Source organism: Vanellus vanellus, assembly GCF_965231255.1.
Source record: "Vanellus vanellus genome assembly, chromosome: Z".
NCBI classification, from domain to species: Eukaryota; Metazoa; Chordata; class Aves; order Charadriiformes; family Charadriidae; genus Vanellus; species Vanellus vanellus.
The window spans coordinates 57079523-57146635 of record NC_138908.1 but is presented as its reverse complement, the minus strand read 5'-3'; the positions used below and the strand labels follow the sequence as shown (position 1 = coordinate 57146635).

The window sequence follows — 67113 nt, the reverse complement described above, 5'->3', positions numbered from 1 at the left end:
AAAAAGGTCTAATCTTTCAATTTCTACCAGTTTGACCTTTCCCATTTACCTTGGCAGAAGTCGATTTGTTTCTGCAAACCATCGCTTACACCACAAGTAACTCTTCACTGACACTCAAGAGCAAAACAGGAACTGCCCCTTTTAGACACGGTTCAGTGCTAGATTTGCTGTCTGCAGTTGTTTGCCGGAGCAACTTTAGGCTTGTCATCTGGTAACCATATTAAGAAAAATCTTGGAGCTGCTTCAGAATTTGCAGTAAAACAACAAAATCACATGATAAGCATGAATATTCCCTGAACGTTAATCCCCTGTAGAGGCATGCAAGCATTAAAAGATATCAGATGCCTACCTTGTAATAAATTACTCCTATTTCTGTATTTCCAGAAATGTCTTCCTGAACATTCTTAATGTTAACACAGACTTAAGTCACCTTTCTTTCTTACGTTTGTAATCCCCAGGATATGCAGTCCACATACTCTACACATCTTGGGTTTTGCCCTCAACAACAGGAAGGACAAGAACGATATTTCACAGTCAATTTCTTGTTCAAAACTTTCAGCAGGATTCATGCACCTCATCTATCACTTCTTAAACTGGACAAGAAATTTTATGCTTTTATGTCTATAGTTTTTTTCTGCTCTGCCCCTCTGAATTACTGCTCACACTTTTCCCTGATTCTCTGGTTGCAAATTCCGTTCTTTCATGTCACAGACAAGTCCAGGATGAGTTCACACAATTGTCCTGGAATTACTGTTGGAGGCTGTGTATACCTACTGGGGAAAATTAACGCATGCCTGATCTGTTTCTTGTTTTTTCCACTATACATTCTCTACTGGCCACTGCAGTGAGATAAATGCCCAGTCTAAGGTGCAGCTCATACAAGAACCTGACTGCTGTAGCAGCCATATCACTTGCACTCCATGTGCCAAAGTAAGAATTTCACTTTCAAATATGGGCAGTTTTTTAACAAAAGGTTATCATTTTACATAAATTTATTAGGCCATGGAAGGAGGAAAACGCTTTAGGACAGGCCTCCCCAACTTTTTGTGTTTGTCTATCAAAGGTTCTTCCAAGATCATCTTGCAGAAAAGCACTCTACATGCAAGGACAGTATTTTGAATGCATAACATATATTTGAACTGTAGAATACTGGCCAGACAACCCTCAAACAAACTATTGTAATTTTAGTATTGGCAAGCTGCTAATATAAATTGACAAGTTTTTTTATAAATAGGTGTAAGCAATTCCTCCTCCCCCATAGTTAAAATTGAATATAATGCTAAAAATGCCTGCTTTTTATACTGCGTAAGTTGATTACACCATAATTCTACTCATTCCTTATTATAGCCAAGACAACCTGTGGCGATGTAGTAATACCCAATCACTAATCCCTCTTTGATATTCTACTTTACTTCTGTACGTGATTAATAAAAAAGGAAGTGAGGAATGATTCTACAATACCGGCATGTTACGTGGACAGGATCTCAATGTATATGCTGGTACTAGGTGCCCCTGACTTCTAGATAGGCAAAATAGTCTGATCTTATACTGGTACATTTACTAGAAGGAATCAATATGGAAAACTAATTAAAGTATATTGTCCTCTTTTTATGACATCAATATTGACAAGCAAGGTTCTAAAGCCAATCACAAAAATCACTGGTTCCTTTCCTACCTTGTTTCCCTGTGCTATATAATTTTTATGAATGCTACCTGTCAGTGCCACTCACATTCTTGAAAAAAATTTCATTTTCTGATTAATTTTTCTTCTTTGTAAAAAGCAAGGATAGGGGTGAATAAACCAGTAATCTAGTTCTCTAACCTTCAGTTATGGATGGGATGATGGAAGAGGAGTCAGGGGACCACGGATGCTGTTCCCAGTGCTTCCATGTTACTACAAGAACTTTGTACTTCATTGTCTTCATCTGCAAAAGGTGTAAAATCATATTTATGCACATTTTAATACACTTTCTGTGTAATAAACTTAATGTCGAGCAATGTTATAAGCAATTAATTACATTTCCTTTGCTTTTACATACCATTTCCATTTAATGTGTTTAGTTCACCTGCAATTGAAATAAAAGACATTCTAAGAACAGCAGCTTCCTGCAGAACTTCTGGACCAATGATATATAAAACAACAAAGTATCCTGGTTTCCAAGTTTACGCCAGACATCCAGGCATGACTACTGATCAGCAAATTCAGTATTTTGAGAAAAGAAGAAAAGACATGTTTATCAAGATCTTAAAGTTTGTTTTATGCCACTGTAGTTTCCAGGAAAATATTTAAAATAGAACATAATCTGTGTCACATTTGCAAAAGTGGCTCTTCAACAACTCAAAAATTTTTATTTGGGTGCCAATGTGTATAAAATGATCAAGCACCTAATAGACAGACTTAAGCTTTTATCCTATGCACAAAAATAACAAGAGTTAAAACATCATGTTCAAAATCATTACAGCAGTTTGTCCTTCTACATTTTCAAAAGAGCTAAACCAAATAAAATTAGGAACTGTATAGAGAGAGTGCCAGACTTGCACTGGTTTAAAGATCATGTCTTTATAGCCATGATATTCTGCAAGTGGTATAGTCTTATAGGATGAATTCAATTTATTTTGACACTGCTGTGTATTTGGTTTACAATGGGTATTTCTATGAAAAAGTTAGTACAAGGCTAAATAATAGTCAGAAACCCACCCCAAAATTCTGAAATAATTATGACAGAAAAATCGTCATCACGTTGCTGAATAGACTTGTAGCACTTTTAGAACATGTACTATTCTGATCCCACATCTCAAGGATATAGTAAAACCAAACCTGGTACATACAGCAATGACAGTAACTGATTACTTCCATGTAAGAAATAACTGAATTGACTATGTCTCTTTATTCTAGAAAAGAGACAACCAACATGGCAAAGGCCTACATAGGCCACATGGAAAAATGAATAAAAAGCAAAGGCTTATTGTATCTTACAAAATAAGTATTATTTGCACCAAATGAAAGCAGCAGGTGCCAGGTTCAGAAACAAACAGATTTATTTATGCATTATGTCAAAAACTCTTTACCACAAGACACTGTGCATGATAATAGTTTACACGCGTTCAAGAAGAACTTGAACTAAAAAGTTTTAAACTAAAAAAGGGTAGATTTAGACTAAATATAAGGACGAAATTTTTTACAAGGAGAGTGGTGAAACACTGGAACAGGTCACCCAGAGCAGCAGTAAATGCTTCATCCCTTGAAACATTCAAGGTCAGGTTGGTCTGAGCAACCTCATGTAGTGTGAGATGTCCCGGCTCACTGCAGGGGCGTTGGACTAGGTGACCTTTAAAGGTCCCTTCCAACCCAAAGTATTCTATGATTCCTTAAGAATTCTAGAAGGGATTGGTCAATTTCATCAAGAAAAATATACCTAGGGCTGTTAAATTAAAATAAATAAATAAATAAATCACAGCAGTCTGAGGAAGACTCTGGTTCACAGATTAGTGGATACTAGAAGAGTATTCAGGCCTGTTATTATGCTCTTTTGGGTTGCTACTGTTCACTGCTCCAAGAGACACAATGCTAGGACACATGGACCTTTAGTCTGATACAGCACTACTCCGAGTCAGTAAACTCACTTCAGGTACCGCTTACAGAAAACAGGCCACAGGAATTTAAGTCTCTGTGAGCACTTCCTGCTGTTCTTTTTAAAGGAAACAGCCTCATCATGACAGAAATTCATGCTTTAATAAAAATGATCAATTTTCCTTAAAATCAATTTGGGCTACTAAAATCCTCCGCTACCACAAAATATAAGCAAAACCAGCTATGAAACAAACGCTGTGATAAGGCCGTGGACGCCCTTCATGTGCCAGCTTTTAGTAATTTTCTGGCCTACTTACACGAGACAAATAAGTTCCTCTTCACTTACTTACCAGAAGAATTTTTGCTTCACTTTTCACATTGTACTCTTTGCTATGTCACAGGATGAAACCAGAGTGGGTTTGAACGACTTAACAGTAATAAATTTGGTTTGAACAAGTGACTCCTAATACTTGTGAAATTTAATTGCTTCTAGTATGATAGGGGCACAATCCCTAGAAGAAAATGGCAGCACATACACACGTGGGTAAAATGAATGTAATTTTCTACTGAAAGCGAAGCAAAATTATTGTGCAGAATATGTCCATTTCAATATATCCATTATATCAAAGATATGTCCATTATATCAAAGATATAATCCAAAATGTTGAAAGTCATTAATAAATTCATAATTTTGTATACAAGATAGTGTCTGAATATCTGTATAAAATATCTGATGGGGTCTAAAAGCAAGGCGTTTTACAAGCTCTGAAAAGTTGAACATGTTTTCTTCAAAGACTGATTTATAGATGTATTTGTTTAGATGTGTAATTAAATGCCTTTTTAACTTCAAGTAAAGATGCAAGCAGTTTTGCTTTTTTGTTGCATCTGTGAATATAATCTACTTTTTTACAGTTCTTTTTGTGCTATAGGTAGCACTATATATTTGGTACAGAAAACAAAAGATACATAGCAAATTGTCAATGGCTATTTACTTTCATTTGAAAGAAAGTCTTACTCTGACCAACATTTGTATTAGTGGAGAAGAGTGATGGGAAGAAGAATTTTATTCACAAAAATGACTAAAATTTGTTTTTACAAAATAATGAATCATTGAAACCCATTACACAGCAGTCTCAAGGGCAGTCTCAAGGCTTTCTCCAATATGATTTGGAATCTGAGCGTGTGTCCAGTAGAGAATTAAAGTCCATGAAAATTCTAATCAAACTGAATCAAACTTCGCAACACGCAAAGTTTATGCCTCCGAAATTATAAAATATTTATATTTTATAACACTTACAAATTATTATCGCACTAATTCAGAAAATTTCTAAGAAATCATTCAGGTAAGTAGCTTGAGTTCTGAGTTCCTCAACTGAGCTTTTCTAACTTTTCTCTTTATTAGAATTGATTATAGCATAAATTTTTCTACTACATTAGCACACAGACAAAGGTCATGCAAGATTTTTTTCTCCATCCAGGCCGCCTGCAATAGTAGAAGCTAGTCTTAAAAGCTTTCCAAACAATGTAGATATTCACTCTACAATGAACATAAATAACAATTAAAAAACAGCCATTGTAAGAGAAAATTCCAAGAAAGTCAGTCCCAAGGTTCCACCAGAGAAATGGAAATAAAATGTGTTGCTGGTATATATGGTTTTAGAGTACGTAAAATGTCCATGAAGAAACTGCTGTTCTCTGCTATCTTCCTCAGCTGGAAAAGTCACCTGCAGCATTCAACTGCAAAATGCAGTCATATCTAAAAAGCCTTAATATTGTAAACTCCACTTACTACGGGTGTCTTCAAAATCGATTACACAACAAATTTAATGAGTAGTACAAAAAGCGTACCAGGTAGCTTTTTCTATAATATAAACTAACCCTCTCTCACCCCAGAACTAAGAGTTTCCATCTTTCTCAGCGCTGAGATGAGATAGACATTGCTGATCCAGAACAAAGCAATTTCCCGATTCAAATTCTTTAGTTAGTCCAGAAAGGAAAGGTACCTAAGGAAGGCCCAAGCTTTTCCTCCTCCCACTTTCCCAGAACTCTAGCGAACTAGTTACCAGATTAGTTTTCAGTGAAGGGCAGCCAGGACAAAGGGAGGAAGTTGTGGTCTTACTCTTCCACCCAAGATCCAAACTGCCAAACTGTGTATAGCAAATGGGGAAGGGAGGGAGAAAACTCAACAGGATGAGAAGCAAAAGCTCAAGCTTCATCTTGATGAAAATCAGTCTAAGAGTGCTGCTAAATACAGATATGAAAGCTTTTATCCCCCTTTGAAAGTCGTAGCTATTAAAAAGGCAACTAACATTCATGAGTTTTTCTGAAATCTTTCCAATTTCTAAAAAACAACCAAAAATCCCACATATATGAAGATGTTCAGCCTAAGATTGGATCTTCCAAGCAACTAACAGAGGCTATGACTTCAGATTTTAAAACAGCGCTTCTAAAATAATCATCTTCCATATAATAAGAGCTGCTAGACAGACACCCTTTCTTTATATACCGAGTCTCAAAATATAACAAGAAACTTCTCTACTTCCATGAACACTGGAGCAGGCACCTGCAAAGTCAGCTGATCTGCAGAAAATAACCCACAGGTTTTATCAGATCAAAAGCTGAACCTAAACCAAATATTGAATACACTGCATAAAAAGAGAAAGTTTATGTAATATGCAAATTATTCTCACTCAAAGCACTAATAAAGCCTCCTTTAATACTGTGTGATGTTTTAGCTTTGTCCTTCCAGATAGACTAATTAAAAGCTAAAGAAAAAAATACAGATCTAGAAAGCATGACCAGTGATAAAACTGGGTAGCTTGTTATGGCTAGACAGAAGATTAAAGAGTGACCTTGTTACAGTTACCAGGTAAGTGGAAATGCACACAAGGCTGTAAAAAAGAGAATAATGAACTGTTCAACAGATCTATGGGCTTTATTACAAAACATGCTAGTCCTGAACAGCAACCAGCGTGACTTAGACTGGCGTCTGGGAAACTATTTCTTGGCTTTACCACACCACTGGAGAGTTCAGGCAATATAACCACACATTTATTAAGAATGGATGAAGTATGGGTTATCCCGTCCTGTATCAGAAGGATCAACAAGATGGCCTTCCTTCCAACTCCTATCAAATCATGCGAAACGTATATCACAAAGAAGAGCAGAAGAGATTAAGTAATTTCATTCTACTATACTCCAAAAGTTAAGATGCATCTGAATTAAGTAGGAAGATGTATAGATATGTGTTCTGCTATGACAGATTTTTAAACTATTGCCAACACAAAGCAGTACAGCAACTTGATTTATTATATGCAGATTCTTCTGCATTGTTGCTAAACAGTACACTGGTCCAAAATTACTAAAATACTTAAAAAACTATACATTATGTAAACAAAACATAAATAAGACAGCATAGTTCTTTGTACATATAGTTTAGTACAGATTGTTAGGAATTCATGAATATGTACAATTCTATTCCATAGACCGCATTTTTACAATGCGTAAGTATTTGTTTTTTACAACAACAAATCAAAAATAAATCTGACAACTAAAAAGGAGATAGTGTCATAAACACACTGGCAAACAGTCCATACTGTAAGATGGAACATGTGCAAAAGGCTAGATTTCTCCAAACTAAAGTTTTTAATGAACTCATTAGTCATTTCTGACCTTTTACTAAAGAACTCTCTGAAAACTTCTCTCTGACAAACTAAATATATTTTTCTTCCTCTTAATCCCCATAGGTAAACAAGAAAGAACTGTCGTTTTCAGTAATTTGGAGTAAATCAACTGTTTCAAACAATGTAAGAAATTATTCAACAGTTACAACTTCCAAAGTCAGAAGAATGCCCCAAAATTTCAAAGTGGCTCATTTGTGGTAAATTCAGGCTGCAGCTTTGTCAGGTTTATCAAGGGAAGATGACTGAGATGCAGGGAAGACAGTGGTAGGATTTCTGCTTGTGGACACAACAACAGGAGGCAGTGATGAAGACAGGGAAGAAACTTTTGATGCCGGAGTATTTATAGCATTCAAAATGGCTCCCTCTGGACTGACCAACAGTTTTTTGATAGAAGTGTCTAAGTGAAGCACTGAAGTGTTGCTTGGTAAATGGGAGTTCAGAGGATGAACAGCAGAAACCACAGAAGATGTATCTACAACACTAACAGGTGGTTTTATCACTGAAGAGACAGACAGCGTCGCTGGAGACAGTGGAGCACACGAGCTAGCTGGAGTACTAAGTATCTGGGGTGTTGCATGTACAATGGGTAAAGCATCTGCAGACCCAAAAGAGTTCACAATTTTTGTAGAGCTTTTCACAGGATGTTTTGGTATTTGCCAACTTAATGAATTACCTGGTGCTAGCATGATTTTTGAGGTTATTGGATTAACAATTGGTACACCTTGAGCCTCTTGACCATGGTTAATTGTTAAAGGAGGAGTCTGTTTTGTATTACAAGAGAGAAGGAGAACATGGCTGCCAGCTCTAAGGCCTTGTGGAGGAACAACAAAACGAGTACCATTAATCATTATCTGAGTTCCAGGTGCCAAAGGCATACAGGTGTTAATGACTATTTTCTGTTGAATGCAAGGTTCATTCAACTGACGTCCTGCCTTGCTTGTTACAGCTGGTGAAGCTGCAGACATCTGAAGGGTAGAAGCACAAGTGTAAGCATGACTTTGTTTCTCTGTACTGGGAGGCACCTGCTGGCATTGCAGGGAAGAAAAACTGGGAAAACTGATGACTTTACCTGTATTTGGAGATGGAGGGGACAACACACTCTGAGGCTTGTGAATGCCTGCATTATTTGGCATGGCAGCTGAAACTCCTGATGATTGATAATGAAGCAATGTGGGCAACTGGCTTTTTGGTACTGGAGGAGGAGCTGGAACTGCTGCCAACTGAGGAACTGTATGTAACACTTTGGGGGGGGTGGCTACAGATCCAGGCAAGCTAATCACTGGAAACTGCAAAGCAGATGCTAAGTTTTGAGGAGATACTGTTGGTTGTGTTGTTGAAATCAGCACAGATGAAGCAAGATGTCCTGTTTTCACAGTTGATATACCCACAGTATTTCCAATATTTGATGTACACAGTTGATTATCCAGAATTGGCCTTATTTTTGAGGGATCATTTCCATCAATCAAGACAGTGGGTTGTGTCACAGAAGAAGTCCCACCTGATGGTAATGAAACAGATTCTACACATGCATTTGCTGTTGTTACTGTAAAGGCATTTTCAGCTTTTGTTGCAATACATATGGATTCATTAACTGAGACAGCACTTTGACTGACAAAACTCGGAACAGGAACCAAAGTACTACTATTTGTCAAAGACAGCGCCAAGCCCATGCTCTTTATATCTTCTCCCTTAGAAACAGCAGAGTGCAATATATTAACTGGTGGAGCCTGTTGTGCATTGCTTTTAGTATTTACAATGGTTTGACCTATATTTAGTCCAATTTTCACATCTTTTACTTGAGCAATAGTTGGTGATGAATTTATTCTTATTGGTGCTCCAACTGTAGATGGAATCAGAACCAACTGTGGTTGCTCTGTGGCACTAACAAAAGTTTTGCTTAGGGAAGAAGGAAGGTTACATTTCAATGACTCTGCAACTAGATTGGCAGTTGATGGGCCATTGGCAATTTGTGTGTTAATGAAAACCAGCTTCTGAGCATTAACACCAGTGGATGACAGAGAGGGTATAATACTGACTCCTGATGCCCCACAAGGTGATAAAATAGGTGCATTTGTGACTAATGTAAGTTTCTGGACTGGAGTACCACTGATTAAATCTCCATTTGTTGATGAATTAGACTCAGATTGTATAACAGGATTTGTTTTAGTTTTAGTATCACCTTGTTGCTGCACAGAAGAATTTGGAGTTATGACAGAGTTATTTTGTCCAATGCTAGTCCCACTAACAGGGCTGTTTGGAGTTGCTGGCATCAAATTGCTAGCTAATGAAATGGAGAATAAAGAAGGAGAGGACACATAGCAGGAGTTCTCTGTTACTTGACCCAAAGTGCCCCCAACAGCAGGCTGCTGTAATGTGAATTTGATATTTTTCTCCATTGCCTGGGTAAAATCAGCTGGGAAAGCTGGAATGTTAACAGAAGAAGCTGTTGAGGAGGCAAATCCAGAAAGAGATGATTGTCTAACATGTGGGAGACCAGACGTGGCTGTTGGTACAGATGAAAGAGTAGAGCATGATAATGCTGTGGTTTTTGGCACAAGAAAGGCTTGAAGTTGAGGTGCATAAGTGAAAACTGAACTAGAAGACAAACTACTAGGTGAAATCTGGTCTGGGTTTGTTTGCACTTTAACAATTCCTGTGTTTCCACCTCGCGTTGTGACCAGAATAGATTGTGATTCTCTTATACACACAGTCTTCAGCTCTTGCCTAGTTTCAAAGGAGTCAGTTGTCTGCTGTGATTCAAGACTATAACAGGCAGAAGCAGTGTTTGTAGGCCCACTTAATGCTGTTGCTGGTATCAAAGACTGACTAGCTGTGGAAAGAGCAGGTGAAGTCAACGACACAGGGAATGTGGCAGTTGAAACTGTAGTCTTGATTTTATCAGTTTCAGTTTGGCTCACCTTAATTGTTGATGATAATAAGTTGCTTGCTGAAGTTACAACAGGCAATGGTTGTGTAGTGTTCATGGGACCAGTCACTTGTGACAAGTGGGTAATATTCTTGTTAAAATTTGTACTAGGTGCCTGAGTAGTAGCATTTGCAGGGCCTGCTACCAGGACAGGTGTTAAAGAAACACTGACATTTGCTATTTCTGGTAAAGTTATACAGTGCAGCTCAGATGATTTTTGTTGTAGTGACTGAATGTCTTTAGTCACCATTTTTCCTTCCTTCTGCTGAATAACGAAATTCTTAGGCAAAATAAGAACTTGTTGCATGACTTTTGCTCCAGTTTTAGGGTCAATCACAGGTTGCGTTTGAATTTTTAGAGAGCTGTTGTGAAGGTCTACTGGTACACAATGGCCATTTGGCATTTTGTATACCATTTGTAAAGAAGTCTTTGAACTGGTCTGGCAGAGCAATGCTGGTTTTACCAGTGATGATTCCAAAGGTGATAAAACTGGCTTTTCAGAAGTAGGTACATTTATGCCAGCAGGAGGCGACAGTTGATTTGTTAAGGTCACTTTGTTCCCAGTATTCTTGGCAAGCAAGGCCTGGATGGGTTTGGTCCCTTTCAGAAAATTTGATACTGATGTTGCAGGATCTGTCAAGGAAAATGATTCTACAGTTGACCCTTCAAATTGCTTCAGCTCAGTCAAACTATGACCTGGTTGCAGGCTACTTTCTGAACTCTGGACCCCAGCCTCATTAGTGCTCAGCTTAGCTTTCTTCCTTGGTGAAAGCTCATTAGTGCTTTGATCCAGACAACTATTTTGCTTGGACTGTCGTTTAACACATTTGGGCAGTGTCTTCTGTATTTCTTTAGAAGTCGATTCTTTTTTTGGAATTCTGTTCTTTCCTGCAGGTAAATTCATCTCTAATAGCTTCATTTCATCTGCAAGGATATTAAAACAGAAACTGTGTTTTACATGTTTGCAACTGATACCTCTATATAACAATTTTACAGTGTCTAACTGAAGGCAAAATACTAGTTTGCAGGTGTAAGAATACGTGGAAGGAGAATGTCTGCTCCTTTAAGGGCATCTGGTCAAAGACCTTTTTCAATGCAAAAAAAGGGGTAATAAGGAAAGGAACTCATAAACAAGAACATACAGAGACACAAACCTGACCATCATGGGAGATGGTGAGGAAAACCAAACCTGGTCATTCACACTAATTGATGAAGGCATGTGAGAGTGTAAGCATGTTTATTCCAGCAAGCTTATCTCATCAAGGACCTGGTTAATTGGGACACTGATGGAAAAACAGGAAAGGCAGAAAAAAAATACAGAGACACAGGTCTAACAAAACAAACATAGAGACAATGACAAGAAACAGCCTCAGCAATGACAAGAAACTATCAAGAAACTGCAGGTGTCCCTTCCAGGAAGATTAATCTGGACTTTTCAACTCGTAAGGATCGTAAACCAGGGGAGATGCTAGACACTGGGCTGGGAGGTGTGAGGGAATCAGTAGAGCTATACAAACCCATGAAGGGATGTGCAGAGGAAGGGGGAGCTACAAGTACAGTGCAGGAGGTCACAGCCTGTGTGCCTGGTCCCAACTGCTGGGGCGTAAGTGTCGTCGTCTTCCCCAAATCCAGTGTGTGTGGGGGCAGCGTGTGTGTATTCACTGGCAAACTTCAAGCTGGACTAGCTGGTGAGCAGGGGAGCCTGGGGTCTGGGCTGGCATATCAGGCAGACTTGTGAGTGTAGGGTGCCTGGGGGACAAGGTTGTGAATGCCACATGTTTCATACTGAGCATTGAGCTGGACCAGCCAGCGAGCAGCAGATGCATGAAGTGGATAAGAGGGCCCAGGATGCAGGCAGGGGTGCCAGGCTGGGCAGAAGGGCTGTGTGTTGACGTTTTGGCAAGGTTTGGGCAGTATGGGGCTGCAGGGGGGCCTCTGTGAGGAGGCCAGGAGCTGCCCTGTGCGAGACCCAGCTGGTTCCAAAACAGATCCACTGCAGGACATGGCTGAGCCCGTCAGCTAAGCTGGTGATGCTTCATGGAAAATGCTGTGCAAAGGAGTGTGACAGAGAGGAGTGAGGAAAAGATGTAGGAGAAACAACCCTGTAGACACCAAGGTCAGTGAAGGAGGGGAAAGATGTACTCCAGTCACTGGAATGGATTCCCCTGCAGCCTATGGTGAAGCAGGTTGACACCCTCCCATGGAGGACCACGCTGCAGCAAGGATCTACACTGCAGCCTGTTGAGGACCCCATTCCACAGCAGGTGAATATACCCTGAAGGAAGCTGCAGCCCACGGGGAGTCCACACTGGAGCAGGCTCTTGACACGAACTGTGGCTTATGGGGGACCTACACTGGAGCAGTTTTACCCTGAAGGGCTTTAGCTTGTGGAGAGGACCCACGCTGGAGCAGTTGTGAAGGACCATATCCCATGAGAGGGACCCCACACTGGAGGACAGCAAAAGTGTGAGGAAGGAGCAGCACAGACTAACTGTTATGAATTGACCTCTACCACCAACACCCATCCCCCCTGTGCCACTTGACAAGGGAGGAAGTAGAAGAACTGGGAACAAAGTTGTGCCTGGGAAAAAGGTGGAGATGGGGTGGGGAGGGAAGGTATTTTAGTTTTTGGCTTTGTTTCTTACCATCCTACTCTATTTCTCATTTGCAATAAATCAAATTAATTTTCCCCAACTGAGTCTGTTTTGCCTGCAACAACTGGTGAGCTATCTTCTTGTCTGTACCTTGACCCATGAGCTTTCCCATCTTATTTTCTCTCCCTGCTCTGTTAAGTAAGGGTAGTGACAGAGCCGCTGGGCAGGTGTTTCACAGCCAGCCAAGGTCAACCTACCATAAACATAAATTGTGAGCAGACTTACTATGCTATCACAGAAATAGGCGAGTGCAAAAATGGCAAAACCTTGCATTAACCAGAATTTTCATCTTGGTCATGTCTGCTCACTTCTAGTCTACACCCATCAGATATATATCACAAGCTATTATCACAGTGGAAGTTCATGTAAAAAGTAGGACACAAGCTCACGTGGAAAAGGACAGAAGCTCACAAGGAAAAATTAAGCTCCTGAATCAACTTGATTCAGCTCCTGAATCAAGTTCAAGCTACCAAATTCCAGTAAGTGCTTACCATTGTCTGGGTGATCTTTTTGGGGAACTTCCACAAGTTCTGCAGACTCTGAAGATTTATCGCATACTACCACAAAAGAATCTTTGCCAGAATCAACTTCACTTTCATCGTTACTCCACAATTCTCTGGTAAATTTATCAGGGTCTGGATGTCTTTTAAAGTCATCATAGTCTTTCTTCAATCTAGACCTTGAAAATAACAAGACTAACTTTACTAAAGAACTAAAACCTAAAGTTTTTAACACTTTTTAAATTTGTATTTGCTGCCACACAAAAAGCTGCTGTGCCCTTCAGAAAATTTCGATGTAGCTCTGCCTGCAAAGTCTCTAAACCCCAGAAAATATGAAGTGACAGTAATGCCTCTTCCCTCACCAAAACTGAATTCTATGTCATTAAGTCCTCTAACAAGAGGCACAAAGACTGAGGCAAATATGAACATTACTGTTTTACTGCATCAATCTTCTGTTTCTTCCTTCACCTCGCATTGTGACATATACACTTGCATTAACTGTAACAACTCTACTCTTTCCTCTGAAGGCAACCCCAGCTACAGTATTAAGTAAGTCTTGTTTTTCTTAAATGGACCATGCTTTTGGCCCAGCTATGGGACCATAATGTAACTTTCTCCTTTAAGAAAAATTTTTTATCTCTGGGCCATTAGAACAGCTAACACTGCCATTTTCATAGACTCACACTCCACTAAAGAATGTGGCGATGATGGAAACACATAGCTGCTTTACTCATTTGAACACTGTTCAGAAACACAACCACTTACCTTGATACTCCTAAACTGCTACATACTTCCATTGTCCCTTATTCTAAACCATTGTTTAGATGAGATCTAAGGGGTATTTTAGTGTGCACATACAGTGAACTACAGGATTCAGCTGGTGGATACCAACACAATATCCAGGAGGACCCTTTAGCAAACAAATAAATAGAAACTCTATATACTGGAAAGTGAAATCCTTTCTAATAGTATTACTATCTGCCACATTTCCAAAATGAGTTTGAATTGCTACACACAGGAAGAAATGAAAAGCTAATGAAAATTAACAGAAACTTGAATAGAAATAGAAACAAGCAAAACTTGTACTTTGGTCCATTATTTAAAGTAAAATGTTCAACAAGATCCTAAATTTCTAAATAAGAATTTTAATTTGTGCATGATAGCCATAAAATGAGCTACTAAGGAACCAATTCTGTTTACTGTCTTTGGTGCTATGGTGCGTTTTTTGCTTTTTTTTTTTTTAAAAAAAACATAATACATTTTACACTTTTCAGAATTAGTTCTGCACCATATTACTGTGTTTCTTCCTTCACACTCAACATTTAAGCAGATGCCTAACTTTACCTATCATTTGACACAGAGTTCAAGTTTCTAATTATTATTTGCTTTTTAAATGTCTATGTGGCAAAACTAAGGTATGATTCTAGATATAGCTGTATGGCTAACAGACAACAACAGCACCAAGCTTCAAGACACAACGATGATACAAAGTCAACATCCAATCTCTCCAGGATTTATGATCTGGGTAGTATCTTCACTGCTATCAACACCTGCCCTCACTAGATTTAAATCAGTCAACACTTCACTGATATTTCTCTGACACACCTCATTCCAGTTGCATTTCAAATTTACAGGGTTACCAAGACCTCAAAACAATGTTTTAAGAATTGTTTTGTGGAGAATCCATTAACAAACAAATTAGGTAGCTTTAGACACTAAGTAGCGTGTCAAAGTATTCTAAGAAGCCCTAGTCTAGTTTTCTAGGTACAGGTTTTCAGCAGCTCTTACCCAAATAAACAGCAATACAAATCCTAGCTGCCTTGTGATACAACTATTGATAGGCATGCTTAAGGATTCTAGAGCATTTAGAGGAAAAACAAGTATTAGGGGGTTAAACTCAACTGTATTTACAGACATAAAGTAATTCTTCCAACTAAAGCACTGCCAGTGCCCCGCTGCTCTCCTCAAAAGTATTTTCATTTAATTTATTTGAGAACCCAACTTATTGATCAGTTTTTAAAAGGTGAATTTTGTTCTGTTTTCCATCCCATGCACTATTGTTAAAGAAAGAGCAGCTAATTACCTGTTTCTTTGAAATGCTTTCATTAACTTTGGTTCCCATGGTAACAGTTCATTAAGCAGTCGTATCAACGTACCATGCAATTCCTTTACTGCTTGCTTCCGGTGGTACCATCTTCCCTGCAAACATAAATACCATTTATTTATCATTGCATAGCTTTTTATATTGTGTTAGTACTACAATCATCCTGGTACACTAATACAGCACATGAGGAAAATAACTGGAAGAAAATATTAGTAAGTTTCACAGTTATATCTACCAATATAAGACATTAATATTTTCACCTTTTTGTACTACAATGTCCTAATTAAAAAAGCAATACTGCAAGGATGTTCACTTTTTACAGGTCAAACTTAAAACTGAAGCAAAATCCTACAAACATATCATGTATTTAAAATTACTTAAATAAGTAACTAACATAGGTAGCAATCCATTCAAGTCAGGGAAACCAACCATGTATGTACCCTTTTAATAATTAGAGATAAAATTTCTACAGAAAATCTTACCATAATCTCTTTTAACATAAGTGATATAATTTATATTATTTACAAAAACAATTTACTACAATTTTCAGGGATAAAAACTACAGTTTTTGCACTTATTTTTTTCTTTTATTCAAAGTTCTAGGTAAAGTGTCTTTTAAAAATTTTGCAAATTGGTCATTTATGAAGGAACAGGCTATGCAGCAGAGACCAGTTTTCCAACATAAAAGCTTTAAGCTTTTAACTCAAATGTATAATTAAAAATAGTTTTCTTTTCCAAACTGATATATGTAATCTTATGGTCTTCTATGTAGAATTCAAGTTTTAATTAACCTGGAAAAGCTGAAAGAGGATAAAAGACATTGGGAAATGACAAGTAGCATGTATATACAGATATACAACACGACCGTGACAGCCATAATGCTGCAAAACACATCTCTTAACATTCTTAGATACCCCTTATGTCTTCCCAAAACTTAATTCTCTAGTGTATTACATAAAAGACTGAACAATGCATATATATGTAACAGGTACAAAAAGAGAAGTGGTATACTCTAGTACTTCTGCCTCACTACTAATTCTGTGTGGTTTATGCAGATGAGGATTTTATCTTTTGGCTTGTCAGAGAGCATGTAAGACAGTAAAGACATTATGGTTCTGCAATAAAAAGCAGCAAGACTTGGGAACTTATTTATTTCATATACATATTTCGCTTTTGATAGCGCTTATATCGTTCACAACTTCCTGTGGTCCAGCACACCAAGAAATGTAGTGCAGGAAAAGCTGGATAAAGCTTGACACAGTTGCTTTTCAGCAATCTAAAATAATGATTTTTCTATGGACTTTGGAACAATTCCTTTCTACACATTTCAGCAGATCTCTCCAATATACAGCCAGATCAGTCAGGTTGAATGCTCGTTTGAAGACCAGGTATCTATTATTTATGAATAATAATGTACACATTACATAACAAAACAAATAGGTACTCCTTCATTCTTTAATTAAATTTACAAAAGCAAAGATTTTAATGCCATATTACCACATAATGGTTAGTGTTGAGCACATAGATGAGACAGTAAACTGTGTCCCAATTTCTTTCATTTATAGCCTGTCATATTTACACTTGTAATGCACTGCAGCATAAAACCTGCCACTGAGCACTGCAAAAGAAAACAGCCTTTGTATATACTGTAATGTAGAGGACTATCAAGATATAACAAAGCTATGTAGGGGGAAATTTAGAAAAGCCAAGCTCAATCAGAACTCAGCTTGGCCACTGCAGTTAAAGACAATAAGAGATTCTTTCAGTATATCAATAGAAAAAGGAAGACTAGGGAAAATGTAGGCCCACTGGTGAATGAGACAGGTGTCCTAGTGGTGGAAGACACAGAGAAGGCAGAGTTACTGAATGCCTTCTTTTCTCCGGTCTTCACTGCTAAAGCTGTCCCTCATGAATCCCATACTCTGGAGGCAAGGGAGTCTGGAGAGAGGAAGATTTTCCCTCAGTTGAGGAGGACTGTGTCAGAGACCACTTGGCCAAGCTGGACATTCATAAGTCCACGGGCCCTGACAGGATGCACCTGTGAGTGCTGAGGGAGCTGGCAGATGTTATTGCTAGACCACTCTCCATCGTCTTTGAAAGGTCATGGAGAACAGGAGAGGTGCCTGAGGACTGGAGGAAGGCCAACATCACTCCGATCTTCAAAAAAGGCAAGAAGGAGGACCCAGGGAACTACAGACCGGTTAGTCTCACCTCTGTCCCTAGGAAGGTAATGGAGCGACTCATTCTGGATGTCATCTCTAAACACGTTGAGGAACAGGAAGTTATTGGAAGTGGTCAACATGGATTTACCAAGGGTAAATCATGCTTGACCAATCTGATAGCTTTCTATGATGTTATAACTGGTTGGCTGGATGAGGGGAGAGTTGTAGATGTCATCTACCTTGACTTTAGCAAGGCTTTTGACACTGTCTCCCATAACATCCTTATTAGGAAGCTGAGGAAGTATGGGCTAGATGAGGGGACAGCGAGATGGATTGAGAGTTGGCTGTGGGACAGAACTCAGAGGGTTGTGATCAGCGGCACAGAGTCTAGCTGGAGGCCTGTAACCAGTGGTGTCCCCCAGGGGTCAATACTTGGTCCAATTTTGTTTAATATATTCATTAATGACCTGGATGAGGGGACAGAGTGTATCCTCAGCAAGTTCGCTGATGATACCAAACTGGGTGGGGTGGCTGACACCCCAGAGGGCCATGCTGCCATCCAGCGTGACCTGGACAGGCTGGAGAGCTGGGCAGAGAAGAACCTAATGAGGTTCAACAAAACCAAGTGCAAGGTCCTGCACCTGGGGCAGAAGAATGTAAAGCACCAGTATAGGTTAGGGGTGGACCTGCTGGGAAGTAGCTCTGAGGAGAAGGATCTGGGGGTCCTAGTAGATAGGAAATTATCCATGACCCAGCAATGTGCCCTAGATGCCAAAAAGGCCAATGGAATCCTGGGCTGCATAGGGAAGAGTGTGGCCAGTAGGTCGAGGGAGGTCATTCTCCCCCTCTACTCTGCACTGGTGAGGCCACAACTGGAATACTGTGTCCAGTTTTGGGCTCCCCAGTTCAAGAGGGACAGGGAACTGCTGGAGCGAGTCCAGCAAAGGGCAACAAAGATGATTAAGTGATTGGAGCATCTCCCTTATGAGGAAAGGCTGAGAGAGCTGGGACTCTTTAGCCTGGAGAAGAGAAGGCTGAGGGGAGACCTTAATAATGCTTACAAGTATCTAAAGGGTGGGTTGAAGGAGGATGGAGCCAGGCTCTTTTCAATGGTTCCCAGTGACAGGACAAGGGGCAATGGGCACAAATTAGAACACAGGAAGTTCCGTTCAAATACACGGAAACACTTCTTTACGGTGAGGGTGACAGAGCACTGGAACAGGCTGCCCAGGGAGGTTGTGGAGTCCCCTTCTCTGGAGTTTTTCAAGACCCGCCTGGATGCAGTCCTGAGTAATGTGCTCTAGGCAATCCTGCTTTAGCAGGGGAGTTGGACTAGATGATCTCTAGAGGTCCCTTCCAACTCTGAAAACTCCGTAATTCCGTGATTACTACAGAGTAAAAACAAGAAATTACTAACTTCTGGGACTTGCTTATCTTTAAATAAGGCTAAGGTCTTGGCTTAAGTAGAAAAAAAGAGTATTTACAAGCCAGATAAATATCAGCTGACCACTGAGTAAACCTTGAAGTAATAACTGTAACAAAAAAATAACTAATCCTCTGCCCTCCAAATTCTAAAGCTAGTTTTTAGCAAAAATAGTGTCCTCTGGATATAATCTCGGGAAAACTCCACATTTGATTCCAAATAATTTTAATGCAGAACTTATAGCAACATAATTAAAAAAAAAAAAAGTAAAGTAATTATTTCCCTGTATCCCAGTTACTCATTTTTCTTACTGGGGTCTAGGAGTTGAGAATAAACTGGTTAGTGGAAACATACACAAATTTAAGCCATGAGAAGAATTTTCTTTCCTCAGAAATAGTCAGGACACGAAACAAATATAGGCCAAAAAGGACTGGAAAAAAAAGATCCTTCTTTTTTAAATTATTGTGGTTCAGTTGGTTTTCTGTGCAAAACCATAAGATTTCTGCAAAGCTGAGATGTTATACAAATGATCTGCTATTATTCCTTAAATAGTAAAATAGTAAAAAGGCACATAAACCAAGATGTCTATCACTTAAGATACACCACTACACCATCCAGCATTGCCTTTCCTATGCAAGTTCATTTTCTAACACAGTCCTGTGTTTTTTCCAGGAAAAAAAAAAAAAAAAAGGAAAGCAACTCAATAACAGATAAAGCTAGGACTTAACTCCCTACTTCAGCATACAACAGCTGTCTACTAATTTCTACAGATAATAAACTTGCCTTTACAAATGTCTGTGTTGCAAACTCTTCTTGGTAATATCGAACGATATAATGCAGGAGAACAGCTACAAACTGAAGCTTAGGAGGCTCAGGCTGGACCTTAGAAGGTATATTTTCATGTGAAACATACAGTATTAGAGCAGGTTGTGCAGAGAAGCTGTTGAATCTATATTCTTTCTTTCTTGTTTTCAGAACTCAGCTAGTCAGGTTATGGATGACTTTATGAGGCACTGACAATAGTCCTGCTTCAAGGTGGAGAGACCTTCAAATGTCACTTTCAATCACTGACTGCAGGGTTCCTTACGATGAAAGATAAAAACCTCTGAGTATGACCCGACATGTTATGGGATTAGCAAATAAATGGAATGCAACATCTAATGGCACAGAAGGAACAGATCACAGCAGAGCAGCCATGACTGTTCCACTCAAAGTAATCAAAATATAGCTGTTCAGGAAATTCCACGAGTGGTGGTTTAGTGGAATGTCAGGGTTAGTACAAAGGAATAGCTATTACAGCCCTGTAGTTCAGTCCTCTTGTCAACAAAGTGCCTGTAGAAATGGAGATCTGGATGCACTGACTTCTGGTGTTTATGAAATCCAGCAGGATTTTATTAGCAGACATGAACTAAAGTTAAAATTATCCATCTACATCAATCCAAGACAGTACTTTAGAGGTAAAAACAGTCTTTCTCTATCACTGAAGAGTTTGCTCTTAATAGATGTGTGAAGAAACTGTTCCCCTTCCATTTACTTGAGCTAATTCTAAGTTTAATAAAAGCCTTAATTCCAAAACTGATTATTTAAATAGAAATATCCAGTACCTAACTTGGGTGGGTACTGAGTTATGTTCTTATGTGGTCTGAAATTCGCATTCCCAGTACCACTGCTTCTATACCTCAGATCTGAGTTCTAGTTACCATCTTGTTCAAGGTAGTGACAAACAAAACAATATTTTCATTTGGAAACACAATGTATGGTATTAACAGAACGAAAGAGAAAGAACGCCTAGAAAGAGGACAAGTATAAAATGACTTTCAGCTGTGTTAAGTTACAAGTAAATTTTAAAAATGCAAACATGATAAAAGTACATTTTAGAAATGTGCTGAAAGTTTCCATATAAACAGAGAGAGACATTCAACACATTCTTAACTGAAAACTTACCTTTTAAGATAAGGTTTCTGACATCCAGAGCAGCCAGGAAATGCTGACTCCACTCTCCGTGATGCCCCAGCATACACTATTCTGGCATACTCATCATGGAACCCCAAAGCAGACTGGAGCCAGGATATGGATATATGGGGTAAGGACTGAACTTTATAGTAGAGGATTTTTTTTTTGTTTTGTTTTTAAATAAACACACACACACACAACCACAATATTATGCAGTTTTATAAGATTTTCTTTAATCTTTACTTTATATCCCAGGGACATAAAATAAAGAAAAAATAGAAATCATATAAAACCATGCAATATTGTTGAAAAGGGGTGGTGGTGGAGGGAGAAAACTTACCTTACCCTTAATAGGCCTGCTCCATTCTGCAGCGGGGTTCTGTGGTATGTGTGACATCACCAGTCTAGGGTTTTCTAGTGATGTCACACAGAGAGGGAGTTGGTGATCTGCAGCTGCTTTGGACATCAGATACCTAAAGAAAAGAGATTGATAATTTTTTCAATTCAGATATGGATTGATATTGAATGTTCTTATTAACCAATTTATGGGCCAAATACTAGGATTTCAGACACTTACTTAAATGGCAGTTTCGACTGAAAAAGAATGCATGATAAGATTATGTATTCATATTATACAAACTCATCTATAATTGAAAGTGTTTTCATTTTGAAAATGCTTAGAGTTATTGTCTACAGTAGAAGTTCCTGAAAGTCAGTATCATGTATTTTACCCTCAGCAACATCATGCTGAATATTATAAGTATCTATCAACAGCTAACCTCTGATTTTATTTGAAGACTGGGACTGAATATAGTCAGGAAGAATAACTTGTAGTAAATTATGAAACAAATTTACTCATGACATCTCTTTCTCAATTTTATCTTCGAGCATTTACTGGCAACTAATGAAAAGATGTCTAATATAAACCCTCACACTTTTTTTTTTTTTTAAAAGACTTCAGCTAGCACTTCCATGACCTACATATCTGATCACAACAAGCTATATCGTAAAAGGGTATCTTATATTCTCTTATTAAACATTGCAAACAAATGAAGTTAAAAAAAAAAGCAATATCTTGCTACCAAGAGTGTCTTTATCTTATGATTTAGTTCATTACTATGAAGTTACTTTTCATTCATTTAGCCTCATGTTCTAATTTTCTTTAGGCAAAAATACTACATGATCATCACTGCATTGATTAATCTGCCACATTTATTTTAAAGATATTAAACACAAAAACACAGAAAAAAGTTTATTATCAGCATGATCTTACTATCTTTTTGAACATAACCTAGAACAGTGAAATTATCTAGCACCGAACTATCACATTTTACTCTTCATTGGAAGAACTTCAAGATATTAACTAGCTTATACTTCTGTAACTTATAAAGAAACTGGGTGTATGCAATATCTTAAACTATTTACAAAAAAGCTGCACCTTTTAAGCTATTACGGATCTTACTTAACTCCCTTTCATATAGCTGAATTTTGCATATTCTTAACTGTGGATATACAAGTATTTCTCTATTCTTAGCTGAAAATCTTAAAATCAGCTGTTTTGTTATAACTGTGTGCTGACAGGAATGCCTTGAATAATTTTTTCAACATAATATTCTAACTGACCAAAATTCAAAGCACTGTGAAATGTTCTGAATATACAGTAGTATCTCTATGACAAAAATGTTCCAGATTAAATGTAGAAGTACACATTAATATCTTTGATGCAGAATCCAACACTTTCACATTTGGAATTGCAGAAAGGTACCTGATAAAAGTGGGTTAAGGAAAACTTCTTAGCAAACATTTATTGGAGAGCTAGCCACATGAGTAAAGGCATGAAAGATCATGGGAAGCAAAGAGAAAAGAGTTGTGTCAAAAAAATAGACAATATATATAGAAAAAGAGATACTGAAGGAGCTACAAAAAACTGAAGACTAGGACAAAAATATGGAAAGCTAGTGAGATGAGCAGAAAAAAGAAACAGAGAGACGAAAAAGTAATTACTGTGGAGATGATTTCACAATTTGAAGCCCCAAATTGGCTTTATTCATTCATATTATACAACTAAATAGCTGGTTGACAACTAAATATCTGGTTGGAATTCAAAAAGCTCCACATGCTCAATCTCTCCTCAGGAGTACAGGAAACTGCATGGATACAAATGTGTAAATTTCAGACTCAAAATTCAACATTTTGGCCTCATATCACTGTTCTTAAAAGATGACGACAAGCCAGAGAGAAGCAATAACAGACTATTTGGAAGTGACTAAAGTACGACTCAAGTTTTTGTGACAAAGAATGGAAAAAGAAAGTATCTTAGATACGCTACAGATGAATATGCACAGTAACACAGAACCTAAGCTGAAACTAAAAGAAAACACCTCAGCAGCAACACTTCAAGCAGGTCTATTAAATTTTGTTATCCTAAATATTTATTGGAATAAGGATGTCTTCATCTGCAGTTCAAACCTGCAAATGTGTGTCCAAACACAGATTTCTCAGATTGTAGTATTATTTGTTTGCATATACATTTATGTAAACATTGTAATACAAATGAAAACAAGTATAACCAAAAACTCCTTACATGCAAAAGTCTCAAGCATGGTACATAATTCACTGGGGAGGGGTGAAGAGGTCAGGAGAAGAGGAAGGAGGAATGGGGAGAAGGAAGTCCACCTCCTGCTAAAAAGTAAAGAAGATTTAACCCAGTAATAATTAAGTTTCCACAGAGCCCAAATGAGAAGACACAGTAAGTTTTTCCACTTTATTGTTTGTAAAGTTGAGGTTTGATTCACTAAAATATTAGTAAAAGCCCTACCTAGTCTATTTTTGATGGTTACGTGAATTTCTGCTGAGCATTCTTGGGAAGTCCCTGTACAGTCTTGTCTAAACACAGTTTCCCTACCAAACATTCTCAAACATATGACAATATTTCCCACTTCTTTACTCAAAGAACTATTTTATAAACTTTTATTTAGTAAATAAGCCATTTTGCATGACTTTTGCCATATATTAACTTTTTTTTTCTTTTAAGTGAAGCAAATCAATAAAAATCCTGAAAACAGTCTCTTCTCTTACTTCAGGTACTGCCACTTCCTATGAACAAATTTAACAGCAGCCTGCTTGGAATTTCAAAAAAAGCAGACACAGAAAATATTATGTTCCATCATGGCCCAATATATTCCTTTGGATAGCTTCCGTATCCTACAAATGAATTTATATCTGAGGTTCTAAATACTTCTAATGTTAACCCGTGGGTTTTTAACTCTGAATTTTCAGTTGCACTCCAAAACACATATTTTTGCAGCTGATATAGATTTAGAGCTGTTAAAGAGCTCTGTTTGCTTTCAGCCCTTCTGACTCACCTGCTTAAAAGATATATCCACTTGCAAAGATAGACAAAGACACCTGTCTTGGGAAGTACAACTGCCTAATTAAAACCTTCAGGAATAACATTAGAATATGGCAGAACCCGAAACCTTTATAAAGGAAGTTTTTACCTTTTTTACTATTAAGTCAAGAATATAAGTGCGTTACAGATCTCTGCAAAACAATAAAACCTTCAATGCATTTTCTCCAAACCCTAATTAGTTGTGAACTTGGCTGGTGTCCTTTGACTAAGTAATTCTTCTTCCCCTCACCTTTGACTGACTTTCTCTCCCTGTAGGGAGAGTGTGGTCTCCTTCTCAGGAAGCTACTGCCCTTTATCCTTTTTAACCTTGTCAGCTTCACTATGGGAATCCTGGGATCCAGCCTCCCTTCTTGCTCCTCAGACAGCTATGCACTTACCAATCCGACTTGCAGGGAATGATTCAAATCCAATGGCACTGCCAAAAGTCTTGCATTTCAGTAAACAAGGAATCTTTCAATGTTTATGTTCTCTCATAGACAATCTACACTTTAACATAATCAGGACAGGGTCTAGAATTAAGTCTTCTTGTCAAAACGCAGTTCATTTTACAATAAACATGTTTACTACAAAGTGAGCTTGCACAATGACATCTGCAAAAAAGCCCATAGTTCACTATTTGATACACGTATCTGCAATCCTGTCAGCTTCATACTACACAATGGCAAGAAGGGATTAAAAGAAAATAATCAAGTTCTGCTATGATATGCAACAGCTAAATACATACAACTGATCTACAGAATAGCTTAATTAACACTTTCACACAAAAACCCAACCACTTCAGATCACAAGGGAAGTTGATTATCTGAAAGGCAGTAAAGAGGCTTCCATTCACTCTGCAATTCCCACTGATTTTACCTGACATAGTAGATAAAAAGAAAAAATGGGATCCAAAATGTCAGAAACTGAGAGTTATCTCGCATACTGATCAGGATAGAAGGTGCTACTTTACCACCTCTTCTCATAAAAGAAATTTCGTATATTAGACAGAAGCCTTTACGGTTATCCTAAATATACTGGCAAAATGCTTCACTACAACATATGTTTGTCAAAATTATTTTTTCATGAATACCGCTGCAAATAGGTTTTGATGTGGAATTAGGCTACTTTGCATGTCTTGATCAATTTGCTAGTTATAGAAAATTTCTAAGAGCTCACATTCAACTGAACTGCCATGCTTATATATACAGTGTAAAATTTCAGCAAACATGAGGTAAAAATGCAATCAAATCTCAACAGGATTTTTGGCCAATGTGTTTTACTTCAGATTTATAATTGTGTACTGACCACTCATAACTTCCCCCAAATCTATCTATGCCAGTATTAGCAACAAAACAGGCATAATTTTTACTAGAATCTAATTCTTGTTACTCTAAATTCTATGTTTTTTTCTATTAATTCAATTTTACTCTACTTTTTAGTCACACTGCTTTAAAGTGAAAGGATGTCATTTCACATGTCCTACGAAAAGTACCAAAGCTTGAAGACATTCTAGCTTAGACGTTCCTTAGGGAGCCACCCTCCATCCTTTCACTACACAGTGCACGGGGCATTAGACTCAAGTCCTTCAAGTCCACTTTCTGCATGTCCCGATTTCTGCATGTCCTGATTTCTGATATCTGGGTCAGGCACTCAAATAAATAGTGAATCTGACTAACTTATACTGTCCTCTGCCTCTTGAAATGTATTAAGTGGTAAGGAGAGGAACTGTTTAGTAGCTGAAGCAATAGACATTTCAGAGCACCCCTGATTGTAATATCATGTACAACTGGCCACAAAGTGGCAGTTTTCCTGTGAAAAGCAGTCCCGTTTTCTTTTGCCCCTTTCTTTTCTGTCCTTAAAATGACGCCTCAAACTGTTGTAGAACACAAGCACAGGTATTTGTGCAACTGCATGATAAATTGCACTAGAAAACTGATCTGGGTTACAAAAACCTCAGCATCAGTAAAAAAGTAGTTAGGTTTATCACAGATTAACTCTCTCACTGTGCAACTGAACAAGGAATTTTGCTACCCTCTCTCATGGGGTGACACAAAAAATATAAGCTGTCAGAGACACAGAGAGTAGGAACTACTTATCCGGCAGCCGTTTTGGTTTATGACAGTTGAAAGCATATGTGAAATTGCAGCCTCACTTCAGAACTGTGGCTAGAGTTCAAGACCAAAGAAGTCAGGGAAGACATAATACTAAGACTGAGTTGAACTTCTGTTTAAAATTAAAGAACTGAGGTCAAATTCAACTTTCCTCTCTAAACAGCTATGTCAAACTGACGCTAAGGCAAATCTCGTCATTGTTACAACAAACTCATCAGTAATCAAGCAAAAGCGCAAGACTTTTTAAATGGAAAAATATTACTCATAGTTTATTCAAAAGACAATGCAGGTGTACAAAAGAGTATAGAGCAAAACTGTTTTAATCAACCAAACAGAAAATCCTTTCCAACAAGTTTATTATCTCATTGTTGTAGGAGAAACTGGTAGTAATGCCTACCCTTAAAATTACCCATGACTTTCCATTGCATAACCCTGTTCTAATTTGCTTTTAACTTGCCAAACAAAACTTGTTTGGGCTAAAAATCTCTCATGTCATTTGTCAGCTCAAGCTGATGTTCTGAAAAGTGTCAGATACAAGCAGTCCAACTACCTACAAAAAATGTGAGAAAACAGTAAGTTTACTCATGTTCAAGAAATCTTACAGCTCAGCTCTTTCATTAAAGCCTCCAGTATTTCCAAGTTCTGAAGAAGGAATTCTTTTTATGTACTGTAGAATTGTCTCCTAGGATACTAAGGGCAGTTAGGACTAAGAAAAAGGTTATAGTTTAAAGTCTTAATATAAATTATACATGCTTTATTTCTAATGTGTGCTAGTACTTAACCAGCTTTAAAGTTTGCCTTTGGGGTTCCTCTCAGTAGCATGTGCTAACAACTACTAAAACTGAAATTACTGAGCAGGTTAGTCATGAAGAAGAAAGATTCCTATGGCTTCACCTAGGTCACCATTGCAAACAAAAATCAATAAAATTACCATGAAGTAGTAAGACCACTACCATCTTCGGTTCACACCAAAAAACAAGTCCAAGAACAGCGTCAAAATGAATATCATTATATTAAAATAAGCTTTCACATTAGGTCAAATTTCCATCATCAAATTAAAACAATGTTTTACTTAATAGACTAGGCACTTCAAAAAAGCTGAAACAAACTCTCTTCCATGCTTCTGAAATGGCCACTGTCATTTATGTAAGAGCTGAAGAATGAAAATCTTCATTTCCCCCAGTTTTTTAAGATATCTAACCTAACTGCACATGGGGTTAGACACAGAAAATTAAATTCTAATTACTTCCCTTGCAAAGTCAAACCTCATTTTAGCAAGTCAAGTTTATTGACTATTCATCTAAGTGAACATCTATTTGTATTTTTTAAAAGTGAATATGAAATTTGCCTGATAATTATTTTTTAAAAATCTATACTTCACTTTACTACTCACTTCTTCAGCAATTAATCCTAGCCTTTTTTCTTTACATAAAATTTCTAACAACACAAGTGTTTAGAGACCCAGAATCATGATCTGACAGAACTATGCAAGCACACAGAAAGATTGTCCTTACCTCTGAATGCTGAATGAGTTGTATCTTAACTCCCCTGTACTTAAGTGTTTGGTTCTTTTAAGACGGTGCGATTAGAACTAAACATAGTATTCCTGCTGAAGTCATGCAACTTATTTACATAATGACATTATCAGATTTCAGTTCAAAGAGCAATTATGACATATTTAGCATTTGTCTACCCTTGAAGAAATCTTGTTGGTATGGTTTTACTAGTAGACTAAAAGTCTCACCTATACTAACATTATTGATACACTGATGTGTACTCTCATTTTTGGATTTTTCTTCTATTATTGACATAGCCTTTCTGATAACCTCTTGACAACCTTATCATAAAACCAATTTGCAATTTAGCAACTACAAAATAATTTCAAGTTAAGCCTGTTTTTATTCCTTTGGGTATTTTAATAACTATTATGCTATGTGTCTGCACTGAAATTTGTCTTTCAGAGTCCTAATTTACATCGCCTCTCACCTACCATATTTCTCTCCCCAATTTAAATAATTTAAGAATATATTGTTTCTGCATGAGACTAAAGGCATTCGTGGAAATTAGCAGCCTAATTACTAAGGTATAGAAAGAGCAACATTTTTAACTACTACTATTCACAGAAATGCCACAGAAATGCCTACCAAAGTTTTAATAAACAAAACTGCAATGAAAAAGAATAAGAGTTGGTTGTAGGGGGACATTTAAATGAGTACTATTTATGTATTTAAAACCATCCACCATCTTGATGAGAATCACTACCTCCTACAAAACATCAAACATGTTGGATTCTCTTGTCTAACTGTTATTCTTTTGAGGTTTTCAGCTGCATAGACTGTGATCCAGTGTACATCAAAAAATTTGTACCTCAATCTGGGACCAAAAGCCACATAGCATGCTCTCCTGTACAACCTACTTGAATAAAAATTAAACAAAGCCAATTTTAGTAACTTACTTGCAAACAAAAGAAGTTAGGAATCCTAATAAGCAACATAAAAGGCAGCTCACAAGAAGATCTAATCAGCACTGCATAGGGAGATATGAGAACTCTATCCTGTAACTGCTTGTTGGGGAAGAGTTCATCCTCAGGGAAGAATGGTCACATGTTTAATAGAAATGAACTACTCCTTTTAAGGTATTACCACTATGCACATTTTATTTTGGCAGTGAAAAGTGTTAACACAGTTACTGAATTTACTTATCATCAAAACATTGTGAACAGTGCACTATATACAAGAAAAGATTAAGATTATAGTCTCCAGGTATCAACCTTATGAGCTTCATGCAGTTACTGAACAGGCATAAAATCTTCACTTAACAGGCCTCAGCAAATAACTGGCACCGTTTTATACCCATACAAGAGAAAGCTTTTAATGTCACATACCGATTTCTTTTTAATGTCCTCCAGATCTTTGAGTTCATTCTCAATCTTTGTGATTAATTCCCTGAGTTCATCAAGATTAGTGCAAATAAGCTAAAAAACAAATGAACACAAACACTTGGTAATGTGGGACTTGGAAGATGTACAATGAAGTTAAATAAAATCTAAAAGCACGTTATTACTCAGTGCCCCCATTTGATTTTTATTTTCTTACAGCATTTTGAAACGTAAAAAATATGACTTTTTGAAAGGACGAAAATCTGCTAGAAAATACTTCACTCTTCAGGTATAAACCATATCTCTGTCAAATGTAGGTATTTTCTTAAAACTTCTGTGACTGACAACTACCAAATTTGTCTCAAATACAGTAATGAGTTGGAACAGGTTTGAGTACCAAACAACTCCCTGCTGTATTAAAGTGCACTAGCTTTGGACTATGCTGTGGTTATAACATAATTACATTTGTTACAACTTTTTCCTGAACATAACTTTATACAATTACACAGAGTATTCCTGAAAGATAACCTACCCGTGTCTATCAAATATACCCACCTATCCATATTTTGAAAAAGTATTATATTCTTCTTATTCTTGTCTTTAGAAAACAGCTTTTTACATTTTTCCTTTCAGAATATGGATGCTATTTTCTTGAAAAAATTGTCAAACAAAAGTAATCTGTACGCTTTGGCTTACCATCATTTAGGGTAATTAAAGACTTAATAACCTGGAAATTACTAAGCTGTTAGGTTCTTTCAGGTTATCGTATGTTAAGACTTGCTTTTTTCCGAACACCCTCAGGTGGAAATGTTTTCCTTACTACTGAAAACACGTTGCAATAGTTTAAGAAAATCAAATCTAAACAGAAAAAAAAACCCACACAGAAATGCTTTTATCATGAAACTGCTAATTTTTAATTTTTTTTCCAAATCAGTAGTTCATAATACTATATTTTTACTTCAATTACACATGCAGTTTTAGATTTGCAACAAATTCATATTAAAAAAACACTTTCTTTCACTATTAAAAGGCAGAACTGACACTCTTAGCAAAACGCATAAATTTCAGAAACCTCTAATGCATACATGCCATTATTTTCATAACACTTGTGTATATTTCAGAGCTTTGGGAATTGCAGTGACTCAAAGTGAAGTTTACAGTGTTCATATTTGTCAAGTTTAAAATAGAATAAGGAAATTGACACTGTCTTGCTGTAGACAATGTATGTAAAATCAACTTGCAAAAGGTTTCTCTTTTAACTGAGAAAATAGTATTACTATGTGTAACTCTACTAGGTTCAACATGCATGTCTGTCCTGCACTTTAAGTTCCAAATATATAAGATGTAAACTGGAAGCCAAATACTGGCTTGTCTTTTCCCATCTGGCCTGCAAAGAAATCTATGACAGTGTATTACTGTACAAAAAAGTGAAAGTTTGTCACATCAAGCCCTTGACAAAAGTCAATAAAGGCATGGATAAAGATTGTCCCTATGCAATTTGAATCCACTCCTTTGGCTATATACCTGACAATTCAGTTTTTAAATTTTAGCACTGCTTTTTATTTTCTCCTCAGAGACATGTTTAATTTGATGTACCATAGATCAAAGATAAAGCAGAACTATGAACCAAAGAAAGATACTGTCTTCATTTTCTAGAAGTGGGTGAATTTCTCTCTAGCAACTCAAATCTAGAAAGTCAAGTTTGCAAGAAGGATATTTTCACTGTTGTTAGTTGAATGCTGTCCTGGAAATACCAACTCTATCTTTCACTTTACCACAAAAAGCTCCTATATGTCCCCAGACAAGTAATGCAGTCAAACTTTTCACAGGTCCCAGTCCTATTTCTAATTTTTAGAACAGTCACTTGAGACATAAGGATCCTATTTGCAAAATTGTGCAAAAGTGTGTAAAATCCAAACTATGTCAATGGGAAAAAACAATGCAAATATATACAGTTTAGTTGTCTTGGGGCTGGGGATGACAAGGAAGAGTAATCAAATCTCTACGTCCTAATTTTCATCAGAAGAGATGTACATTTGAGGCTAGTATCTGTATGTCAATTACTCACTGGTAAAACAAAGAAGGTAACAGCAGCTCAGCTTAGAGGATTTACTGTCAAAATGAGTTTAGTATTTGAAATACTCCAATACTGTACTGAAAACTGCTATAAAAAGTTTCAAGAAGAAATTTATACTTCTTCATTCACAGTAGGATTTGAGATGAGATACTATATCTCCACACTGATTGGGAAGAAGATATTTCTGAAACTTCGCTCACTTGGTTAACATTTCCCACCTTACAGAATGAAGCAAGCATTTTGAAGGAAAGATTAAAAGAACAGTAATAAAAAAAGAGTAGTGTATTTTGTATGATCACTTTGATATGGAATCTAGCTGCTATTTCTCATACTGAGACTCTAATGCATGTTTCAGTGTTCTTTGCTCATAGTTGTTAACTGGCTGAACTTAGCAATTAAATTTTCTGCAAACAACACTGTCTTTCTAAATTGTTTGGTGTGTTTTAACAGGTAAGTTAATGTGAAGGCAAAAAGAATAGTATAAATCTAATCATTCTGTCACATTCCAATGGATCACTGGTACTTTCACATATTGCTCTCGAAGAACATGCCTTTTAATCATCTGTTACGAGAAAAAGAATCTGAAGAGGAAAACTGTTTCCTTTGTGACTTATCAAAGCTAGTGAAAGATGAGTCCCTGTTCTCTAGAACACTACATGGTGGCTTAAAGATTCAGGTTGTAACTATTTCCATTAATGTACAAGTCATGTAATTAGTTATGTACATGCTAACTACAACACACACATTTTCACATCAAGCACAGAACTTACTACATATGAGCTTAATTTTCATAGACAATAGGCATCCTGTTAATCAACTGAATACAATGGCAGCTTCAGGTATTCAGTATTCCACTAAATTTTCAAATTTGGTGTTCAGCCTTCCTGTTAGGATGCAATCTCACATCTCAGTAATCTCTCAAAGACCCTCACTGACTCCTAGAACTTCAAGGAGCAAAGACAGGAAATCTCCCCTGATTTTTGTAAGGAAAGACATGGGGATCAAGTTCTATTCCAACTTGGTGCTTTCCTGTGATCCATTTCTTGGAACTTAAAAATTAACTATTTATCATTATAAAAACAAATCTAATCTTTGGATCTATTAATAAATACAAACCTAGTGTAATCCCCCAGATCACTGATGCTCCCTCCTTGCCACCCTTAACTTCAGCCAATCTTTTAGCATAATTTTTACTAACTTCAGTGGGGTCTTGGTGCTTAACTTCAGGTTATCGGTATAATGATTGTAAGCCATACTTTTATTTCCCATGAATCTGCTCTTTTATTGCTGCCATCTCCATGTGGAAAATGTCCAGATAGCACCCTTTTGAGATCTGTATTTAATACAGACCATAGCTGGTAAAATTGAAATTGTTAAGACACAATTAAACAGATGAACTGAAGTTAGCCCAGTTCCTTAGAATGTGTGCATTCCTTTTTTCCTTAGTTATTGTACATGTAGGTCGATATAGCTATGCGTATATACGTGAGGGGAAAAGAGGAAAGACTGAGACAAAACACTTGTTACCAAACCTAAATGTACTTTGTAACTGGAAACAAAACCCAAAACCCACACATTAGTGTCTCTTCTGTACAGCAATGATTTGTCATTTCTTTAAAACATTAATGAGCAACAGTAATAATAAGCTTGGAAATAAATTTCTCTTAAAAGGAAATAAGCAACAGCCAACTAACTTATGATCTACAAATCTGTAAACTCACTTCTCAAATCATTTTCAAAATATTAAAAACAGGACTTTTTTGTGTGGCTTTATATGGTAAAGAGAATTTAATTTATATCTGTTTTTCTTTTAGGTTTGTTTTTTGTTGTGTTGTTTGTGTGGTTTTTTTTTAAAGCAGTCTTGAGCTAAGAAATTAATATAAGGTCTGAAATCACATACAAGGAAGGACAGTGTTCATTTATCTATGCTTTTACTGCTTTATCCATGACATTCAAACTATGATAGAGAGCAGAAAATCTGTGCAGTATGTTTCCTCAAATGGTTGTTTAAAAACGGGATTATAAATGTTAGGATTAAGTAGTACATTATGTCCTGATATTTTTTTTTGTAAATAATTTATTTTAATGTATAATTTGGGTCACTATACATATAAAAAAAATATTACTACTAATTTTCTCAGCTTTAATGTCAAGTTATGATTTTCAGGTAGAGGATCTATAGTTAAGTACAGGATCTAGTCTTAAGAAATAAAGTGCCTTATGGCTTTTGTTGGTTTTTTGTTTGTTTTTTAACATGTGCAGGCTGCAGGCACATAAAATATCTTACAAATTTTCATTTATTTACTTTCTTTCCAAAAGAACTCATGTTTAGACACAAACAGCAATATTCTTATAGTTATACCCTCCCTGGCATACCTCACATGGCCTGTATACACTCAAGCTGTCTTAGCAAATATTAAAAAAAGATACTGTCACCTTCAAATGGTTACAGAATTTTATTAAGTTTGGCCATCCATGTATGTGGAGCAGAGTATCTTGAAACACACTTTACTAGGCTCTAAAAGTCTTAGTAGTATTCCAAATGTAAATTTTTTAATATTTGCAATCACTTCTAACACTCATACCAGTCCTGCCTGTCCTCTTGAAAAAGGCAGATTAAATTAAGAAGTTCCCTAATAAGATAAAACTGCTCATACTAACCAATCTTAGCTTCACCTAAAACCAGATATAAAGCGTAGCTTTGATCAAAAGACTCAGAATTATTTTGTTACAGTTTAATTAACATTTTACATAGGTAAATGTAATAACATTATTTTTATACTTAGCTAGAAATGTACATCTACAGTTAGATAAAAATTTGGGCTAAGTTTTAGATAATGTTTTAGACAGACTACTTAAAAGCAATAGTTCAATACTGCAAAAAATTATTTTTAACCTAATTGTGTACATTCATGGCATGCAGGTAATGTGCTGGGAAAAATAAAATTTTTAGACATCATAGCTATTTTTGGAGCCGCTAGGAAACATTATAGTCACTATCATTAGAATATAGACAAGTCAGTGTACACTTCAATATCAGTCTTTTCTCAGTATTGACTGTTACTAACTGATTTTATCACCAGAGATTCTACTAGCTCCACCTGAAACACATCAGCTATACAGAATAAACGGATTCAGTATAAGCATTTTCATGATTTAATGTGGGTCTATTGCTCAGAATAGCACAGATTGCTCTCAAAGAAAAATTTATAGCCAAAGGAGAACTTCAATCCAAGCAGGCATGCATACATAAACTGTGACTTAGCACTGAAGTACTGTAACACTGCTACTACAGTACCATAAAACCACATTATCATAATTAGCACCCTTTCCTTAGTGCTCTCTGGTCTGAAGCTCATATGCAGATAAGGGGTAAAAGTTGCAAACAAGATGAGTACAGGAGCCTACTATTTTTTTGCAAGTCTTTCAGTAAATCAAGCTAGATTTTAATTCAATGAACACAGTGTCAGACCTCATATAAAACCCAGGTAATTTTATCCCAGAAAATTTTATCTACCTTAAAAATTCCATGAACAACTCCTAGTTTTTACAAGTTTTGTTCTGGGATTTGTCTGGGATCTTAAACAATACTGCGAAACAGTGTGTAAGCTGCATACAAAAAATGCTAAAACAATCTCTACCAAGAAACAGTGAAACGCCTTTTTGAAAACACTATCAGATTAAACCTTTTGAACTAGAAGGAAATTAATCTTTCATTAGGATTTCCAAGGTCTCCATCAGAAATTAAAGGACTTATTTTATAGACATTCAGATTTCAAGTGCTTAAAACAAAAATTAAAATAATTTACCTGAAATTCTGGTATGGTAGACTTTGTGACACCCTTCTTCTTCTTTGTGATTGCTTTTTTACATACCGATTTTTTTCCTTGTAAGATTAAAAGAGAAAAGCTTCATAATGCTGTTTGTTGTACTTCATTAATAAAACCAAATTACATACAGACTTGAAAGTTAAACTATAACTAACAGAGAGCTGACAGTAAGTCACGTAAACATGATGAATCAGAACTAGACTCAGCAAAAGCAAACATTAAACTACAGGTATCTGTACAGGGCAGTTGGGGGGGGGGAAGGGGTGGGAGGAAGGAAAAAAAAAAGGAAAAAGAACAAACTCACTATAATGCCCATAATATACCACCTAAACATTTAAGTCATAAAAGAAATATTCACAGCTCTGTTCTGAAAGGAGTGAAATCCATAACTTATGCCACAAACTCAAGAAATATAGCATCTTACCTGCAAGATTTGCTCTCTGACACTGTAAAGTGAATCACATATTAGGGTCTGGGACCTCTGTATCTTATAGTAAAAAACACCCTCAAAGCACAAGCAATATCTAGAAATCCCCAAATGAACATACTGAAGTTACAATGAAATCAGTTTACTGATTTGTTTTTTCCAGCTGTGGCAAAACCTAATGTTTTAGAATAAAGCGAACACCTTCCTACAATGCCCTTCACACCCTTCACACCCAAATATGCTATATAAGAACATGGATGTAACTAAAAAACTCCTTGAAGATAAGGCAAGTGTTTTACTGCGTACAGTATCAGAGTTCACAAGTCATGTACATTTCTCAAATCAACTAGTTACGTCACCAAGCCATATATACAAGATAATGGAGTTTCTTATAAGGTTATTTCTACATTCACATGGTAAACTGAAACCAGCCCACTTTTGACCTGTTCATTCAGACCAAAACCATCACTCTGAGATTACTGCTGTGCTCACATTAAAAAAAAATAAAAATCAAATAGAATCATTACAGGCACTTGGTAATAACACAAACACAGGCAGATTTGATATTTATATTAACAGCAATATTGGCAGGAATTGCATTTTTTTTTTCCTAATAACTGCTTGCTTTTGTGTGCAAACGTAAATGTACATACACATGCACATACTCATAGATGCCTAGGCATCTATACTTTCAGTTTATTACACTATCCTATTTTCAGTGTATTACACTGTGAGTTTCCTGAACATCTTGCCTGAATCTGAAATAAAACTCACTTAAGAGACAGGGCACAAGGCTTGAAGGATCTAGATTTGAAACTCCACATACTAAAGACATAACAAAATTTAAAGACACCTCAACTACCAAAAATAAACACTCTCAGAGTTCACATTACAGAACTGATAAAACAGAGAAGCATGTTTATTAGAACTATGACTCAAATGTTTTGACAATGGGCAAAAAAATCAGCATTTTTGTTATACATTTTATGAATCCAGCTGCATTGAAAACATAATTGCTACAACTGAGAACAGTGCTGTCCATCTAATGAACTAAAGCAGACATCTAATACAAGGTTTTTGACAAACTGACTCAAAAAGAAGTCTGGCCATATGGCAGTTCCTTGTTATAGCCCTGTAAAAGAATGTTATCTAGCAAGAACATGAAGGGCTAAGAACATGGGGCAGCTAGGCTGTCTTGCTTCTTTACAATAAGAAAGATTTGAATATGATTAAAATGAAAATTTTCATTTTATTTGCATATTTTCAAGATACTTTTCAGCAAATATTTACTTGAATATTTTCTGCATCAGCTGCTCTATGATGCAGTGTACTTCAAAAAAGAAAGAGTTAACAGAAATATACTTTCTTTTCCCCAATATTTCCTGCTGAAAAAGTGGGGAAAATTGCTAGGAAGAATTACAGTTAATTACCAAAAAAAATAAAGTAAGTATTTCTTCCTTCGCAGCAGCATCTGAAAAGCATGCTGTAGGGAAAGTATGGGATAAAAGGCAGAACAAGAATTAAAAAAAAACCGACTGACTAGAAGCACAAGGAAAGTGAGCCTTACCTTCTGTGTAAACTGAATCAAGCAAAAAAAGTCTTTGAAAATACAGTATGACATATGGGTTATCACATAGTCTACCTACTAGAATATATGTACTGTAAGACTTAACACAATTCCCAGGCTGACATCTGCCATCAACTAAGAATATATCAGTATAGAGCAGCACCACAGTCTCTTTCTCACTTTGTGATTATACACACCAGATGTCTCACGGTGTAGGCATGTATTACATACCAAAAAATAAGGAAACACGACAGATATTTGCACAATGGGAGAGAATTAATATATACAGCAAACTAACTTTGGCAAACTCATCTTCTACCTTAATAACATTGCTATATCAAACTGAAATAAAAAAAAAAGTTATAGATATAGTACTGACAACCTCTGTCTTTTAAAAAGAGTTTATTAACTAATTAATCTTTGGTTTTCAAAAAAAAATAATAGTATTTCTCGCTTCCTAGTTTTTTCTTTAACAGCCTTTCAAGGAAAAGAAAAACCACCAAAGATGTGAAAGGAAACCCTCTATTTAGTACTGCTGAGACAATGCAGCTGCACCTATGTTCAGCTTCCAAACTGACTTTAGTACCTAAAAATACTCCAATTCACTTACCTTTAAGCTGTAAAATCTTTGGATAAATTAACTGAGGTTGATTTCCACAATAAAAATCTATGGAGACCAGCTAGTTTAGGTTCTCTGACCACAAGCTGACACATTCAGCAAAACCAGCAGCAGTGGTAAGGGATGTCAGCCTCTACCACCAGCTACCTTCTACTGGCCCTTTCACATGTAGCACAACCACGTGAACACTTCAGCCATGACACCACAGAGCTGTCACTTAGCTTCAACTGCCAGGCTGAGGTGGGCATAGATTCTGTATGAAGGGTAAAATCACTGAGGGTTTGAACAGGCACCGACTTTGAGTTGCAACTTCTCAAACCACTCCCCTGAGGTCTGCTAGAGCTCCTTTGCCCATAATCCTAAGTAAAGAGACCCAATTGGGTCAAATGGATTAAATTACTTACTTCAGCAGATGCAGTAACGTTTCTGACAGCAGCTAGATACATTTTGAATCACAGCACACTGTACTTTTCAGAGTACACTCAGTGTACAAATACATTTAATTGCTGAATGAAAGCAATCAGAGTTAGAAAAACACACCTAAGAAATAATGAAGAAAAAAAATATTTCTAATAAGGGAGTTCATATGCATTATCTCTTCACGTCACCTATTCCAATTCAATGTACTCTGCTTGCTTCCCACCTCTGGTCCCCAGATTTTACTAGCCATAGTTTATAAATCACTTAACGAGAGTTCTACACATAGACAAAATAATACAGTAGCTTCAGTACAAAAATTCTTGGACTGGGAAGGGGGAACAGTGGCTCAATAAATAGATTTCCATCTTTAGAGGTCTTCAAGTCACAGCTGATCTGATCTGGTATTTGTGACAGTCCTGCTTCAAACAAGGAATCAGACTAGGTGACCTACAGATGTACCTTCCAACCAGCTATTCCATGGCTCTGTGACTATTTTAAAAGACTGGCTTCCACAGTACACACATATTAGTAACAAATGCATAGGAATCAATAACTCAGGACTGCACTGCCAGAAGGAAGATAAATCAGATAATGCTTTTGTCCAATCAATTTCTTTACACTTCTCCCTACTACTGTCGCATGCTACCCATGATGCAGAAGGCAAAGGCAAGGATTGGGAAAATGAAGAACTGCCCACTGTAAGTGAAGATCAAGTATGAGACCATCTGAGGAACCTGAAGGTGAACAAGTCCATGGGACCTGATGAGATTCATCCGTGGGTCCTGAGGGAACTGGCAGATGAAGTTGCTAAGCCACTATTCATCATATTTGAGAAGTCATGGTAGTCTGGTGAGGTTCCTGCCAACTGGAAAAGGGGAAACATAACCCCCATTTTCAAAAAGGGAAATAAGGAAGACCCAGGGAACTACAGGCAAGTCAGTCTCACCTCTGTGCCTGGCAAGATCATGGAGCAGATCCTCCTGGAACCTCTGCTAAGGCACATAGAAAATAAGGAGGTGATTCGTAGCAGCCAACATGGACAAGTCATGCCTGACAAATTTGGTGGCCTTCTACAATGGGGTTACAGTACTGGTGGACAAGGGAAGAGCAACCGATATCATCTACCTGGAATTGTGCAAAGTGTTTGACACTGTCCCACATGATATCCTGGTCTCTAAACTCGAGAGACGTGGATTAGGGAGATGGACCACTCAGTGGATAAAGAACTGGCTGGACGATCACGATCAAACAGTTGCGGTCAACTGCTCAATGTCCAAGTGGAGACCATTGACGAGTGGCGTTCCTCAGGCATCAGTACTGGAACTGGTGCTGTTCAACATCTTTGTCAGAGACATGGACAGTGGGATCAAGTGCATCCTCAGCAAGTTTGCCAATAATACCAAGCTGTTTGGCGAGGTAGACATGCTGGAGGGGAAGGATGCCATCCAGAGGGACCTGGACAGGCTGGAGAGGTGGGCCCAAGCCAACCTCATGAAGTCCAACAAGGCCAAGTGCAAGGTCCTACATCTGGGTCAGGGCAATCCCAAGCACAAATATAGGCTCGTCGGGGAATGGCTGGAGAGCAGCCCTGAGGAGAAGGACCTGGGGGTGATGATTGACGAGAAGCTCAACATGAGCCAGCAATGTGCGATCGCAGCCCAGAAGGCCAATGGTATCCTGGGCTGCATCAGAAGAAGTGTGGCCAGCAGGTCAAGGGAGGCGATTCTGCCTCTCTGCTCCACTCCCCTGAGACCCCACCTGGAGTACTGTGTCCAAGCTCTAGAGCCCTCAACATAAGAAGGACATGGACCTGCTGGAGTGCGTTCAGAGGAGGGCCACGAAGATGATCAGAGGGCTGGAGCACGTCTCATATGAGAGGCTGAAAGAGTTGGGGCTGTTCAGCCTGGAGAAGAGAAGGCCCCAGGGAGACCTTATTCCAGCCTTCCAGTACCTAAACGGGGCCTATGGGAGAGCTGGGGAAGGACTTTTTACTAGCACGTGTAGTGACAGGATGAGGGAGAATGGCTTCAAACTGGAAGAGGGCAGGTTTAGATTAGATAGATTAGAAATTTTTCACTTTAAGGGTGGTAAGGCACAGCACCGGAACAGGTTGCCCAGGAAAGCTGTGGAGGCCCCACACCCAGAGGTGTTCAAGGCCAGGCTGGACGGGTCTTTGAGCAACCTGGTCTAGTGGGAAGTGTCCCTGCCCATAGCAGTGGGGTTGGAACTCGACAATCTTCAAGGTCTCTTCCAACCTAAACCATTGTATGATTCTATGATTCTATGTAAGAATGAAATGAGAAAAACATTCTCCATCAAAACAAATTAAGAGTTTCCCAAACTAAAACATGAAAACCAAAGAAAATCATGATCATGAAATAGTTGAAGATAGAAGTAGCCTTGGATAGAAGTTGTAACTACCATCTCTTTTCCCCTGCCCTGCTGCAGGAGATGATCAGCTCTTTTTTTATAGCACCTCCAATACTGACTGAGAGCTAAGCCATTGCTGAGATTGGGGAGGGGAGAACTACAGACACCTAAGGCAAGAGTCCTGCCATGTTCAGTGGATGAATCAGGACCGTGAAACAAATAACGTCTTTTTCATTGTCTATCAGAGAATAAAGGGAAAACACACAATCACTTTATTCTTCAAGCAAACTACAACTAACTTTATCCTAAATTAAACTATAAATCAGTTATCTGTGGATATAAAACAAAACTCTTTATTGATTTCAGGTAATATTTCTCTGCAATAACACACTACCAACCTATGCCTGGAGCTGGTAGCATCAGAGCCCAAAAGCTCAATTTGCACATTTCCTGACTGTACCTGATGAAACTAACCACTTGAATATTAAATTGAAACATGAACACTGCAAGATGAATACAAACTGCAGTAAAAGACAGTGCAGTAAAATACAGGTTTAGCACAGTAAACTTACTTGAGCAACCCCTTACTCATCTGTCAAAAAATCCAGAAACCATTAAGTAGACACAAGTAACATTAAATTGGATACCGCCCTGTCCACCCAGAGAGTGTTTGGTGCTTGAGGGATGAGGGGGGCAGAAACCTGTATAGTTGTGGGGACTGAGGCAAAAAAAGGGTTAAGCGTGGTAGAACTAATAGGGAGGAATAAACAGCTGCAGCACTGTTTTGGCAGAGGATGAAGTTGTGTGAAGCTACTCCCTAGATAAGGAGGTGCTGCTCACAAGGAAGAGAGATTCCCTTTTCGGTGGGAATGTGATCTTTTAGAGTACGTGATGGTGTAAACAAGTAAAGTAGAAAATTACTGGCCTTGGTAGAAAAGTATATAAAGAGCACGCTTGCTTAATAAAGCTGATTTTGATTTCGATCCTGCATATTGGAGTCTGTGCATGTCAATCGCCACAAATGGTGACCCCAATGTGATGCTAAGGAAGAAGACGACATGGGGATGGAGCCCAGTGAAGCTGAAGACAGCGGGCAGAGCTGTTGACGGATCCGGATCATATTTAAGAAGACACCTGTAGTAGGTGAGCCACTGGGCGACATGATTCAAAGGGGCGATTATTGCGGAACAGAGCAGCCGCGTCGACACTCAGCTGAACGAAGAAGGTGGAATCTGGGGAGCCAGGAGACAGCCTACAAGTCTGGACAAAAACAATCTCCTCAACAAGTGAGGTGAGCAGCTGAGAACTAACAATGGGTTCCTCTATGTCTACAGAGGAAAAATCTATTGTGTCTATTTTGGTGGCTTTGTTTCGAAAGAGGGCAGTTAAGTTTGAAGAACATGTGTTACAAATGCTTTTAGTTTGGCTTAAAACTCATGGTTGTTCTGCGGAGGCACAATCGGTGTTTAGTGTCCCTGTCTGGCATGAAGCAGGGCAGAGGTTATTCAATGCTGCATCAAAAGGAGATCAGGCAGCAGCAGAACTGTTAACCTCGTGGCACCTAGTGTTTGAGACTTTAAAACAAATCAGATCAGACCATTCCATAGCGGAAACTGCTAAGACAGCATTAACTGCACGAGAGCCCAGGAGATTGGGCATCTCAGACTGAGTTTGTGGTTAAGGAAAGTTCGGAGTTAAGAGATTGCCCTGATCCAACAAAATCTAACGCAGATGCTTCAAAAATTAAGCGACAGCCTCACTCTGATTTGCCAGGATTTTATGAATCACCTATGAAGAAGTCTAATACTGCAAGTTTCACAGAGGAAGGTACTATGTTAGCAGACTTTAATGAAGATGTCCCTTTTCAATATGATCCAGTTGAAAAATGGAGGCAAATAAAGCAAAAGGCACTAAACAGTGGAGATACAGAATGTGGAAATGTAATAGCGTGTCCCATCTTACGATGAACAGATCAGCCTAATGAGCACTCGCCTTTTCCTTATGAAGTAATTAAAGACTTGAGACTGTTATGCAAAACGGGTTAAGTGCACCACATACTCAGAGTTTGTTGCAAGCAATATTTTTGGGGAATGATTTAACACCCTATGATATATGGCAAATTACATGTTTAATACTTACTCCTACGCAAATGGTATTATTTGAGTCAATGTGGAAATCTGCTTGCCAAGTGGCAGCCCTTGCAAATTTGGAGAAGGATGATGGGGATCTTTTGTGCAGAGCGGCCTTGCCACAATTAATGGGGGAGCCACCTATAAATACACCCCAGTTGCAAGCACGTTTGGCTCCGCAATTATTACAGCAAACAACTACACTAGCTTATCAAGCCCTTCTGAAAGTCCCTGATAATGGGAAAGCTGTCACATCTTATGTAAAAATAAAACAAGAGCCGCAAGAGTCAGTTTGTCGACAGATTGAAAGAAGTGCTTGATAAGCAAGTAGCGAATGCTGATGCAAAAGAATCTTTGTTAATGCAGCTTGTTGTGTAAAATGCTAATTATAAATGTCAATGTATTTTGCATTCATTACAAAATCCGACGATAGTTCAAATGATTGAGGCATGTCAAAGAATTGGTTCTAACTATCATAACATGGAGATGTTGGCAACAACTTTTGCTGCAGCAGTGAAAGTACGAGGAAGTTGTTTTTTGTGTGGGCTGACTATAGCCCAGAGGTTACTTCGGTCTTTCACAAGTATGTTGCATGAATCTGTCAGGTCATTCAGAATCTGTGCATAAAAGCATTCAAATGTTAAAGGAGGGGGTCAGAAAATTGCAAGTAGACAATGAATGGAATTGGTTGAACGATTTGTTATCTGGGTGGGGAATTACAGGATAAATAGCCGCAATTGTTAAGACAGGATTAATGATATTGATCGTAATTTTTGTTATAGCATTAATTGTTCTGTGTTTATACTCTTGTCTGCAAAGGGCCCTGCAGAAGATGATAAACTCGGCATTTTTAATTGAAAAACAAAAAAGGGGGAGATGTGGTACTCACATATAGTGAGTACTAGTATAAGCCAATAGCAGAGGTTAGTGAAAGCATTAAAGTGAATGTGAAACAAATGGTAGTCTGAGAAAAGCTGATTTCAAAGTAAGTGAACATTGTATTGGAAAGAACTGAAGCATCTGTGCTGTTTGAAATAGTATATTCCAGGTTTCATGTATGACTCAGTCCCAGAGTAAAGACAGTACTTTATATAAAGAAACAAAACTAAACCTAACTAACTAAGTAAAACAATTCAAAGGTGAACAATTTTGACATTATTGCTTTTTAATTTTTAATGCTAAATTAATGGTGATCACAATAGGTGGAGTGGAAGATACGATGACTTCCCTGAATTAACACTTTTGAGTTGTCATCTGTTCTAATTTCAATTCCAAGAGACTGGATTATTTTATACTTTTAACTGATAGTTAAGAGATAGTTTTTATTGATTTTCCTTCCACATATTTATAATTGTCATCAAGTAATTTGTTAAACAAACTCATTGCTGAAAGTAAAAACCAAATCCAGATCTAAAGATGTTTCACATTTATTCCTTTTAAATAACACCACTGCTGGAACACTTCTGTTCTAAAATTCACTGGAAATCAACATTTCACTAGCCAAGAGCCCCTTAGCCAGCTCTGAGAAAATTCTTAGATGTTATTTAAGTTCAGTAGGTCCAGAAAATATCTGGCTGCCATAGGGTTTCCTTTCAAGCCAAAACAAATTCCACAGATGTTATCACTGAATAGATGTGCAGGCAATTAACAAGGTGACATAAAATCTACAGCCTGGACACTAGTTATGAGCATCCAAAAAACCCACTAGGGAGATTAGATGTAACTGAAAGAGAAGCCATCGCAATTGGGTCTTGAGATCTGAGGGTGAAGAAGGGGGAATAAATAAATAAATGTTATTTCAGATCTCTTCTAATCCTATTTTAAAGGCATAGAAATCTAGACAAACACTAAGCCACAGAAGTGTTCTTGACATTTGTTAATTACTTCAGCAAAGACAATAAAACCCATTTTTAAGTTATCATAACATAAACCATTTTGACTTGAAAACAGAAACATTTTTTACAGATCTAGTAAAACTTTTTATTATGAACCATGATATTTGAGTTTTCTGAAGAACAAAAGTAATGTCAATCTGTGCTTCAAATTATAAAGTGACAACATAGAGCAACTTTTAATAAAAATTGATTTTCATAACAATTTTTAATAAAAATGCAATTTTTACCACATGTGCAGCAGAGCTTCATTCCCCCAGATGGGGAAACAGATGTTTTTGACATCAAACACTAACTCAGTAGTATTTGCCATGATAAAATGAAGCCGCTAACCCCCTCCAACTGCAAGAATTCCTGTTTTCTCATTACATCTTAGCAGCAACTCCACTGTTCTCAAATTGAAAAAACGGCCTGAATTTTCCTGTTCACAATCTGTAAGACACATTTCATGCCTTTCAAAGATTTGGCAACTACTGTGCATGTCTTGTTTTCTCTTTATTCTCCTGATCTTCTATCTTGCTCCCAACAGGTCCTCTTTTAGAAAGTATAACGTGCAATAATCTGGACAATGAAGCATTACTACAGACTTTTGAAGCTTCCACACTGACACAGCATATGCTTTTATATAGTCAAAACAGCAAAGCAGGTCTGAACAAGTGCATTAATAATGCTGGTTTACAGAAGAATGTCAGTAAACCAAATAAAACCTCAGTGGTACAAGTTTCTGAAGATACTGACACTGCAGCTTAATGCATGGAGTACACTGTTACAACTTGGAAGAACACCTCATTTGATGTTTTCAATATGGTTAACAGGCTGTCCCAGACCTAGAGGCTAGACAACATTACAACAAAGGTTTTACAACTCTGAAGACAAAAGCAAAGATTAAACTTCCAAGGACAGTACACCAGAGACTACAAAACTGCTGCCAGGCTGTTAAATTCAGTTCTTCCCATTCAAGCAATCTTTGATTTCATACACAAAAAGTAATGGTTCTCTAAAGAAATAAAATATACTGTGAAATAGACTTTAAACAGGTGGACTGCTATGAATCTTTCAGACCACAAGCACAGGCTATAGAATTTACATCAAGGTTCTTCTAAAGGTGTGTGCTATATTGGTGTTTTCTATACCAATTTGAATAAAAGAGAAACCTCTGCTTCACACACATCACAGTTATTTCAAGCAGCATTCAAGCAGTTTGGTTATTTCTGGTCCCTCCTATTTTCTCAGTGGATGTTGAGACAGATGTTCTGAATTTCATCCAATCCCTGTTTCAAGCATGCAATCACAGAATTCTCACGCTTTTGTACTGTGCCTTGCACTGCAATCTTTGTTGTACCCCACGATTTATTTCGGCTTAGCTGTCTTAGTCCAGATCCAACAAGCCTATCACCATTGTCACAGTCTAATTCAAGGATTCATAACCTCATTTATCTAACTCCAGTAATAACACAACATTTAAAATGAATGTGTAGCGTGCAAGTTGTTCACAGAACTACTCTGATTCTGTCTTCCATTATATTCAGTACTACTCTGTCAATAATATTGACGCAGAACACAGTCACAGTAATAAACATCACCTGGTTTCAAAGACACAGATTCAATAAAGTGGTAACATCTTATTTAACATCATTTATTCATAACTTGTAAGAAAACCTCATAACTATGGCAATGCTCACAACATGGCTGTGTTCTCCAGTAAGTTTTGTTCACAATACTTATGGGAAGTTTTCAGCTAAAAAAAACTGTACAACCAGTCTATATTAATGAACAGCATATTTTGGGTACCACTGCTACAGCAGGTCAGGAATGTGCAAGTCATCTCAACATAAACCTGAACTGTGACTCAAAGTTACATTTAGATGCCTTAGAGAACCAATAGCAGAAAAAAAATCACCTTGTTAAAAGATAAGGAAAGGTACTCACTGTTACATTCCTGATGCTCTCTTCTACCTCCTGTACTTTTAAAGCACATTTTAAAGAGTGATTATGGCTATAATCAGATTTATATCAAGTGTTTTTATAAATTGAGAACAAGTTTTACCAAATCTCTTTCTCTGTTCTACATTGTAAGGGTATCTTTAAAAAGAAGATAAAATTTCAGAAGAGCTTTAAGAAATACTACTTAAGCTTAAACTTTATGAAACATTACAGAACAATTAAGGGATTGGCATGAATTCAATCCAATACTACCCATTTCAGCCTAACAGCTACAGGACTAATGGACACTTAACAAACATAGGAAAAAAAGCTCTTTCTCATAATACTGCGATGTTTTTTTGAAAATTTTCTCCAGCAAGGTCAAAATTTGCAATGAAGAAGTATCAGAATAAAAAGGGCAATGCCTCAACATATTAAGAGATAAAGGACATGAGAGCGCCAAAAGAAATAGGACCATTCATATCATGCCCAGGACAATGCCTGTAACCTGCAGGTGGAAAAGAATGTTTTATGCCCTGAACCTAAATGGAAACAAACACACTATCTGAGCATAATTTAGACTATCAGATTGAGTAGATCAAGTATTTAAGAAACATGGGAACAGTAAAAGTGAAGAGGAATTTCCATCATTTCTCATTGAATAGACACGCACAACATCTCCATGTGCAAAAATTGCTAACACCAATAGAATGTGTGACAGAAAACTTTGTTACTCTGTTCTGGATTTCTACTTGCACTGACCCATGTTCCCATGAAACTGACAATGAAAGTGCAGTGCTCTCTGATGATGAAAATAGGTATAATTAAAACCTAAATTCAGAAGATTAAAGGTATCTGGTACTAGTCTGCAGTCACTGATACATACTCTTAACAAAACTATACACTAATTATTTTCTATTTTAAATTACTTCTGATAATGTTAAGCTCCTTATGACACAATATGGAATTGGAAAACCAGAGGTACATGGCATTCTACTGCTGAATTTAATATTCAGTCACATAAAACCACAAATTAAAACTGAAAGAACAACTAATTTCAGTCCCATGTCTTTAGTGCTATGGAATACTAGCTTGTTTTATAATAAGCTTCTGAAACATATTTGGGTCCTAAAATACATTCCAATAAAAGTCAGCATAAAGCAGAAAGGATGATAACTGGATAAATAATCTCCATTATAATCCTGTATCAGATCAGCACTAGATGACCTTGGTATTAAGATATTACAAAAGCCAAACATTTTTTAGCACTTCAGAAAATAAAACAAACTTATTGCAAGAAATGGAGATCACATAATAGCTACACAGGTCAATATATGTAAGGTAATAGGGATGATGGAAAGCCAGGGATTTCTGTTTTCACTTTAGCATCCATGCACCATATGCAAGATACAAAAAGGAAACGGACTGAAGGAAAGTTCTCTCCTGATTTCAGTTTTGCTAATGAGCTTAATTTCCACTGTGTCAATTAAAAGATAGGAATTTCAAACCGAAAGAACTGCCTGTATTTAGGTAGTATGATTAAACGTATTACAGTAAGCACTACAGTTTCCACTAACAGTGTGAGATTTAGTCTGGGATCTACTGAACACCAAAAATTCTTTAATGTTACAGACTAAAAATTAGAAATTAAAAATATGATCATTTTCTGAGATCATATTAAATAATATATTGTTATTATAAATACAAACTTTCTGTCATAGCTGTTCATGATGCATTTCTTTAAAAAAAGTTCAAACTCACATGCCAGTATTTACAGTTCTTCTAACAGTACTTCAAAATTTGTCTCTTTTCATCTTTAAAAACAAAACATAATTTGTAACTGAAAAAAAAAATCTGCTAACATGCTATTAAGTATATCAAGTGTCAAGATGGAGGCAAACAGGCAGCTTTTTTGAACTTCTATTATTTTTATGACACACATAAGAAAAACAGTTATTACAGTAAACATCTCTATCAATTAACTCCAAAAACAACTTTCAAATATTGCCAATCTGTTTTGCTAACAGTGATTGACTTTCAAAACAATAATCTATTAAAAAATAACACATGCTGTGCTATGAGCATGGTCTATGTTCTATGTCCTTAATTCATAGAAAGTAGATTTTTAAGCGTGTGTTGTAAAATGAGGGTTACAATGAAGATGGCGACCTACTTTAAAAACTTTCACAGAATAATAAAGGACACTTGGTCCCCAATTTTTTTTCCAACACTTCCCTAAATTAAAGAGCCCTTATGTGCAGTTTGGGTTATTACTCATTTTTTTTGTTGTTTGGTTTTAAGAAGAAAGAAAGCAGCAATACATTTGGAGAGCTAACAGTCACAAAAGTGAATACAAAATACATTATTTTCGCTGAATACTACGTTTAAGAACTTCAACTGTAACTCTTAAAATTTATGTTTGGATGTGGGCATTGAAATGTTTTTTTGAGGGAGGAATTTGTGATTTATATGGTAAGAGAGTTCTTTGGGAATTCTGCTAAAATATTTGGGATCTAAACATTACGTGTTTTCTTAGCTTTAAATTCCACTCAATCTCTAGCTAAAATGCATTGGCAGCAGATCTCAGAATTCTCTTACCCTTCAGAAGACGGCAACTTATGAGGACTATCAAGATATAACAAAGCTATGTAGGGGGAAAATGAGAAGGGCCAAAGCTCAATCAGAACTCAGCTTGGCCACTGCAGTTAAAGACAAGAAGAAGAGATTCTTTGAGTATATCAATAGAAAAAGGAAGACTAGGGAAAATGTAGGCCCACTGGTGAATAAGACAGGTGCCCTAGTGGTGGAGGACGCAGAGAAGGCAGAGTTACTGAATGCCTTCTTTTCTCCGGTCTTCACTGCTAAAGCTGTCCCTCATGAATCCCACACTCTGAAGGCAAAGGGCAAGGTCTGGAGAGAGGAAGATTTTCCCTCAGTTGAGGAGGACCGTGTCAGAGACCACTTGGCCAAGCTGGACATTCACAAGTCCATGGGCCCTGATGGGATGCACCTGAGAGTGCTGAGAGAGCTGGCGGATGTTATTGCTAGACCACTCTCCGTCGTCTTTGAACGGTCATGGAGAACAGGAGAGGTGCCTGAGGACTGGAGGAAGGCTGACATCACTCAGATCTTCAAAAAAGGCAAGAAGGAGGACCCAGGGAACTACAGACCAGTTAGTCTAACCTCTGTCCCTGGGAAGGTAATGGAGCGACTCATTCTGGATGTCATCTCCAAACACGTTGAGGAACAGGAAGTTATTGGAAGTGGTCAACATGGATCTACCAAGGGTAAATCATGCTTGACCAATCTGATAGCTTTCTATCTGGTTGGCTGGATGAGGGGAGAGTTGTGGATGTCATCTACCTTGACTTTAGCAAGGCTTTTGACATTGTCTCCCATAACATCCTCATTAGGAAGCTGAGGAAGTATGGGCTAGATGAGGGGACAGCGAGATGGATTGAGAGCTGGCTGTGGGACAGAACTCAGAGGGTTGTGATCAGCGGCACAGAGTCTAGCTGGAGGCCTGTAACCAGTGGTGTCCCCCAGGGGTCAATACTTGGTCCAATTTTGTTTAATATATTCATTAATGACCTGGATGAGGGGACAGAGTGTATCCTCAGCAAGTTCGCTGATGATACCAAACTGGGTGGGGTGGCTGACACCCCATAGGGCCGTGCTGCCATCCAGCGTGACCTGGACAGGCTGGAGAGCTGGGCAGAGAAGAACCTAATGAGGTTCAACAAAACCAAGTGCAAGGTCCTGCACCTGGGGCGGAAGAACGTAAAGCACCAGTATAGGTTAGGGGTGGACCTGCTGGGAAGTAGCTCTGAGGAGAAGGATCTGGGGGTCCTAGTAGACAGGAAATTATCCATGGCCCAGCAATGTGCCCTTGTCGCCAAAAAGGCCAATGGAATCCTGGGCTGCATAGGGAAGAGTGTGGCCAGTAGGTCGAGGGAGGTCATTCTCCCCCTCTACTCTGCACTGGTGAGGCCACAACTGGAATACTGTGTCCAGTTTTGGGCTCCCCAGTTCAAGAGGGACAGGGAACTGCTGGAGCGAGTCCAGCGAAGAGCAACTAAGATGATTAAGGGCTTGGAGCATCTGCCTTATGAGGAAAGGCTGAGAGAGCTGGGACTCTTTAGCCTGGAGAAGAGAAGGCTGAGGGGAGACCTTATTATGGCGTACAAGTATCTAAAGGGTGGGCTGAAGGAGGATGGAGCCAGGCTCTTTTCAATGGTTCCAAGTAACAGGACGAGGGACAATGGGCACAAGTTAGAACACAGGAAGTTCCGTTCAAATACACGGAAACAGTTCTTTACGGTGAGGGTGACAGAGCACTGGAACAGGCTGCCCAGGGAGGCTGTGGAGTCCCCTTCTCTGGAGATTTTCAAGACCCGCCTGGATGCAGTCCTGAGTAATGTGCTCTAGGCAATCCTGCTTTAGCAGGGGAGTTGGACTAGGTGATCTCTAGAGGTCCCTTCCAACTCTGATAATTCTGTGATTCTGTGTGATTCTGTGATTCTGTGAAGAGTGTTTTGTTACAGAGGTTTTTGGGTTTGGCTCTGCTTTTCATCTGAAATCCAGTATTTACCTGTCGGTCTACACTGTTCTGAAAATAAGCCTGTTGCTTCAAAAAATGTAATGTTTCAAGCAGTCTGCTAAAATCTAGTATGACTCAACAGGATAGCAGATCAAGCTTCATGGTGTTTCATATGACACCAAAAATACCACAACTACCTGACAATTTGAACTGACTTAAGGGCTTCATAAGCTTACTGTTTTAAAATTGTTTCAAAATTTTCCATTGAGTTAAGTAAAATCTGGATCCCGTATCACCTACCTGAAACACTTAAATAGATGCTGCCCACATCTGTAATAAAAATGCCATCTGCATAAATTCTGCACCTCAATTGTTGGACTGAGCAGAAATGTGATCAAGCCCGCAGTCAACGCAGTACTGTTTGGTGACCTAGGCCTGCACAGTTCCAGCAGGAATGATTTTAGATTTGTGATCTCATGTAATTACTCTGTGCTTCTTTGTAATTTGGAGAAGGTAATGCTATCACAAAGAGAAGATATATTTCCGCAATTGTTATGACATAAGACAGCGTAAAACAACTTCAAGCTACGCTCTCTGATGCTAACCAGTCAGTCAGATTCCTTCTCCTAAATATTTTTTGTAACAAAATCTTCCAGTGAAGTATGTTCTCTAAAGACACATTCTGCAAATGAATCACGGTTTAATCAGCAGATAAGCCTGTTTTATACGCTTGTGTTATTGAATGGGAAAATTTCACACTAAAATTAACATCAGAAAAGTCTAATGTAATAAGGCTGTCATGTTTCATAAAATAAAACGGAGACTAATCCACTATGAAAACAATTGAAAAAAAAATAAATCAGTAACCTCCTAATTTTTACTACAAGTAAAAATGTCAACTTACCAGACTTGTGCTTCTTGTGTTTTGCTTTCTTTTTAATTATAAACAACTTGTTCTGGATCTCAGATTTATAAGATTTGAATGGGTGAAGATGAATCTCACGTTTTCTTTGCAAGTCATCAAGTTTTCTCTGTAGATTTTCATTTAGAATATCCTTCAACTTCTTTTTTTTCTTTTTCTTCTTTTTTGCCCGCAACTTATTTAGTTTCTTATGATTTCGCAGAGAATTCTCTAGCATTGTTTCTTTAGCAAATTCGTGGTAATTTATGTCTTGGTTGTCATTATGAGTGCCATTGACATGCATTTGGCAAGCATTCAGTGTGTTCTCCTTGAATGGACTGATTTCAGCTTTTACTCTGGCCATTTCAGCACAACCTTGTCCATTCTCCACAGTCCTTATTTCTCCTGAACTAGGGTGACCACCCATACCAACAATCTCTCCTGAACTAACCAAATTACTCAAGTTCTCTTTACAGCGACCCATTTTTTTGATGTCACAGACTCTTGAGGTTTTGATTTCACAGTTAACCTTTTTCTCCTCTGCAGTGATTCTAAAGCTACCTAAATGTGTTTTTATTTCTGGACAGGTAACAGTGGAGTCCATATTTCTCTCTATTTCTGTCTTGGAATGATGTAGCAGCTCTTCTCTACCATCAGAATTGACATCCCCATTGCTTTTGCTTATACATTCACGTTTTACTTTCTCCAATTTAATACGTGACACTTTTTTAACTTTGATGGGAGGAGATGGGAATTCAGGAGCCTGAAAAGGTTTTTGTTTGTAAATCCGAACATCTGCACCACAGAACTGTGGAAAATGAACATATGCATTTTCCAAGTAGTCATAACCAAGAATTACTTCTCTGCATTCGTGGATAGGCTGACCTAGCACTGCATCCTGAACATCCTTTTGTGTTTCATACACAAAATCACAGAGACCTTTTAGCAGCCACACTTTTTGGTAGAACGGGAGCTCGTGAAATGGTTTTTCCTCCAAGGGACTAACTTCTCCCAGGACCTTGAAAAACTGGGGACACAATCCAAGTTTTTCTGCAGAACTATTAGGATTGTCAGTCTGCCCTACAACGGTATACCAGTGTTGTACTTTCTGTCTGAGTGCTGCTTCCCAAGTCCTGTAAGAAAGTGTAGGCCTGCGATGTAATGTAGATCTGCGATGAGGAGGACTTAACAAAGAAGTCATTATTTTAGACAAAAAAGCATTACACTGAGGCATCAGAAGGCAACGTTCCAATTCATAGAATACTATTTCAGGTAAATTTAAGATCTGTTGCGCTAAACAAAGAAAATGACCAATAGCTGGAATCTCCCACATTGTCTCCATCCTTGTAGGTGCTGCTTGAGCTAAAAGTGACTTTTCCCATTCTTCTATTTCTTTCTGACTAGCTTCTTCTGCTTCTTTTCTTTCTTGCTCTCTCAGCCTATTAAAAGAAAGTTCACGAAAATTCAGATACCAGGTGAACAAAAAGAAACAGAGGAGAAAAAAATCAGAACTACAGCATGACAAACATACTCATCTAGAAGTAATAAAGAACACAATACATGAAGTTTTACTTCTGTTTGTCTTACTTTGGGTTACACTTTTCTTAAAAAAATGTATTCCCTTCCCCAATCTCTTTTTGGCAGGATTAAGTATTTCCAACAAACTACCCATACAAAAATCTCTGAAAAAAAATTCCAGATAAGTCTTGCTTTCAAACAGTTGCCCTGTGTCTTGTGTCACCTACCTCGTAACTCCGTTCCTCAGTACACAAGTACATATGCCTGTTATGTGCTTTATTTACATACAAAAGCCATTTTCCCTCCCACCCATAGGCATGTTACTAGTTGGTTTGCAATGGTGGTCAAAAAGGAAACAAATATCAGGATGCATGAAGAATGTGATGGAAAATAACACCAGAAATAAAATGTCATTACATTAATAAATGGTTTGCCCTCACCTGAAAAACTGTATTCAGTTCTCGTCCCCCTATCTAAAAAAAGGATAGAGCAGAAACAGTGGGTATTCAAAGAAAGAGATTATCAGTAATCAGAGGCCTGTAAAAACTTCTGAAAAATCTGGGACTTTACACAAAACACTACCAAGAGGAAACATGACAGCAATATACAAAACTAATATGGTAGACTGGGAACTTCTATCTACGTTTATTTGTAAATTCATCATAAAATTTAAAGGCAAATTTAAGAGGAAGAAAATCTTCCACTTGATCAAATGATCAATCATGCGTAGCTTACCACCTAATTTTCTAGAACACAGGATATGTTAATTTAGTTCCAAAGTGAAAAAGAGGACATCTGCATGAATCACGAGAATATCAAGGGTTACTAGTAACAGAAGGGATTTTTTCTTTAATGTTGTAATAGTAAACTGACATTTTTGCCTCAAGGCATGACCAGATTCCAAAAGATGGGATTAGGATACAGCTGTACTTACAGGAAAATTTTTCTAGAGCTCATCCAAAGCTTCGCTTATCTTTTTCTCTAAAGCTTCTACCACTGACCACTGCTAAAAACAATCACCTGCGTATATCACTACGGTGACCTGTTACTGGAATTTACATGTCCTTATTTCCAGACTGCTAACCTTCAATTATATTTCTTCATATAGAAGTAGCAAATAAATGCCATGTATCCACCCAAAACATCAATGCTTTCCAAATTCAGAGTAATGGTATATTAAAATCTTTCTTTTGACAATGTGAAGCTAACAGTGGCTTCTAGCATGAAGAATGTTTATTTGAAGCATTAAGTATTAACTAGATATCTCAATAATGTAAAAAATGTGAGAAACCTAGCTTAACCCACATTTTAGTATCAATGCAGGAGAAATATGCCATGACCACAAACTTAAAATTTGCATCCTTTGTGTATGCAAAATGACATATAATACAGCAAGATTCCACTGAATGCTTTATCCTATACAATTAAATTAAATTTCAAGTGACTTGTTACCATAATTTGAGCAGAAATTTTTAATACCACATACATGCATCCTTGTTATTTATATACCTATCAAATGCAGAAAGACAGATTCATGTAAAACATAAAATTAAAATGTAAAAGCAAACAGGTCAGTAAATTCTCAGCTTCACTCTCCCAATGCAACATAAATTTAACCATATAATGGATGTGATCTAAAGACAAAACCCTACTTTGCAGCACTAATTTAAACACATAACGAATATGGTCTAACAACAAAATCCCATTTGCCATTCTAGGTGAACAAACCAGTAAATTCAACGATACTACTTGCATAGGTAAATTAAAAATTCTGGTAATTAGAACAATTGAACAAAAGGAAAAACTGACAAGAAAAGTAAATCAGATGTTGTTATATATATACTTGGGGGAGAGTGCTTTTGCTGCTGTACAGAAGCTACTAGCTGCAAAATAGTGAAGTCAGCTTTGCAAAGACATCTTCTCAGTTTTCACGTGTGGAGTCTACCATAATGAATCTATCGCTTGGGGGAGGTCATAAAACATTAGATAAAGAAAAAAATTAAATAGATTGTGCAAGAAATGGATAAACTACAAGAAAGAAAAAGAGAACTCTCTACAAAGGATACTTATGTAACAAAAATAACAAAAGGATTTAGAATAGCATTTCCATGAACTACAAAACAGAAGATAAAAACCACACTTCAGGATAGTCTTCCAAAATATGCAGTTGAAAACAAGCTTGTAAAATCAATGTCAAGGATTTTGGAAAAAAAAAACTAAAAGTATTTTAAAGATTTTGTTTACTGCAGTTCTTTCTACTCATCATAAGATGCCTGTGCCTTACAAGACTATTTAAATATCCAAAGCAAAGGATTAGATACTAACTTGGACTTCCACAAGCTATTTCTTTAAGTATTAGGCTAAGCTTTGTAGAAAGGCACTTGCATTTGCAGCCTTACTTATCTGGGTCTGGAAGTATGTCACTCTTAGTGAGGCAGCTAAAGAGTCTAAACTAAGATATTTACTAGCTAAAAAGTATATGTATGCTGAGTGCTTAGCTGGATGGCCTGAAAGTGAGTGCTTTTTTATGTTCCTGATAACTCATCTGCAAGTTGGATGAACAGCAGGTGCTGCCTATCCAAACATAACTGATTTGCTAGCACACAAGCAAGGTATGCTACCACACTATACGCAATTTTATGGGGAAAAGCAGCAGCAGAGCAAGACCAGGAGGAAGGCAAATTTCAGTACAGTAGAAATTAAAATCCTAAATAGTTTACCCACTTATTTCAGTTGACCATCATATTCATAATTATACTCTGACACAGAATACCCTTTATTATAGCAACAAATTTGGACACTCATTCTTTTACAATTGTGATGAAAGACAAAGTGAGACAATCAATAATAATAATCAATAAAATAACCGGTATCCACTAAAGTAGCGCTTTAGTCCTACGAATATAGTTTATACCATGAATTATACTGGGATAAATTAAAACAAATAGGAATTCTCCATTAGCATTTTGTGGCCTGAAAAAAGATGTACATTGTTGTTCAGAATCACATATTTTTTACTCACATTTTCCTTGCAGATTTTGTATAAGCTTTAAACAGGTATAAATGCAATTTAAGTTCAGCAAACTTCATTTTTATTAGAAAAAAATAAGAGTGAGTGAAATCTAAATTCAGTAGTGAAAACGCACACCTGCCAGCAGACCAAGACAGTTACTATTAAAGTAAACGAGCTTATAAGCTTCATTTTCCTCAAAGTGAAACATATCACAATCAACGTTAAACACTGCCTAGAATTATATACCTCTTAAATTTATGAAAACCACAAAACCCCACAGAGTTAATTACACACACATTCTAAATTTGTTACCTAACTGACAAACTGAAATGCCACATCAGTGAGATAACAGGAGTGGCACTGGCAGAGGTAATTTGCTTCTGGCTATCAGTGAGGGAGCAGTGACAAGATCACATAATTAGACTGTAGTTAAGCACTATAGTAGTTTTTAATCTAATTGTTGCATGGCAAACAGTTCAAGGTATGATAAACTACAAGCTAACAGGAAATTGCTGTGGATGCTTTCAGTTACTATTAGAAGTTTCACAGTCCTGAAATAACAGCAGCCTTAATTTATTTTAAAGCTTATATGACTGTATCAATTTTTCAAGAAGGTGTAAATAAAAACCTAATTCTTACTTTGTGGATGCACTGTATTCAACTCTTAGCTTCATTCATGAACTTAAGACAAAGAGCACCACAACAGTTATTTACCTAAAAAAGCCTTAAGGAGCTAGCCCCTGTAGAGAACTAGGAATTATTTAAAACCAAAACAAAACAGTTTTTCGTCTTACCTCTTTTCCTCTTTTGCTCTCAGGTGTTCCTCTTGCCTTAGAACCTGAACTATCACAGACTCAAACATGCCTGTTGACAAGCCTACTAAATTGCGAGGTGTGGAACGACGTCTTGTTGAAATGCATGCTGTTCCTTTCTCATCTTCCAGCCCATAGCATCCTCTAGATGTTACAGCTATTGATGTTTTCTCTCTTAAATGCCTATAAGAAAAAAGCAAGCCAATTCACAATTACAATTTCCCTTATCAACAGCACTTCAATGCCTACACTACCAACCATAGATCAAGCATATTTACTCAGAAAAAAAAGCAGTTAGTTTTCACCTGCCATTTTTTACACATTGAAAGTTTCTTTACGAAATTTTAAACTTAAAAGCAACAGGCTAACATGAGTTCTGTTTTCACATCTCTTAAAAATGGTGGATATTTATCTCAAGTAACCAAATATTATTTGGAGATTGAACTCCCTATACTAATCCATAAATATTTCGAAAAAAAAAATATTTCCACAAGACCCGAGATAAAATATCATTTTCAGAAGACACCCAAAAATACTGTGGGGAAAAAAAAAAGTGCACTTGTTAGTTTGGGTTATGGGGTGTGTGTGCATTAAACAGTTTAGTTTTGTCAAAAATTATGAAAGATGAAAAGCAAAACACGACAAATTTGGTTGTAAAGTTACATCTCATCTTACAGTGTTTCAAAGTACTCCAGCAAAACTGGTATGAGCAGTAACACTCTCTCACACAACCTCTGAAAACATTTGAGGGGTGGGGGAAAAAAATCCAGCCTCCATTCTAAGGTAATTTTCTGCGGTTTGTAATACCTGGGAATCATACAACCAACACTGATCACTTCCCTTGAGTCACTTGATGGGGATCATTGAGCTAAATACTGCTCTGTAATGAAGAAAGAATGATTATTCCAAGAAGCAGTTCTTGAATTTCATTTTACTAATAAAATTAGTCCTGTTAAATACTGACCTGATTTGAGGTAAAACAGAAACAATTTTCTGTTCAGTAACTTCACTTTTTAGCTACACCTCTTCTAACTACTAAATTAACAGCATATTGTGCAGAAACTGCTCACTTTCAGAGTGGCAACACCTATGTTTATAGCTGATGCCCAGGCATGGTATGCAGAGAAACTCTTGCTATGACACCCAAGGCCAGATAACTTGGGTATCTGCCCCATTGCAGGGTCGGAAGCAGAAAAGCGTAGAGGGGTCACACCTGTGGTCAGGAGCGGACAGGACAGGTGACCCAAAACTGACCAACAGGGTACTCCACCCCATCTGCCTCATGCTCAGTATAAAAGCTGAGGGATCAAAGGGTCAGCCTCTTTCTTCAATGGCCGACGTCTGAGGAGAACTCTGTCTGTTCATCTGCCTTTGATCCCAATCCTAAATCTAGATCCAGAATCCAGTTCCCATCCACCACTCAGTCCAGTGTGGGACTTCCTCAGTGCAAATTGGTGACATGACTGTCATCCTGGGAGCTTGATACGGTTTTGTATATATTTCATTATTCCCTTTTTTATTTTATTCCCTTTTTTATTTTATTCCCTTTTTTATTTTATTCCCTTTTTTATTTTATTCCCTTTTTTATTTTATTATTAATATTTTCATTAAAGTAGTTTAGTTCCTTCTAAACTCATAAGTATCTCTCTCTCTCTCTCCTGCCTGTCTTTGGAGAGGTAGGGGAGAGCATCTGCTTTTCCACCTGAGTGGCCAATCCAACCCAAACCACAACAAACACTTAAAACAAATCTGTCTGAGCAAGAATTGTGAAATAACTTTGAGACTTCTAGATTCCATAATCCATTCTATATACAGTTGTTAGAAACTTTTACCAAGCTAGGTACACAGACAAACTGAAAAAAATCTTTATATATCTCTGAAGAATTAATCTAAAAGAGATTAATTATATAGTGAGGTAGGATTATTTTTAGCTCGTTTAATATTTCTTAATATTTATTTGAACAAAGACTGTGCACTTCTGAAAGAATGACAACAGCAATTGAATTTTTTTAGTAAATACATATATTGCTATTTGATGACACAGTACATAAATTGACTTCACTTTCTTATAGAGTTTCTAATAAAAGGCATTGAGCATTCTTGGGTCCTACCACATCAAATGAATAGTCATATAAGTCAAAGAGCCTTCAACAAAATGCCCTTCAATTCAATACAGTTGAGATGTTGCAGTCACACGACATACAGAAATGAACTTGGCACAAATCTTCCAAGCTGCATTCGGTTATCTATTTATTTGCCAGCAGTAACTCTTTTAAGCCAGGAATTCTGATTATTTTTTTTTTTTTTTTGTAAATCAAGTTTTGCTCAAACAAACTAGCAACGTTTATGCCCCATTAGGTTCAGCTCCTTCCCTTCTACTCCTGAACTGCCTCAACAGTGCTGTTAAACAAAACCAGTTTCAAATACAACATTGCTACACCAACACAGAACACATTAACTCTGGCTTATTCAGTTGAGTTTGGCACCACGCTCCTCAAATGTTCCTACTACACAAGCAAGGTTGTTCTTACGAGCTGGCAGTTAATGCTCTGTGTCACTAGCAAGTTTAAGTTTGACAGACATGCACAGCTTTACACATTTCCTAATACTGTTCCTTCTTCACCTTCACCCTTTGCCAAAAAATCCTCTTGGTTTTTACATGAAAAATACTATGCTGCTCAGAAGACTGATGGACCTTCCACTGTAAGAAGCCACCATGGTTTTCTGAATATGACAAAACCAAGCCTATGTCAGACTTATGAGAAAGGACGTATTTCAGTTGTGATTTAAGCTGGGATTTCCACTGTATAGCTTGACAGCTTTCTATGCTTCAGCTGCTTTGGCTGATAAACAAGTTCCTGCCATGGACTTCTATTTAAACATATCACAATTTCCATTTTGCCAGTCAAGACTATAATACGCCAAGTATTACCTTTCATTTTATGGTTATCAAAAAATATTCTGACATTAGATGACCCATTTCAAAGCAGGTACTTTGGCTGAAGATTTTATTCCTCCTTATTCTAAAGACAGTAAAAATTTCACAGACCGTAAAAGTCACAATTTTAAAGAGCAGTTATTTATACAGAGTTTGGGTAGTTTCACTTGCTTTTGACAGCATAAAATAAAGAAAGGAGCATTTGACATCTTGTCTAAACAAGTGTGCCTCCCATGTTCATAAAAGCCTTCTTTCAGAAGGAAAATCTTAGCCAGGAAATGTTGTACCCTATTTTGCATTTTGGTATTTTTGGGTTTGGAATCTCCAAAGCATTTTGAACTCAGATTTGGATAGTTCCCAGTAGGAAATGTTCTATTCATGGAAGTATTGAGAGTTCAAGGACTTGAATGGGAACTATTCAAACGGGAACCACTCAAGTGTGTTTTATTGTGGGTTTTTACATAAAACATTCAAACGGTATCTTTTAGATGAAGAAAGACACCCTCCCATTCTAATTTAAGTAAACAGCATCTGGCAGGGCCCCTATAGTTTTATACACCTACCGGGACAGCAGCGCTAGTTTCTGTTCCAGCATCATTTCCAGCTTCTGGGCCTGTTTGGAGAGCCAGTGATCTACACCATGCAGCCGGTAACATGTCTCCAGCATTAGCCGGAAGTCACCCACGAAATCTGCTATTCCTGTGTACTGCCCACTGGAAAATTTCTCTTCCATCTTCAACAGCCACATTCCAGCTGGCGACTGCTGAAAGGAGTGACTGCTGTTACGACCCGAGAGGGAGCCTGCTCCTTCTTCCCTGACGGATGCCTGATCCGCGAGGGGCTTCAAAAACGGTGCTGTCAGCGGTCGGTACTTCTCCATGAGAAACTCGCGCAAGATGCGGTATGCCTGCTGCAGCTCGGGGTTCAGGCTCTGCTCCCAGGAACAGCCGCCGCTCTTCCCTCCCGCATCATCGCCCTCCTTGTCCGGCTCCTCCTCCCCGCACCGAAGGCGGCTAGCTGCGGGCTGATCGGCCGACAAGTCTCCGCCCGTGGGCTCTGCTGAGTCCATGTCTCCCACCCCGCGCAAGCACAGGGCCTCGCCGGCTCCAGGGGGGCTGCCGGCCCCGGGCCGGCTCTTCAGCATCAGCTAGGGACCGCCGCGCTCCCCTCGCCCAGCCGCCGAATCAACGTCGGGCTCACCTATGCACAGAGACACGATTCAGTCCCTCGCCACGCTCCCCCGCGACGGCCTCAGCCCTGCCCCCAGCCGCGGGGAAAGGGGGGGGAGGGAAGGCGGGGTGGGCCGCGGCTGCCGCGGAGAAGGCAGCGGCTGGCCGCCGGCTCGGCCCGCCTCTCCCCGGCGCCAGCCTCCCTTGGCCTCCCGCTGGTGCGCCAGGGCCTCCGTATGGCCCCGCCTGCCCGGGGACCGCGCCCTCGCCCTCAGGGGCCGCCCCGGGCGGCGGGCAGCGGCGCATCCCTCCTCCCGCATCCCGCCGGCCTCGTCCCCCCCCCCCCCCCCCGCCACCGCCCCCTCCGCCTTTGCCGTGATGCGGTCTCCCCTCCTCCGCTCGCCCGCCTCCCCTCTCCTGACGGGAGGAGGAGGAGGAGACGGCGGCCGGCGGGTGCCGTCCCCGAGCTTGGCCGCCCCCCGTCTGCGCGCCGAGCGCTTCCCCTCCTCGCCTCACAGCGCGGCGGGACCGCCCCAGTGGCGGCGGGTAGCAGTGTCAGTTAACGGTCTGGCGCGTGCGGGGCTGGGGAAGGGAGGGGGCGCGGCGGAGAGGGACGAGAGAAAGGGACCCGGCACCCCACCTAGCGCGCATGCGCCCGGTCTGCGACGGCGCGCAGGCTGTTTTGGACGCCCAGGTGAGGCGGCGTCATCAGCGGGCGCCCGGCTCGGGGCGGGGCGGGGCGGGGCGGGGCGGGGCGCGGGAGGCCGAGAGCGCCTGCGCCACACGAGGCGGAGGGTGGGGTGTGTGTGGGGGTGTGTGTGCGTGCGTGGGTGTGCGTGTCTGCGTGTCTGTGTCTGTGTGTGTGCAGGGGTGTGTGTGTGTGTGTGGTGGGTGTCTGCGTGTCTGTGTGTGTGTGTGTAGGGGTGTGTGTGTAGGGGTGGGTGTGTGTGTAGGTGTGCTATTAGAGGGATTCGGTGGTTAAAGTGAGGAAGTTTGCAGAAGCGTTTGGTTGTACCCGCTGAAGAGCTTACCCGAGGAGTTGGTGATCTGTGAGTGCAAGGTAGCTTTCTGCAGAGATCACTCCACAGATGCTGTGCGTGTCACCATCTTGATGGGAATAAGTCCAACTTTGCAACATAAAGACGTGTAGAACTACTCCCCTGTTGTTACAGCACTTTCCCATTCTAAGGACACCAGGAAATTTTGGTCCACTTCATCCCTGATTGGTCACCGACAGCTTTCATAAATGCTTCTGTCAAGCTGTTTTTGTGGAAGGGGCCTGAGCAGAGGCCGCAGGTGTGGTACCCCGCTCACGGTGCTATGCTCCTGCAAGCTTTGCCTATAGGACAGATGTTTGGGACCCACAAGGTTAACAAAATCCTCCCTCTAGCTCCGTTTTCTAACTTAAGCCTACAAAGCCGTGGTACAGCCTACGCACAAAGGTTGATCCCTGAGGTCCTGCTATCTCTCCTGATCACTTACTGATATCATAGCAGCCTGGTTTTAATCCTCTAAAACGTCCTCTCAAATTGCATACTCCAAAGAAATGAGGTCAGACACCTCGGTGTGCAGAGGGTGATACTGGAGCAGAGGCTGCAGCATGCCTCCATGTTGGAGGGAAGTGATCCTGCCTGGAGGACCATTGTGCCTTGAGGCCTTAGTGGTCCATGCAACAGTTCCCCTGAGTGTAGCCTTGTATAGCGTGACCTTCAGGCCTGTGCTGTGCTGTGCGTATCCCACGGCCACAGGATAACCTCAGCCAGCTCGCTGTTAGAAGAGCCAGCAGGCAGCTCCTGTGTTGTTCTGGTGATTACACCACCTGTGTGATTTTGCCTCTATCTAAAAGTACAGCAAGAAGTTATCATGTGAATATCCTTTCTGTTTGACAATAGAAATGATGAATAGAGTTGTTTTCTTTCAAGAAAATCCTCTACTGGCTTGAATGACCACAATGGGGTAGCCCTTCCACAGACAGGTTCTTCACGGTATGCCCTGGTCAGAGGCCCATTTGATGCTGCACTACTCATGGTTTGGAGCATCTGTAATGCTGTACGATAACAGTTCTCTATTTCTTTTTGGTGTTAACTCTAATCAATTGCATTTGAAATGATTATTTGCAGAGTCTGAATGCCTTTCTTGCTGGGACCATAACGGACCACCGTGTCCTGGTGCAAAACAGAGGGATTGTTGTCTTGCATCAAGGTTTGGGCTGTACTAGCTACTGGAGGGATGGAACAACAGATACTCCCCTCCTACCCCTCTTCAAACAGGGGCAGGAGAGAGAGAGAGAGACACTTATGAGTTTCGAAGGAACTAAACTACTTTAATGAAAATATTAATAATAAAATAAGGAAATAATGAAATATATACAAAACCATATCAAGCTCCCAGGATGACAGTCATGTCACCAACTTGTCCCAGACTGGACTCAGTGATGGACGGGAACTGGATTCTGGATCTAGATTTAGGATTGGGATCAAAGGCAGATGAACAGACAGAGTTCTCCTCAGATGTCGGCCATTGAAGAAAGAGGCTGACCCTTTGATCCCTCAGCTTTTATACTGAGCATGAGGCAGATGGGGTGGAGTACCCTGTTGGTCAGTTTTGGGTCACCTGTCCTGTCCGCTCCTGACCACAGGTGTGACCCCTCTACGCTTTTCTGCTTCCGACCCTGCAATGGGGCAGATACCCAAGTTATCTGGCCTTGGGTGTCATAGCAATAAGTATAAGCAAGAGTTTCTCTGCATACCATGCCTGGGCATCAGCTATAAACAGGTGTTACCACTCTGAAAGTGAGCAGTTTCTGCACAATATGCTGTTAATTTAGTAGTTAGAAGAGGTGTAGCTAAAAAGTGAAGTTACTGAACAGCAAATTGTTTCTGTTTTATCTCACACCAGGACATTTCTTTGATAACTTATCTCAGGAAGAGTGTTCAGATTGTCTAATTCCCACTCTAAGATGAAGGTGGAGGGTCGTTATCAGGGGGACAGAAGTGTGGAAGGCTTCCTGCAAAGTATATGGAAATTAAATCAAAAAGCCTGATTTAAGATGATGGAAAGCAGCCAGCCAGGTGTCCTGGTTCTGGTGGGCATAGGGTTCATTTTCACCCAGGAGCTGGCATGGGACACAGCCGGATCAGCTATTCCAAACTAGCCAAAGGCGTATTAGATACCATGTGACGCCATGCCCAGTATATAGCTGGGGGAGCTTGCTGGGGGAGGAGGCAGAAATCAAGGCTTGGGAGTGGGTTCAGCTTCTGGTAGGGGAGCAGTGGTACATTAATCGTGTTTTGTATATTCCTCTATCAGTATTATTGTTGTCGTTTTCACATTTCCTTTGCTGTTCTGTTAAACTGCCTTTATCTCAACCTATGACTTTTGCCTTTTTGTTCCAATTCCCCCCCCCCATCCCGCTGCTGTGGGGGATGTGAGTGAAAGACTGCGTGGTTCTTTGTTGCCGGATGGGGCTAAACCATGACACCAAGTTACAGTGGGAATTTCTAGTATAAATTAAACAAAAGTAGATTAGGCTAGCAGCTATTTTAGCAGCTTTGTGGCTTTTGCATGTTTGGCCAGCACCACTCGCTTTCTGGTACTGCTGGATCAATCAGATGGGAAAATTCACCCAAGTAGGACTCTTAGGCCTCTTCCCACAGGACACTCAAGCAGGTGCTGCCCTCCTTCCTTCAATCCTTGGCCCAACAACACATAAAGCCATGGGTCTTAACAACCTCATGCAGCACTACAAGCTTGGGGATGAATGGCTGGAAAGCTGCCTGGCAGAGAACAACCTGGGGGTGTTGGTTGACAGCCAGCTGAATATAAGCCAGCAGTGTGCCCAGGTGGCCAAGAAGGCCAATGGCATCCCAGACTGTATCAGGAATAGTGTGGTCAGCAGGACTAGGGAAGTGATCGTTCCCCTGTACTCAGCACTGGTGAGGCCCCACCTCGAGTACTATGTTCAGTTTTGGGCCCCTCAATACAAGAAAGACATTGAGGTGCTGGAACGTGTTCAGAGAAGGTCAATGAGGCTGGTGAGGGGTCTGGAGAACAAGTCTTATGAGGAGTGGCTGAGGGAACTGGGGTTCTTTAGCCTGGAGAAAAGGAAGCTGAGGGGAGACCTTATCACTTTCTACAACTACCAGAAAGCAGGTTGTAGAGAGGTGGGGGTCGACCTCGTCTCACTAGGAACAAGTGATGGGACAAGAAGAAATGGCCTCAAGTTGTGCCAAGGTAGGTTTAGGATGGATATTAGAAAAAAGTTCTTCACCGGCAGCATTATTAAGCATTGGAACAGGCTGCCCTGGGAAGTTGTGGTGTCACCATCCCTGGAGGTATTTAAAAGATGGTTAGGTGTGGTGCTTAGGGACATGGTTTACAGAACCACAGAATCAGGGAATCTCCTAGATTGGAAAAGACCTGTAAGATCGTCTAGTCCAATCATTAACCTAACACTGACAATCCCACCACTAAACCATGTCCCTAAGCACTATATCTACACAATCCTTAAATACTTCCAGGGATCGGGACTCCACTACTGCCCTGGGTAACGCATTCCAATGCCTGATGACCATTTCAGTAAAGAAATTTTTCCTAATATCCAATCTAAACTTCCTTTGGTACAATTTGAAGCCATTTCCTCGTGTCCTATCACCTGTTACTTGACAGAACAGGTCGACTTCGGGGTTTAGTGGTGGTTTTGGCAGTGTAAGGTTGATGGTTGGACCTGATGATCTTAAAGGTCCCTTCCAACCTAGGCAATTTATGATTCTTCACAAGTCTTGAGATCAGGCCTGCCCTGGATTAACGAGGATCAACTCTCTAGTAATCTTCAAAATAAGGCTTTTTATTTCTTCAGGACTGTGAATGTCCTTCTGTATTCCAGCCCCATTGAGGTATGTGTTGCTTGCAGCCTCCTTGCTGCAGGACCTGTGGGCACCCAGACACTTTGCAAGAAGTCTTTTAGCCATGGGAAATGACAAAGTGAAAGAAAGCCTTGGAAGACTATAGAAAGTCCATCTGTTTCAGTTGGACCAAACATGTACCGTTGGAAGACACAGGCAATGATAAGTCCTGTTTTTCTTGCTCAGATGCTGCGGTACTGCAGCTCTTGTTAGTGAGTGCTCTGCCCTGTGTGCCTTGCTGTGTCTCTCTGCTCTCGGCCAACCTTCTGCTCTCTAACACTTACATTATACTGATCTACACCTGCTTGTGATTGCCCAAAATGTGGGAGGTGTGCTCCAAATGGCTTCTTTCTTCCTGAAGTACAACTTCACAAAGACTAGAAATGGCAATAGTAAAGTTGATCTGACTTGTGTCAGCTAACCAGTTACTATCTCTCCAGCTGCCAAAAAGCTCTCAGTGTACAGGTGCCTATTATGATTTCTTTGATGTGTCCGTCTTCTTAATGAAAGAGAAAAACCTTGTAGTCTCTGGAATATGCAGCTTTGTGATGGGGAGACGATAATGAAATACAAAGCCAGTATCCTTTTCCCACCTTTTTTGTATTCCAGAAAGTTAGAATTTTACTTCAATGCTCGTCCTTTGAAAGTGTTTTGTAGGTTTCTCCAGCAAATCATGACTGAGATCACATGGATGGTTATATCATATGC

General features: G+C 38.7%; 1 protein-coding gene across 1 annotated transcript; it reads right to left on the bottom strand.

The window, feature by feature from the left end:
* Positions 1 to 6564: 6564 nt before the first annotated feature.
* On the bottom strand, positions 6565 to 61476 carry BRD10 (bromodomain containing 10; the record flags this gene model as incomplete). Its single annotated transcript, XM_082497149.1, has 8 exons — positions 6565 to 11104; positions 13326 to 13513; positions 15418 to 15533; positions 29363 to 29452; positions 35243 to 35319; positions 52055 to 53490; positions 57377 to 57577; positions 60896 to 61476. 8 exons carry the CDS (start codon positions 61474 to 61476, stop codon positions 7458 to 7460), a joined length of 6336 nt encoding a protein of 2111 aa, XP_082353275.1. The 3' UTR covers positions 6565 to 7457.
* Positions 61477 to 67113: the final 5637 nt, after the last annotated feature.